We start from the raw sequence: 71,826 nt of genomic DNA on the forward strand, positions 1-71,826 counted from the left end.
CCAGAGGATCCTAATCCGACCAGGGTTGAAAGGCATGGTCTCTTCTGTGTAGTTTATGTTGATACAGTAAGGCCCAAATCAGACAGTAATAAGGGAAAGCAGGATGGATGGGTGGATGGGTATGTTAAATTCTGGGGGGGGGGGGGGGAACACCTGTAACAAGCTAAACTGACCCAGCAAAATTAAAACTAAAAGCACACCATTATACCATTCCCATCACAAAAGAAAAACAGATATCGAATATATACAATTTATTTAATAAATTAATGTCATTCAAAATACAGTGCCAGAACATGATGCAGTTGAACATGCTAGTAAGGTTTGTCATGAAGCACCTGTGCTCACGTTAGACTGGCGGCGCCCCGCTACTGCTAGTGGTTCCTGGGATTAATGCCAGAGCAGCACTAGTTACCTGCTCATCTGCACGGCTAGTGCAGAGAATTCCTGAACAGTTCACCTTTCTACTCCTACCCCCCCACACACGCACACAACGGGTTAAAAAAAACCACACGCACACCCTGACAGCTAATGGGTAACTATACACAGTCACTCTACAGTAATGCTTGTTATTAAATTAGGATGTAATGACCTGGTTAACCCACTCTAAATCTTTAAGATGGAGAAATACAACAGCAGCAGGTAGTTATATGCATGAGCCAATGTTAATGTAATCAAGTGGAGGCATTTACTGATTAAAGCTCCACACAGACCCGCACAACGAGGGACTAGCAATTCTTAGTGCAAGCCCAGCAACTTAAGTCCACACCTGGTAAATGACCAGCTAACTGGAAGACCTGTATTCTAGATAGACAAGTATAAGTTAGTGAAGAGAGAATACATGCACCTAATAGTATAGTTAGACTGATCCTGCAGTCATAGCTTTCCCTGTGCAATACCATAAAATGGAAGATCTTCCTCAACTATAGTACAGGATTTTGACAACATTTCTGTACCAACATGGACACTAGTGTCAAGCGCAGCGGAATTAATTACACTGAAAAAAAAAGTATTCTAGGACTTTAGAACAGAAGCATGGGAATGAAATACATATACTAAAATAACCTCGGCACAATTTGTGATATACCACACTAGGAACAGGAAACTACTTTAATAAGTGAACTTTTTGAACTGTACATAACACAGGGCTAACAATGTTATTAGATAATCCAGATTCTTATGCTCTCATGATACACGTAGAAGTTTCTCAATTATTGGATAATCTATTTCATATTACGGAAGCATATCTTTCTGTAAGACTCACGGATATATATTATACTGATGCAAATATTAAGTAGGGCATAAAAATAAAATTTATCAAAGATAGACTTTTATGTACTCATATTTAGTCCTTTCATAGCCTCTCCTGTTTAGCAAAGAAAATGACAAAGCACAGACATCAGGCGTGCACTCCCTCAACTCGCCGGCTATACAGGTGGTAGTGCAACCATTTCTCCATCCAGTTCAAACTCCTCGGTCCCATCCGGTGAAAAAAGGTAAGTTGGTGGTTTCCATGGAGATTCTTCAAGGCAGGATGGATACAGTTTCCCCACAGTGCACCGAAAATCTCTCCCTAAGTCCCACAGTACACGCTCAGATATATGCTGCCGCAGAGACCACCGGTCAAGTTCCAGATCATACTGGTAGGTGACATACTTAGCTCTCTCGTTTAAGTGGGTTTCTCGCATAAACACACAGAGAGAATTTGAGATCACAACAGCTCTAACACAGGGGTCTGAGTACCTCTTAGCAGGGATGTTGGCTGCCATTTTCCACTCATTTTTGTTCACATCGTAAATCTCCACAGTTACTGAAGACCCATCTACAGTGCCAGAGGGGAGCCTTATGCCAGAATTGGTAGCAATGTGCAACCCTCCAATATAGAAAATTTTATCACCAAAAGCCGCAGCCGAAGCAAAAGACCTGCTAGTCTGTCTCATGGCCATTTCTACCCATGAATCAGACCTGGGAAAGTAACAGTACATGAGGTTCAGCGTCATCACATAAATGCAGTCGTGAACCACAACTGCCGCACTCCACTGCCACGCACAAGGCAGAGGGCTTACCATTGTCCACTCATCCTTCTCAGTATCGTATCTTTCCACGGTCCTCCGATTGAGTTCTCCACCTACACTGTCTCCTCCAATTGCATAGATATAGCCTTCACAGCAAACCAGAGATGGCTTTATACGGACAAAAAGCATCGGGGTCTTTGGAAACCAGGTATTTTGCTGTGCATCAAACCAATAAAAGCAATTCACAGTTCTGAAGGCAGTCTGAAGTTTGCTTGTTTTACTGTGATTTGTTTTTGTGTTTTTCAGAGGAACTTGACCCCCTGCTATATAGATGTCATTATCAGGAGTTACAACAGTCCCAACCTTATGCAAATCGGCTGGTGGGCTACACAGCTTGTAAACTTTTTCTGCTTGGGGGCTGTAACAGACAGAAGAGTAAAGACTACAAGGATTTTCTGAAGATGCTTCAATGAAAATCATCATCTCCTCTTTAGTCATTCCAAGTCTTGGTTTGAAAAACTTGGGCATAGACTTATACAGACCTTGAACCACTACAGACTTGTCATTGGGCGGCAGGCCTTGAAACCAAGCTCTCTGTGTTACTTCGGAAAGTGCATCAATTCTGATTTGGCTAAGAACTGAAGACAAATACTGGGATCGTGATTCTGTGTTGTACTCTAGCCACAGCATAGCAGCTTCGCGAACCGTCTCCTCCTTTTCAACATTTAAATTGTCACTACTGAGGATGTCTATCAGTAGGTCATGTGACAGCTGCATGAACGCTTCCTGGTGATACACAGCAGTGAACTTGTGCTCCACCATTCTTTTAGCACTTTGTTTTAATTCCTCACAACTGAACAGATCAGCAAAACTCAACAATCGCACGCAATTCTCTGCATTTATTTTTTTAATTAAGTATTCTCGACAACGCTGTAATACATCTTCTACCTAAAATGGGGGGGTGATAAAGACAAATTTTACTTTTATGTAAAATGCAAGTTTTCTTTTAAATCCAAGTATTATTAATCAAATTCCTATACTGCAGTTTCTATTTTTAGATATGTATGCTTGGGCAAAGAGATAATGCCTTCCAGTAATAATAAAATAGTTTTGCATTTCTACTACTTGTCCAGTGGCCTACTTAAGTATCCTATTTAGGAGCTAACAGTGTAACATTAAAAATAGGCTCTTAACAATAAATGGTCTTAAAGGAAAAGTATGGAAATGTATGCATAAGTTCTGTACTTTTCTAGGCTTTAAAAATATGTAATTAAAAAAACCAAATGGAAACAATGTAAATCACAGTACATAAATTTATAATGATAAATGATAATCATTTATTATAAATGATTACTGTTGAGTAGAATCTGGTTTCCTCAACATGAACAAGACAGTACCATAGAACAAGAAAACCAGGCACAATGACTAAGTACTTATTTGCCTTTCTTACCTAGAAAAATTATGTCACCAAAGGAATAAATACATTAATATGCCGTTATAAATTATATTTAAATAACCCACCTTAGCCGTTCTGTTTCCTAGATTTGTTTTTTTTTCTTAAGAAGGAAAGTAGATCTCAGCTGAAACAGGAATGCTACCTACTCTACTTAAAATACCACAGCAAGGTAACTAGAAATAGTTTACAGTGAGAAGTCAGGGTGCTTAGACTGTATGGTCAGTACTTAGGCAGTATTAGGCAGGTTTACTCCTCTAAGCCTCAGCTTTCTCCAGTATACAATGGGGAGATCCTTACCAATGATTATAATAAGGATTAGATGATATCTATATATCTGTAGATAAAGCACAACCTCTAACCTAGATAGAACATTAGAATAGTAGCAGGCATATAAAAACATTATCATTCTCTGTGGTTAATATGGAAAGTCATGTTGGTAGTTACCAAAAGCCTCTTGTCAGAGGACAGCCCAGTCCAAGAGAGTCCTGTGTTACATTTGGTAACTATGTGCATATAGAGTTCATTAACGTGGTAGGAAAAAAGTTGTAAGGAACAGTGTCACTATTTACAGTAATAAAGTACCCTGGAACCCAAATTTCCTAAAATTCCTCAACTTTTTTTTTTAGCAATTCTAAAAAATACCTTATTTCAGCGTCTGGTTCTAAAAAAGGTTACTGAAAAACTATGGAAAGACCGTGCAGACTGTACGCATTTGCTCCTTTCAGGTCTGGAAGTGGGTTATGAATGCCTTTAATTCTAAAGCACCAGGAAGCTACTATGGACTTCAATTTCCCGAGTTTTAAGTACAGCAGGACACTATAAAACATGGACTGGGGGCACCTGGGTGGCTCAGTGGGTTGAAGCCTCTGCCTTCGGCTCGGGTCATGATCCCAGGGTCCTGGGATCGAGCCCCGTGTTGGGCTCTCTGCTCAGTGGGGAGCCTGCTTCCTCCTCTCTCTCTGCCTGCCTCTCTGCCTACTTGTGATCTGTCAAATAAATAAATAAAAATCTTTAAAAAAAAAAAAAAACATGGACTGAGTTCTGGTTCCCAGAATTTCATTCAGTGTCATTCATACTCAATGCAGCACACATTATGAAGTACCTATTAGGTATCATGACCTGTTCTCCCCAAAAACAATCTTTAGGGTCAAGGTTCTCCCCTCAGAGAAACTGTTTCTGAAGTACAAACTGTTCTTTCAAAACAAGAGAAAGGAATGAAGAATATATTTTTTAAAATTCCTCTTAAATGTTTTTTAAATGTTGAGAGGAAAATAGAGTAAAATAGTTCATCTGTAAATGGATCAATGATCACTTTTTTAAATAGTTCTCCTTAATAGCACAAATATAGTCACATGGCTATTAAAAATAAAGTCTGATAATTTCCATAAGAATCTTCATATTTGGGGCGCCTGGGTGGCTCAGTGGGTTAAGCCTCTGCCTTCGGCTCAGGTCATGGTCTCAGGGTCCTGGAATCGAGCCCCACATCGGGCTCTCTGCTCAGCAGGGAGCCTGCTTCCCTTCCTCTCTCTCTCTGCCTGCCTCTCTGCCTGCTTGTGATCTCTGTCAAATAAATAAATAAAATCTTAAAAAAAAAAAAAAAATCTTCTGATTTGGGGCACCTGAGTGGCTCAGTCGGTTAAGCCTCTGCCTTAGGCTCAGGTCATATCTGGGGATCCTGGATCAAGCCCCACGTCAGGCTCTCTGCTCAGCAGGGAGCCTGCTTCCTCCTGTCTGTCTGCCTGCCTCTCTGCCTCCTTGTAATCTCTGTCAAATAAATAAATAAAACCTTTTTAAAAAAATTCAGATTTTCTGTGAAAAGTAATACCATCAAAAATTAATACATCTCTGGCTTTAGGAAAAAAAAATTGAAGCCCTTACAGTTTTGTTTTGGGTTTTTTTTAAAAGATTTTATTTATTTATTTGGCAGACAAAGATCACAAGTAGGCAGAGAGGCAAGCAGAGAGAGAGAGGGAAGCAGACTCCCTGCTGAGCAGAGAGCCCAATGAGCCCCTGAAGCGCTTAAATTTAATAAGTACATTTTAGTAAGTACTTTTAAAAATTATTGTTACTTGAGGGGCGCCTGGGTGGCTCAGTGAGTTAAAGCCTCTGCCTTCGGCTCAGGTCATGATCTCAGGATCCTGGGCTCGAGCCCCGCATCGGGCTCTCTGCTCAGCAGGGAGCCTGCTTCCCTTCCTCTCTCTCTGCCTGCCTCTCTGCCTACTTGTGATCTCTGTCAAATAAATAAATCCTAAAAAAAAATTTTTTTTTAATTTTTACTTGAAACCCATATTCTCAGGTATATTAGAGTGTGAAACCAGTATGAAATTTTCACCCATCTTTTAATTAAGTTCCCATCATAAAACTAAAGAAGTTTACTGGCTGATCAAATCCTATTGTTTTTCCCTTATACATTATTTTAAAATTTATTTATTTAAGGAATCTTTACACCAATATGGGGCCCAAACCCAGGACCCTGACATCAAGAGCTGCCCGTGTTTCCAACTGAGCCAGCCAGGCGCCCTCCCTTGTACATTTTAAAAAGAGAAAACCGGAGCGCCTGGGTGGCTCAGGGGGTTAAGCCTCTGCCTTCGGCTCAGGTCATGATCTCAGGGTCCTGGGATCGAGCCCCGCATCGGGCTCTCTGCTCAGCAAGGAGCCTGCTTCCTTCTCTCTCTGCCTGCCTCTCTGCCTACTTGTGATCTTCCTCTGTCGAATAAATAAAATCTTTAAAAATAAATAAATAAATAAAAAATAAAAAGAGAAAACCTACCTTCTAAAATCTGCAGTAAGAAAATTATATCAATGTAACACAACACTTATGAAACAATGTCTCTTGAATACATAAACTACAGTTTATGTATATAACAGGAAGACCTACTTACCTGCAGGAAGCAAGCGGTTTCATAAAGCTGTTCTACAGTGCTGTCATTTATTGCCAAGTTACCCGTGTATGCGTAAGCGATTATTATCTGTAAGGTGGCTGCATCCACATTCCTCAGGTGCACATGTGTCTGTTTGCTTTCACTGAGTCCACTCATGAACATGGCCCTACCAGAGAGAGAGAGAGAAAACAAAGCTTAAGGGTTTAAGGTAAAACCAACATAGACATAAAAAGGAAACGAGACAACACAGATGTTTATTTAGAGTATTTGCTGAAGAACATGTTCTAGGGAAAGTGTTGAGGGAGACAGCAAAAAAAAGCATAATTCAGTGCCAAAGATGTATCAGACTATTCTGTTATGCCATTCTGAGTGAAAACATCAAAATTCATTTACTCTTTATATTCATACAATGGAATACTATTCAGCAATAAAAAGGAACTAAGTGTTGATGCGTATTACAACATAGATGAACCTCCAACACATGCTCAAAGAAAGAAGCCAAACACAAAAGACCACATCTTGTAGGATTCCATTTATATGAAATAGCCCCCCCAAAAACAAATATAGAGACAGGAGAGAGATTAGAAGCTACCCAGGACTGTGGGTAAGAATGGTGGCTGACTGTAAGGGGGCACAAAGGTGAGTGAAATGTTTCAAATTAGATGATAGAGATGGTTCTGCATGTCTGTAAATATATTAAAATTCATTTAAAATGGGTGGGTTTTGTGATATGTAAATTATAACTCAATAAATCTGTTAAAAATGTCATTCGCTCAAATGATTCCCTAAAAATATACATGGTAGTTTCCTAAAAGTATTATACACAGGAAACTACACCAAAAAGGGACCTGGTGGTGTAGAGAAAAGGTAGAACACCCACTGGGGCGCCTGGGTGGCTCCGTGGGTTAAAGCCTCTGCCTTTGGCTCAGGTCATGATCCCAGCGTCCTGGGATCAACCCCCGCATTGGGCTCTCTGCTCAGCAGGGAGCCTGCTTCCTCCTCTCTCTACGTGCCTCTCCGCCTACTTGTGATCTCTGCCTGTCAAATAAATAAATAAAATCTTAAAAAAAAAAAACACCCACTACAGGTGAGAGATGAAAAGAACAATGCGAAGAATATTACTGCATGCATACAAGAGAAAAATCTGTATGTGATCAAAAGTGGGTATCACAATAGCCCTAGCTTAGGCTCCTCAACGACAAGATGAGGAAAGCCATCAACATGGATAAACTAGTGAATCACCGCAGAACATGACCGTTTTTTCCAGGGATGTAAGAGCTCATGCAGAAGACTGGAAAGCAAGCTGGGAAGATGAGTGGCAGTCAGGTCACAGGGCTTTTAAAAAGAGACGGAGGCGTCTGAGCTTTTCCTTACAGTGGAGAACACTGAAGGGTTTCATGCCTGGATTTATCAGCAGGATAAAATGTATTCTAAGGACTACTACTCTACTGACCTCAAGGGCCAAAGGCTGGAGACAGGAAAACAGACTGTGAGTCTACTGCAATAATCTACAACAGGAATAAGAAGAACCTGCCCCAGGGTGGCAGAAATGGATACAAAAGCTATCACAATGAATCAAGATCCAGTGATTTTTCTGAACAGAGGAAATGAACAGAGTAGAGAGGGAAATAAAGCTATGTGTTTATTTTCCAATTAAGTGCCTGAAAAAATACTGCTAGTCATTGAGAGAAAAATTTTAAGGTCAAGGAATTGCAAGGTCAAGTTAATCCTGGGAAAAGGGGGAGTTAAATTTTGGATACCTTTAAGGTAAGGAAATAATCAACAATCAGTTAAGTATTTAAATATTACTGAAACTCTGGAGAAGGTCAAGCATTAATGCAACAGGCTATGAATTATTTATTTACAAAGTGACATGTGTTAAAGGTGAGTAAGTTATCTGAGGGGGACTAAAACACTCAAAAATGCACCCCAAGAATCCCAATGACCAACCTGAGGTAAAGTTCAATGAGGATAAAAAAGAAAGAATGAGAAAAGGTTGTCCTTATTCCTCATTCTAAGCTACACCAGTGACTACCTAACTGCTTTTGTGGTGTGTGTTGCCCTTGATTCCAGTTTTCTGACACCCCAGCTCTCTTGTCCTAAGCAGCATGGTACTGGACTGTTGCTTCTTACTTCTCTGATGAATCTTTCTTAATTTTAGCTCAGATCATGGTCCTGGGATCGAGCCCTGCATTGGGCTCCACACTCAGCAGGGAGTCTGCTGGAGATTCTCTCTGCTCCTCTCACCCCGCCCCAGTGCTTGTTTTCACTCTCTCTCAAAAATCTTCAAAAGGGGAGAGCTAATAAGCCTAGGTATTGACTCAATCTATAACCTCCAATTTCTAGTACCATGTAACTAAGCTATTGGCTTAGTTACATGGTACTAGAAATTGGAGGAAGAAGAAGAAACTATCACAATCATTTAGGAAGCTCTTAAGCATAAAAAATTCTGAAATTTTAACCCAGACCCACTAAATCAGAATTTCTAGGTTTGAAATCCAAGAATCTCTGTAGAAGCACTTGAGGAGTCTGATGATCAACCAAGTTTTAGAACCACTGTTTGCAAATATGCTAAGCTTTCTAAGAAAATCAGTGTCTGAAATTGCATGAAAACTCCACAGTTTAACCTGAAACAACTGCAGGCACAGCAAAGGTAATTAGCATTTGGGCCTCAGCTTCTGCAATCATGAGATACGTTACATTAAGAAATGCAGCATTTCTACACCTTCATGTATGTTAACCTTAAAAAATCAAATCCTGTCTACAGTTGTCACTAAAGAACAGCAGAAATTAACTTTCACTGCTGATCTCCACTTTATGGCCACTAATATCTGTGAAAGGATTATACTGGTCCACATTTAACTCATCTTTATTCACCCTGTCCCTTTCAGATATTAAAAAAAATTCAACCTAAGGGCAGACCACAAAAGAATTTCTATGCCTTTGCTTCTATTCCTCTCATAAAACACATAATAAAGAGAAACCTACCTAAAAAAGATTAAAAGTTTCAGAAGATCATAAAAATGTAAAGTTATGCTTTACTTACTTATTTGCTATTACAAATAATCAGCTTCTAAATTCTAAGGCACAGAGAACAATGTTATTAATTACTAACTATTTAAATCTGGCAAGGAGTCTGGTAAGGCCAATATCATAAATGATAACAATAACCAAGAATGAAAAAAACATTTTTCCTAAGGAAATAAAGTCCTTAACATATCTGAATAGCAACACTGATCCTCTAAAAGTTATTCTCAAGCCTACTTATATCAACAATGACTACTCTTTTCTAAATGTAGTATTTTAAAATCTCAATGGTAAATAAAAATTATTCAATTTTTCTTTCTCTTTCAATCTTTTTGCCTCCCCATAATTAAAACTTCACCTGAGTTAATTTCAACAAATTTCTTACATTTAAACCTTTGTAAAAACTTCTTTCACTTGTCTTTTCCATGCAAGGAAGTGATCTGGCAAGCACTACACCACTGGGATAGAAAAGTTAAGTAAAACATTAAGACATCTTTTCTTTTTAACTTAAACGTTTAAAAGAATTCCTCCTAAAACATTAAAATAAGCTGACATTCTACATTTGAAATTAAAAACCAAGTAAGATTAAAGTACTTACCTAAAATAAGAGCTACATGTTGCAAGAACCATCTTATGACAAGGGAATTCAGTGCCCTCAACAATTAACACTATGTCAGTAAACAACTGCTGTTCATAAAACAGTTTTAACTGTTCCAACAAGGACACAGCATATTCAGTATTGATCTGCCTCTCGTCTTGAGTGGACATGACTGTATTCCATTAATATCTCCTGGAACAGATTGGAAAAGTCAGTCACTGATGGAAGGTCAAGTGAATGCTTCAGAAATAAAAAAAGGAGAAACTCTGCTTGCTGTTATCTGCAGCATTCAGAATCAAGACTGACACATTCACTAGTGAGTATCTTGTTATACACTTAGAATCACTCCTAGGTCATCCTGTGTTAATTAGGTTCTTCAGTTCTTCAACACAGTCTGCAGCCGTCTTGCTCAAATTTGCAATTGTGCAGCTCATGAGTTAAAGAGAGTAACACACGAGGTAGATTTTGCAGTAACATCCTATGTTCTGCGAATCCTCTGGAGTAACTAAAAAAAAAAAAAAAAAAAAAAAAAGGTCAGAGTATCCAGGCCAGTACATTTTTAGGATACAGTGCTTAAAAGGCAGATTTATATAGAAATTGTATTTATTTGAAGTTCAACTACAGACACTAAAATGAACCATGAGAAAAGGGCCATTTTAAAGTCTATTAGATTTAAAATAAAAAAGACTGAAGAAAATTAACATTTACAGTTTTAAATGAACTTTTTGTCTTTTCTTCAAAATATAAACATTCTAGAAAATAAGGAGCACATCAATAAGCACATATTTTTTAATTATTTTAAAATAAAGAATTTAAATTACCAGCAAAGCCAAATCTCGTAGTTGTTTAGTGGCAATACAGGACCATAATTTATGAGGAAAAAAACACACACACCCAAAAAAACAACAACAACCCTTTCTCTTATATGGAGAACCTTATTTTCAGGATATAGTCTAAATGTACTTACAAAGGTTTTATACTTAATTTAAATTACTTAAACTATATGGTAAGTAGATTCCATTAGTTTACTTCCAAAGTATACACTATGTTTTTTATATGTGTAGTTCAGTCCAGTAAGGGAAGTATATGCAATGTATCTTTGCACAGTGGTTCCATCCTAGAAATCTTTTTGAGTATACAATTTTACTGGGGAAAAAAACTTTTTTAAACTAAACATGATAGAGAGACATGTGTTACTATATGAAGACTCCATATTATACAAATATGAACGCTCTCCAAAATGTGTAACTTTAAGACAAATCCAATCTAAATCCTATCTGCAAAAGATTCGTCTAAAAGAATGCACAGAAGTTGCCAAGATATTTGAGGGAAAGGGAGGGCAAGTTTTTCCTCATGATTCTTATCAAATATTAAAATATATTACAAAATATATATATATATTACAAATCTACAATAAGCCCAAGTAAATATAAGAAATTAGACAGACTAAACTCTAGCATTTTAAAATGAAAGATTGCCTTATTTCAACAAATAATGTTGGAACAACTCACTAACCACCTGAGAGGAAAAAATGTTATATTGCAAAGCATTCATTAAAAGAAATTCCAGCTGAAATAAAATTTAAATTATTTGGAAATCAGTAATTACAACATATGGCAAAGGAGTTACAAATCAGGAAAAGAGGTAAAACCCATAAAGAATTAATAAATAGCTAAAAACTATCACTTCTTCTCTAATTAGATAACTCTTAGTTCCCATAATCAAAAAATCAAGTACCACTCACAGGAAACCTATAAATATTACCGTGATTGGAACCACTAACACTTTTTCTCACAAAGTATCTCCCATATGTCAAAAAGATCACATTGTACTTCCTGCCCAACTATACTATTACACAAATTGCTAACTTGATATACACTTGTCAAATTTCCAGCCAACTTAATTCTAAACGTAACTAAAACAGGTGCAAAGGCAGAGTGAGACTTTGGGTCATTTAAGGTAATGACTTTGCTCTTCCAGATCTCGAAGTTACACTATAAATCTCATCTACTACTACAACCTCTAAGGCTAATAATACCTAAAATCATGGGCTATTTTCACTTATCAATGATGCAAAATCCAGTGTTAGTAACGGTGTGGGACAATGAGTATTCTTACACAGGAGTGTAAGCCAATTCATACCTACATGCCCTTATTCAAAACCCTTAGAGCTAGATATGTTCTGGAATTTAGAATTTTTCAGGTTTTACAGAGGTAATATGGTATATATATCATGTATTTCAGGACGTTCTCAAGAAATCTGGTGCAGCACTCCATAACTGAACATATTACGATCTTTTCTGTGAGAAATACGAACAGTGTGAAAACAATACTAGAAATAGCCTCATGTTACTTCAGGTTGAGTTTTGTCAGTTTTCTCTTCAAACTTGATTTTAAGAGCTTTCTGAATTTCAGAACTGCAAGTGAATGACTACAGAAAGCAGAGTATCTGGCAATGTAAATGTTCAGTATCTCAATCTATCAATTCTACCTCTAGAAATTTATCTTACAGAAATGCATGCATTGATAAACTGGGAAGTCCTAACCCTAGCTGCAAGACCCAAAATTGTCCTCATCCATATTTACCCCAGGTGAGAAGAACTGGTAGCCAGGGCCCAGATGGATTTGGATCACACTGCTAGACCCCAGAATTCCTTGCAGATTAGCTGAACAGCCTCTCCCTCTGGTCATTTCTTAAAATCTTTTTTTTTTTTTTTAAGATTTTATTTATTTATTTGTCAAAGAGAGAGAGAGCATGAGCACAGGCAGACAGAGTGGTAGGCAGAGGCAGAGGGAGAAGCAGGCTCCCCGCTGATCAAGGAGCCCGATGCGGGACTCGATCCCAGGACGCCGGGATCATGACCTGAGCCGAAGGCAGCCGCCCAACCAACTGAGCCACCCAGGTGTCCCAAATCTTTTTTTTTTTTTTTTTAAAGATTTTATTTATTTCTTTGACAGAGACAGATCAGAAGTAGGCAGAGAGGAAGGCAGAGAAAGGAGGAAGCAGGTTCCCCGCCGAGCAGAGACCCCCGATGCAGGACTCGATCCCAGGACCCTGAGATCACAACCCGAGCCGAAGGCAGAGGCTTTAACCCACCGAGCCACCCAGGCGCCCTGGTCATTTCTTTAACTTCATAACATGACCTGATTTTTTGTAGGGACTTGATTTCTTGCTGTGACTCTTTCAGGGCTCATTTGTTATGTCTGGGTTTTACTAGATCTGAGTTTTTAAAATCATACTCAGGAAACCATACTGAAACAAGTGAAGTCTGCTTTTATAAAATTACAGTGAGCCAACTTTATGTAATCCTCATTATGACTGCTTTATGCACCCTTATTTCCCAGGCCTTTGTAATCTAAGGTTCACTTTCTTCCTGATAAGGTAATTTTTATTTACAATATCTTAATACTAAAATAGGCAGAGGGGCACCTGAGTGGCTTAGTCATTAAGCGGCTGCCTTCGGCTCAGATCATGATCCCAGAGTCCTGGGAAAGAGCCCCACTCAGGCTCTCTGCTGAGTGGGAAGCCTGCTTCTCCCTCTCAAGTCCCCCTGCTTGTGTTCCCTCTCTCGTGGTCTCTCTGTCAAATAAATAAAATCTTTAAAAAAAATAAAATAAAATAAAATAAAGGAGGCAGAAAAGGTAAGTAATTTAGAAATCAAGTAATTAAGTTTAATAATTTAAACAGATCTGTATCTAGTACAATTCAAAATAAAGCTGTCACTTTTGAGACTACAGACTTCAAAATATATTAACTAAAAACGTGAAAAGGTGCAAAGTTTAAAATCATCAACTAACAACCCTCAAATGTCCATAACATAACCATTTACTCTAACAAGATTCCTCCTCTCCCAAAAACAAAACTTGAAATCAATATCCTAAAAATATTTTATAGTCTGTACTATATTATCAGTGATTTGACATATTTTATGAATTTTCCCTTTTTAATAAATGTATTATGTCACATACCATTCTGTCATACCTAAAATTAGCTTCAAAATAAGTCACACATCCTGTTATCTGCAGAAGTTAGCACCCACAGACTAATTCCCAGGAATCAAGAAATTATTTAATTTTTTATCACAAATTAATGGCTGCTTAAGTTTAACTCAACAAATGTTTACTGAGTATTCATTAAGTGCTGGTCATTGTACTGTTAAGTACTCAGACTGAGAGTTGCCAACCACTAGAGCCCCAAAACACCATATGCATTTATTCTTACTACAGACTATAGCCCAAACCATGATTATCATTTAAAAAGTTTTAAAACTAGCTATTCTAAACAAAAGCTAAAAAGGCAGCAGCAAATAGGTGAAACAAGTCATGTAAAGTTTTTTTTAAGAAAGTAAGGAATTTTAAGAACTAAAAAGTGCAAAATATAGAGGAAAAGATAAAACTAAATAACGTTTTTCTTAAAATCTATCGATCTTGGGACACCTGGGTGGCTCAGTCAGTTAAGCGTCTGCTTTCGGCTCAGGTCACGATCCCAAGGTCCCGGGATGGAGTCCTGCATCAGGCTCCCTGTTCAGCCGGGAGTCTGCTTCTCCCTCTGCCTGCTGCTCCCCCTGCTTGTGCTCTCTCTGACAAATAAAAAAAATCTTAAAAAATAAGCAAACCTAGCTGTCTTGAAATTTCATTTCCAAACTTCTGATAACACAAGAATAAGAAATTTTATTCTCTATCATAAGAAAAAATTGCAATACAAGTAAAATGAGCAAAGGAGGTAGCTAGCACTTGGCTCCAATACGAACAGTGGTTCACACTACAGAAAGCGGAAAAACTTAAAGACCTTTTTTAAGCCTTCTAAATTTACATACGCAATGATTATCTAATTTAGAAAAATAAACTTTTAAAGGGTATACTACTTTCTCCTCTTACACAAAGACAAAATATTCTAAAGAATATGCAAGCTGTAAAGTCTCTGTCCCAAATGCTTAACTCTGTTGGTATAGCCCCAAAGCAGCAAAAGACAGTATATAAACAAACGGGCATACTGTGTTTCAGTAAAACTTATTTCCAAAAACAGGCTACAGACCACATGTACCAATCTCTGCTTCAGACTGCCTCTTGATCAAATATTAAGAGTATGTGATTAAAATGCATAGCTCAAGTTGTTTTTCCTAGAAGAGTATTTACCCTTTAGATCACAAAAACAGGAGAAAAGCACAAGCCTTAAAATGCTTAAAAGCTGAATTAAATGTAATTCTTTTTTTTTTAAGATTTTATTTATTTATTTGACAGAAATCACAAGTAGGCAGAGAGGCAGGGAGAGAGAGAGGGAGAAGCAGGCTCCCCACTGAGCAGAGAGTCCAACATGGTGCTCGATCCCGGGACCCCGAGATCACGACCCAAGCCGAAGGCAGAGGCCCAACCCACTGAGCCACCCAGGTGCCCCAAATTAAATGTAATTCTTTTTTTTTTTTTTTAAAGATTTTATTTATTTGTCAGAGAGAGAGGGAGAGAGAGCGAGCACAGGCAGACAGAATGGCAGGCAGAGGCAGAGGGAGAAGCAGGCTCCCTGCTGAGCAAGGAGCCCGATGCGGGACTCGATCCCAGGACACTGGGATCATGACCTGAGAAGAAGGCAGCTGCTTAACCAACTGAGCCACCCAGCTGTCCCTAAATGTAATTCTTTTTTTTTTTTTTTTTTTAAGATTTTATTTATTTATTTGACAGAGAGAGATCACAAGTAGACAGAGAGGCAGGCAGAGAGAGAGAGAGAGAGGGAAGCAGGCTCCCCGCTGAGCAGAGAGCCCGATGCGGGACTCGATCCCAGGACCCTGAGATCATGACCTGAGCCGAAGGCAGTGGCTTAACCCACTGAGCCACCCAGGCGCCCCCCTAAATGTAATTCTTAATGTAACCTGTATATATTCCACTTTCACCTAAAATATTTTAAGAACTGTTACCTAATCACACAACTAACTGCTTTCTCCACCTACTGCAGGTTCAGTGGATTTCTGAAACACTTTCTCTTTTATGTACTGTGAGTACCCTTTATTGAGGTTAAAAACATAAAGGACATTCCTCTACAAGATAATCTGTTGAAAAAAATAAAGAAAAAACAATGAGAAAAAATATTATAGAATCAGAACCACAACCTATTTTCTATTTTATCAACTACAATAATAACTGCATACATTTGAGAACCACACGATGTGTCCGAGACAATTTTTGTGTCAAGAGATATGCTTTAAAATCCTGTATTTTAAAGCTGGTCATTAGAGTATCAGAACATATTCCACAATGAAAAATGCTGACCAGAGTAAGAATTAAATGGGGGTTGTACAAACATAATATAATGAAATTCAGAATCTAATAAAGTGCAATGAACTTTTATATAAAAATTATGGGTATTATAACTTCTTTTTCTAAGTTATGGGCTCAATTCAATGGCTTTTACTGATCTGGTTGATGGCAGAGAATAACAGCACTGAATAAAGTCAGAATGCCACACACAGGACGAGATCCCTTCTTCTATTCTCCACCCACTGACTTCCTGCAAAACATTAGAGGACAAAGTCCACCTGATTTTTAAATCTGAGGGCTACCTATAGAAGTAGGAAATTTTATAAACTCTGACTGAAAGAAAAACGAAAAAGAAAAAATTGGGGTTCTAATACTTTTTTTCTCTATTGAGTGAATTCTACCACATAAAACAGCTTTGAAACAAACACAGCTATTAGGTGATCAGGATTAAATCAGTCAACAATCCAGATTAACATACACAATTCTATTTAAAAATCTGAAAAACACCTCTTATGGGAACTTATTCCAACAGGTTTTCCTCAAATAATCAATGTGACTGTAAAATAACAGTATTACAAAAAAGATGCTTAAGTCCACAGGCTTCAAAAGTCAAAATATACCCAAAACTGTATTTACAAAGAAAATCTACACAAAGTAAATACTGCTAATCACAATTAAAGAATAGTAACAATAAGCTATGTATTTTACAGATTCTGAACATTGTTATTAAAGGAGCAGAAACCAAGATTAACTGGAGAAAGGCATGAAAAAGTTGAAATTTTAAAAAATAACTCCAAACACAAAGATTTCAGAGGTTGATGGCAGTGGATTTTATTGGGGGTGAGGGGTGTCTAATTTCACTTTGACACCTAGTTTTTTATCCCACAGGTGTGTCATTTGTAGTACCCTCCCACTGAGCAGCCACAGAAACACAAACAGAAGGAAAGCAAGCTTTTCCAATGTTAACCAGGCAAAACCTGGAAGATCAAGGAAAGAATAAAGTATTAAATAACTGCTGAATGTAAAAATGAGATTAATTTGCCATCAACTGAGCTGTGTATGTTAAATGAAATAAAAAGAGGAGAAGGAGGTTGCCAAGGACTGCAAAGAAATTCTACAAAGGATGAAGTAACAACATCGAGGAAGGGCAGCGGACTGTAGGTCATCATCCGGACGAAGTGCTTCCCAACTGCACGTTATTAACTGAGATGCTGCTGCATCTTTCAGTGCCACAATCGCCAACACAGAAGATAGAGAACTTTTCTTGGGAAGGATCCAAGGCATTCTGAATGTCAAGTTATTGCCAAAAAATTAAGAGCGTGAGCTGTGGAGTCGTGAAAGCCCAATTCTTCAACTTACTAGTTGTGTAACCTTTTGTAAATTAGTTCCTTTCTGTGCCACAGTATGGTAATCAGTGAAATGGAAGATAAAAATGGAACTCTTCTCAATGAGTTGATTAAATGAATTTCATAAAGATCTTAGGACCAGTGCCTGACACATTACACTACTACATAAACATCTACAGTTGCACTTACTAATGCACTCACTGGCTAGGCTTTTTGTGGCACTTTCCCAACTCCTGAATCTCCACACCTGTACCGGGTCCAGGCGTCCCAGTTAAAAGGTCTCAGCACTCAAACACAGTTCTCTTTTTACCCTGGATGAAAGGGATCTTAGACATTCAAAGATTTAGGGAGTATTTTGATGGTACAAATCATGAAACTGGCTCAACAAAGGCTAATCTTCAAAGGGCTGATGCCAGTGCAAAAACAAAACAAAACAAAACAAACTAAACAAACTAAAACAAAACAAACAGAAAGCACCAGTGACAAAGTAAAACACTGTTCGTATTAACGAAGTGATAGGTTTCTCCATAAGGTGGACAAAATATTGGTGCCAGCAAGTTTACTTTCAAATTATCAAAACCACCCTGACAGCTGAGAATGTCTGGAAAAGTACTCTGTCTTTAGAATGATGGTGAACCACTACACAGAATTTTCTGGAGCTGTGACAAACATCTATTAAAAAACAAACACCTTGCCTTTTGAAGAATTTATCAAGTTTGGTGGATGTCAGTATAGCTTCCCCTACTCTAACCAAGTATCACACCTCAGGTCTATGTTCTTCATTTCCGACCACAATGAAAACTCTATAGGGCTCCATCAAGTAAATTCAGATCAGAAGTATAAGCTTCTGTACTACATTATGATCAGTAAGTTATTTCACTTCAAAAATATTATACAAGACCATAAAGGAGATGGTATAAAAATATTATACAAGACCCGTGACAGAATAATCCTATGATTATAGTATGTCCTTTTATTTTGGATATTGCTTTTCGTTCTTTCTTCAGCTCTGCAATGACTTAAGAAAACTAGAGAAATGTAGACCAAAGCAAAACTGACCTTAACGTTCTCACTGGGATTTCATTTTCCACCAAGTCAATTATTTTTTTCAATCACAACAGCAGAAGAAAATATTTCCCAGATATTCAAACATACTGGTGTAGTCATTAAGGGTACAGTCAGTTAACAATGATTATGACTACTAAAGTTTCTCAGTTTCTTCCGAAGGGGGGGAAAAAAAAAGTAAACTGAGGAATATTTAGAATCCTTTGCCTACCATGGAAGCTACTACATGTCACCACTTGTCAGAGGTATGGAAGTAGAGCAAAGAAAGCCAAGAATTTTAAAAGCTTCTCTCATTAAATTACATTTTCTCCAAATCCACAACAATCCCTTCTTCTCACACTGAGGAAATCTAGGTACTGCAAATTCCTGGCAAGGGAATCAGGTGTAATCTTCAAATATTTAAAAAATTACTTGTAATCAACCTGTCATTTCATTTTTTTTTTTTTTTTAGATTTTATTTATTTATTTGAGAAAGAGAATGAGAGACAGAGCATGGGGAGGGAAGATCAGAGAGAGAAGCAGACTCCCCACTGAGCAGGGAGCCCCATAGGAGAACTGGATTCCAGGACTCCAGGATCATGACCTGAGGGAAGGCAGTCGCTTAACCAAATGAGCCAGCCAGGTGACCTCAACCTGTCATTTCTAATACTCAAATACTACCTGTTCTATTCAAACTCCACAAAACTGAAAACGTTAAGACTGAGATATAATGAAGTTCGACATTTTCATTCATGTGTTTTATGACTGTAGGACAAATCCTTTTTCCCCAATCTTAGGAAGCTAGGCAATAAGAAAAACAACTCGTCTAAATAAATGTGTAAAATCTTTTGGCTTTTCAGATTACGTTCAAACTTCTAGGAATTCACTGTTCAATGTTTGATTCTTATGGAATAGCTCATTATTTCCATTAACTAGGAGAAAGAAAATCTACAGAATTGTGTGGGCTTAGGAACTATTACACAGCTATTCCCACCCTCCTCCTCATAGGCCCCATGAATAAAGTTAACAGACTTTACACTTCCTATAACAGCAAACAAAAAGGGGAGAAGAGTTACAACACCTTGAACTCTTCCTACAAAACTCCGTGTAGAGGAAACAGCACTACGTGGAAAGTGAGGACTATAAGGGATGCTCAACAGAAATGTCATAGTACTATACAGTCTACCCACAGACTTGAGGATTTCAGTACCCAAACTAAAGGGGTTTCAATTAGCACTTAGACCAACGAAAGGTGAAAGTGAAGAAGTAAGCTTAACATTAGTTAGCTGCCAGATGAAAAGAACAGCAAAATTTCACATTTCAAGACAAGAAAACAAAAGACTGGTTTGACTTCTCAATTTACTTTATGTCAGGGGAAAAGAAAATCCTTCTGGAAAAAAAAAAAAAAGTTACCAAAGGCTAACTAAAATAAGTCACAATCGCAAGAGATTTGAAGTCCATTATTACCCAAATTCAGGCAAAAACTCACAATTCAGAGGGAAGGAGAAAAAAAAATTCCACCCTATTAGCTGCCTCAACAGAAGAAAACACAATTTTGGTCACACCACATTGCTGATAAGGTTTTGTTTCTGAATGCCTGAATGCTCAGTGAGCCAGACGTACAGATTCATGTATAAACAACACGTGACCAGCCTTGTACCCTACATTTTTATAAGGCTGAGTGATATAGAAGATAAGCACTATATACGAACATGCCCTTTTAAAGTTCATTTTACATTTTGGGTTTTCCATTTTTACGTGAAGAGACCAGAGGTAACGGACAATCTAAGGGTCTGTAGCCCATAAAGTGTGTATTCATTCCTCTCCCTTTGAGGTCGCTGTAAAACAAGACCTACGATAGCTAAACTGCGGGGGGGACGGAGGGGGCGAGGGAGGGGAAGACATTAACTCAGAATAACTGCTTCAAGTCAAACCAAGGGATATTCTTATACTTAATGGTTTGTCAATTCATGGGGAGAGGGAGGTGGTCGAGTTCAAATAAGTTAACGATTTCACAGTCTGAAGTAAACACGTACACAATTTTGTTTCAAAGGGCAGCTTCTGCTTTTTAAAAATCGTTAGATCCTAATGGGCTCTCCGTCAATCTACACATCTCTTGCTTACTTCAGATGCACCGGTAAAGAAAAAAAAAAAAAAATGTAAGGAAGGGCTTGCCCTTCCCCGGCCCACCATCTCGCAGGGAAACAGCTTTATTTTGGCAAGGGCGGGCGCCAACCCGGGCCAGGGCGCCGCCCGGGGGCCCGGGACCGGAAACGCCCCCGCGAGCGGCGCACCCCGCCGCCCCAGCCCCACACACCCGCCCGGCGCCGGGCTGCGGAGGGGCCGCCGCAGGGTGCGGAGGGCGGCGCCGGCTGCCCGCGCCCCTCCCCCGCCCGCGGCGGAAACGTCTCGGATTTGAAAGATGCCGCCACCGCCCCCTGCCCCCCCCCCCGCCCACGGAGCCACAAAGGGCCGAGCCCCCTCCCACCGCTGCCCTCCTTCCCCAATTCCTCCACAGGTCTTCGCGGGCTCTCCCCGCTCGCCCCTCCCGCTCGCCCGGCGCTGGCGACGCCTGCTCACCCGTGTCCCCAGGTCCGGAAGATTGGGATCCGGTGCGGCCGGCGACCCCGAAAACACTGGGCCCCTCGGGCGCGGCGGCGGGGGCGTGGCCCTCCCGCCCAGGCCAGGGCCGGGGTCTCGCCTCCGCCTCCCCCGAGGAAGCCTGACGCCGCCGCCTCGTCTTCCTTCCGGCTTCCCCTCGCGCCCTCCCTCTGTCGGCCCGTCCTGAGCGGAAAGCAGCGTCCTCTGCGGGCGCCGCCGCACGCTCCTCAGGGCCCGACCACAGCCAGACTCCTCCCCCGGGAGCCGCCGGGCCGCGAGACGCCCGGCTCGCCGCTCCCGCCCCGCCCCTGCGGCGCGCGCTCGCCCCCTTCGCGGGCCCCTTCCGTGGCCCGGGAACGCGCGGCCAGCGGACCGTGAGCCAGCCTTCGCCAGGTTTCAATTCCCGCCGCTCGCGCCCGCCCAGCGGCACATGCGGCAGTTTTGCAGTTTCCCGGGTTCTTGAGGATCCCCCTCCCTGTTCTCCCGCCCTTACCCTAGCTTCCCCCGCCCTTTTCCTTTGCTGGATCCCACCGGAAAGCCAAAACAATTGGGTCCGCGCAAGCGCGAAAAAGGAAGCGGAAAAGGGAGGAAGGGAGGGGGCGGTGCGAGGTGACGCGGAGGCGCTTTTGGAGGGGTTTCCCGAAGAAGGTCAGCCGATAGTCCGCTGAGGGCGCGTGCGCGGCGTGGTGGTCGCCCCCGAGACCGGCGGCCCTGGGACGCCGGAGGGTTTAGGCTTGGTCTGCCACAGGGAGAGGCCCGAGAAATTCGGTGCTAGGAAACCCAGACACCAAAGCACGAAATTTTATGCCATAGGCTGTTTCCCCCCCTTTGAAATACAGAAATGTTCAGGTTGGGTCAGGAATAGGGGAAGAGGAAGACTAGACGTCAGACCACGGGAAGAAGAGAGACATTGGGAGACTGACTGAATGGGCTTTGTCTCCTCAGTCCCTGCTCTCCAAAATGCGCCTTCCACTTTCAGAGCAGGGTCGGCTTTCCCGATCTCATCTAGAAAGGCTTCTGTCCAGGTCTTTCAAGGCCAAGGAAAACCTCACAGCAGCACCTGAAAGGGCCCGCGGTTCAGTGGAGGAAACCGTTGTCAGGGTGAGGAGGGAAGCAGCTGTATATGAATCCCTCGGATAGGTTTGTGCTGCAATGCGGTGGCTACCTGCTCCCCCCACCCCACCCCACCCCACCCCAGCAAGTTCCAAAGGAGCGCCTTCAGCTTCACAAGCTTAAGCCTTTGTAGCAGCAGATGGCTGTGGCCCACGCTGGTTTGGTTAACTTGGTACAGCTTGCTAGCAAGCAGAAAGTTGTAGATTTGCTCTCTCATTTGATGAAGTTATCATGGATGCAAAATTGTCAGGAATGCCCACACAGACCTCACCTACCTTTGTAATTTACACTCTCGGCACAAACCCAATCTGGAATATGTACATGACTAATTATAAACTAAAAGCCTTTAGTTACCAAAGAGCCTCTTCCTGTAGGGTAGGTTAGATCAACTGAATGTACGCCGAGATGTGTGTATTTGGGAATACTGGTAAAGGATTTTACAGAAGAGTTTAGAAAATAGGTTCATTCAACAATATTGAGTGCCAGGTATGGTATCATTCTGCTTAGTCTGGTTAAATGCTTAAGTGGTTTGATATTAAACAGCAGAGAAGCTATATAAAAGATTCAGTCATTTAACACATTTGAGCACCTACTCTGTGCCAGATTGGACCCTGGAGATGCAAAGTCTGAACAAGAAGGCACAAACCACAAATGATACCTTTGGTAAGAGTTTGTGTTGTGGCGCCTGCATGGTGCAGTGGGTTAACTGACCAACTGTTGGTTGGGCTCAGGTCATGATATCAGGGTCATGAGATGTAGCCCACATTGGGCTCCATGCTGACCCTGGAGTTAGCTTGAGATTCTTTCTCCCTCTCCCTTTATCCCTCCGGCTTGTGCTCTCTCTGACATAAATAAATAAAATATTTTTTTAAAAAATAAATAAATAGGGGCACCTGGGTGGCTCAGTCGTTAAGCGTCTGCCTTCAGCTCAGGTCATGATTGCAGGTGGGTTTGAGCCCTTCATCAGGTTCCCTGTTCAGCAGGGAGCCTACTTCTCCCTCTGTCACTCCCCCTGCTTGTATTCCCTCTCTCGCTCTTTCTCTGTCAAATAAATAAATAAGTAAATGTTAGAAAATAAAATAAATAAAATCTTTAAAAAAGAAGAAAAGAATGTGCTATGGTGAGTGCTGTGAAGTATATAAGCCTGACGATTCACAGACCTGTACCCCTGGGGCTAATAATACATTATATGTTTTGTTTTGTTTTGTTGAAGATTTTCTTTTATTTAACAGACAGAGATCCCAAGTAGGCAGAGGCAGGCAGAGAGAGAGGAAGGGAAGCAGGCTCTCTGCTAAGCAGAGAGCCCAATAAGGCGGGGCTCGATTCCAGAACCCTGAGATCATGACCTCAGCCGAAGGCTGAGGCTTTAACCCATTGAGCCACCCAGGCACCCCCAATACATTATATGTTAATTTAAAAATAAATAAATAATAAAAAAGAAAAGAGTTTGTGTTTCATCCTGTAGACAAAAGAGCAATTTATGATTTTTAAGCAGAATATCTTGATAAAATTTTAGAAAAATCATTCTGAAGCGTGATGGGTAATCAGACTGGAAGTAGGGAAACTAGTTAGGAAGCTGTTAATAGCCCAGACAGAAGATGGAGAGAGTGTCCAAACTCAGTGGCAGTGAGAATAGTGAAGCAGAGATGGATTTGAAACTAGCTAGATGGGGCCCCTGGGTGGCCAGGGTTAAGCATCAGTCAGTTAAGCATCTGCCTTTAGCTCAGGTCACCATACCAGGGTCCTGGGATTGAGCCCCAAGTCCATCCCCCTGCTCAGCAGGGACTCTGCTTCTCTCTCTCCCTCTGCCCCTCCACCCCGCTGTGCACGTTCTCTCTCTCTCTCTCTCTCTCAGATAAATAAAATCTTAAGAAGAAGAAGAAGAAGAAGAAGAAACTAGCTAAATAAAATAAGCAAGACTTGGTTAATAAGAGGATAAGGGAAAATAAGAAGTGAGGTGTGGCTGAGTTTTCTAGTTGGGGTGATTAGACAGTTATATCAGTCACTACAGAAGTGTAGCTAATTGTGAGGATGAAAGAGAAGACTAAAAAGGTGCCATTTTAATAGCTGTACAGTTAGGGATGTATTTGACTGCAAATAAAAAATTTCATCGCATTAACTACTTAAGTAAGAAACTATTTGGTCACATAAGTCTATACATAGTCAGCTACCCTGGTTTCAACAGCTCAAAAACAGCAGAGCCATAATTTCTGTGATTTTTTTTTATATTTCTCATGGTTGCAGGATGGCCACAGCAGTTTTAGCCTTCATACTTTACTTAAGACAGGAAGATAGGGAAAGGAGTGGCCTAACCCATCTATGCTTATTTTTATTTTTTCAAAAAGTAGAAGCCTTCTCAAGACAGCACCTCATATCCCAACTCAGCAGACTTCCATATGCATCTCAATGTCTAGAACCATAATTTGGCCAAATGCAGCTATGAAGACCTAAGTTTTTCCAAGCTCTAATTCAAAGTTGTAAGACAGAAAAGCATTGGGAATGGATGCTGGATCAGACAAATAGCAGTCTGCGAGTTCATTAATACTTGAAGCATCAGTTTTAACATTTTTAAAAAGATTTTATTTATTTATTTGACAGACAGAGATCACAAGTACACAGAGAGGCAGGCAGAGAGAGAGGAGGAAGCAGGCTCCCCACTGAGCAGAGAGCCCGATGCAGGGCTCGATCCCAGGATCCTGGGATCATGACCCAAGCTGAAGGCAGAGGCTTTAACCCCCTGAGCCACCCAGGTGCCCCCAGTTTTAACATTTAAAACACTGAGAGCTGGGGCCCCTGGCTGACTCAATTGGTAGAGCATGTGACTCTTGATCTCAGGGTCATGAATTCAAGCCCCATGTTGGGCATGGAGCCTACTTAATAAATAAATAAAATTATTTAAAACAAACAAACACTGAGAGCTAGCAGGCTGAATTAAGGCTAGAAGTCCAGTCTTTTGGTTGTCTTAACTAGAAAAGGAACAGGTTGAACATTTTATCCTTAAATATTTCTATTTGTTTGCTATTTTTCCTTCAAGGTTGCTACCCCCTTAAAAAGCCTCAGAGGAGGGGCGCCTGGGTGGCTCAGTGGGTTAAGCCACTGCCTTCGGCTCAGGTCATGATCTCAGGTCCGTGGGATCGAGTCCCGCATCGGGCTCTCTGTTCGGCGGGGAGCCTGCTTCCCTCTCTCTCTCTCTCTCTCTCTGCCTGCCTCTCCGTCTACTTGTGATCTCTTTCTGTCAAATAAATAAATAAAATCTTTAAAAAAAAAAAAAAGCCTCAGAGGAGATTTGAGCAAGAAGAAGAGACAGCGGCACCTGGGTGGCTCAGTCAGTTAGGTCTCCAACTCTTGATTTCTGCTCAAGTCATGATCTCAGGGTCATAAGAAGAGTCCCACAGTGGGCTCCACATTCAGCAGGGAGTCTGCTTGAGATTCTCTCTCCCTCTCCCTTCCACCCCCCACTCTCTCGCACACTCTAAAATATATAAATAAATCTTTAAAAAGGGCTGGGGGGGGCTTGCTGCAGTCAGAGAACACGGACTGCTTGTTTAGTTTTCTGTCTATAGCTGTTATTATAGAACAATTATAATGTGCTTGGCATTATTAGCATCAACACCATCTTCATTTTTTTTTTTTTTTTTCACAGATCTTGCCCCTCAGTTTGGAAGCTGAACAATCACAACTAGTTAACAGTGTCTACTTTAGGGAGATCATAAATAGTATTTTCTAGCGATTACATTAACTTTTCTGCAATGTACAGCAGCTCCCCCGTGATCTATATCCAAAACTAGGCATATGACATTGCTTCAAGCTCTCCTTTTTAGTTAACAAGGCATTTTCTTTTAATTAAATGCCAAAAACCATGAAACAGTATCTTCCTAAGACTGGATTTGAAACATTGTCATGATTCTAGAAAAGAAAACAAATACTTCTTGGAAAAAGAAAAGATGCAACTATAAATTTTCTAAATGTGAGTCTTTTCTGTGCTTAACCATTTCTGAATGTTATAAATCATAATAATTTAAGATAATAAAATAATCTAAAACATTATTGTTAATTTTAACATTCTAACCTATTTAAAAATCTTGGATTTGGGGGAGGAAGTTCTCAGGGCCATCTCTGAAGGGGACAGTGCATTCCAGAGCTATTATGCAATATATCCTCTCCCTCTTGCTTCCCTGTAATAATACAGAGAAAAATAGTTAAAATGGACATCATTATTATGGGGTAGAACAAGGGAGTTCTCTATGGTAACAGAACAGTGCAATATCTTGATTGTGCTATAATCACAAATCAATATATACAATAACATTTAATAGAGCTATATATAATACCTACTTAAAACTAATGTATAAAAAAGTGATAAAATCTGAGTAAGGTCTATAGTCTAGTTAATTTCATTGTGCCAGTGTCAATCTCCTACTTATGATAATTTACATAGTTATGTAAAATATTACCTCTGGGGGAACTTAGGTGATCAGTACTCAAGGAACTTTGTATTATTTCTACAACTTCTTCTGAGTCTATAATTACTTCAAAATAAAAAGTTTTTTAAAGTGAATACCATTCATTCAACAAAGATTTATTTTAGTGCCCTGGGGTACAGAGATAAAAGACACATAGAGAAATGATGGACAAAAAGACCCAAGCAAACCAACAGTGGGATAAATTCTGTGAAAGCAATATGCTTTCAATATGTGAAAGCAATGTGTATTATGAGAGTCCATCAGAAGAACAAGAAAGGCGTCTCAGAAAAAGTGGAGCAGGGCAGTTGGAAAAAGAAGGGATCAAGCAGAGGAACAGCATGGGTCAAGTCATAGAGGCTTAAATGAGCTCTGATAGGTTTCACTATTATATGTGTTTATTGCACACAGCACTTTTTATCTCATAACCCTTGTGATGATTGTAACTAAATGTTTGGGTTTTTGAAAATACTTTATTCATTCATTTGACAGAGACAATGTGTGAGCACAAGCAGGCTCCCCGCTGAGCAAGTAGACAGACTCCCCAGGACCCTGGGATCATGATCTGAGCCAAAGGCAGCGGCTTAACTGACTAAGCCACCCAGGCAACCCGTAACTAAATGTTTTGATAATGTAAGCTCCATGAAGGCAGAAAGTACTTTTATATCTTGATTCTCCAGTGCCTTACACAGTTCTTGTCTAGGCACGCATAACTATTTGTTAAATGAATGAGGTCTTTGGCCATGACTGAAACACGGAGTAAATGTGGGGAATGACAGGCGATCTAGAGAGGAAAACAAGAGATAGATACAGATCACGAAGGGTCTTATATGTTATGCTTGGACTCTATCCTAGAGGAAATGGAAAATTATCAGCAGACAGTAATTTCTTTTGTGTTACAGAAAGATAATATGAAAGGTTGTATAGACAACGCAAAAGTAGCCATGTTCCAAAAAGTCAAAATGGTACCTGAGTAGCTTGTGTATTACCAGAGGAAAGCAAGGTAGGCTGTTAATAATTGCGAATCCCACTCCAGGGATTATACGTCTACCAGCCTCTGAGTATCCAAGGACTTTGTTTTGCAACAACAATAATAATAACAACAACAAGTAACACTTGCTGGATGAGTACTTCATACATATTAACTCATTTAGTCCTTACAACAACTCAATGAGTTTGCTATTGTCTCCACTTTACAGTAGAAGTGACTGAAGCACAGAGAGATGAATTAACTAACTCTAAATCATACTACTAATAAGCCAGCAGAGTTAGGATTAAAATCTAGGCTGTCTGAGGGCACCTGGATGGCTTAGTCGGTTAATCATCTGCGTTCAGCTCAGGTCATGATCTCAAGGTCCTAGGATCAAGCCTCTTGTGGAGCCCCAGGTAGGGCTCCCTGCTCAGCAGGGAGTCTGCTTCTCCCTCTCCCCGCCCAGCTGGGTTTCTTTTTCTCTCTCTCTCTCTTTCACTCTCTGTCTCAAATAAATAAATAAAATCTTTTTTAAAAAATAAAAATAAAAAATCTAGATTGTCTGGAACCAGAGTCTTTCTATGATCTTTACTCTGTTTTTTGGCCTTCTTTCCTCCTAGCCAGTTGCATCCTTGTATCACTTCAGTTATTAGGAACTACCACATTTTCTCAGCAGTATGAACAAGAAGGAAGAAGAGGTGATATTTCTTTTCTCTTCTCTTGGGTTATCAGATAAAAATATTTCCCAAAATGCTCAGCAAAGTTCCTCTCACATCTTCTTGGCAGGAAAATGAGATTGCTCTAATTGGTTTCCAGTCATTTGTTGGGTTAGAAGGGGAAAAGTCCCACATTCTCTGACCATATTGCTTTTCTTTATCTGGACAAAATCAGGGTTCATTTAGCAAGGAAAATGTGTTTCAGCCCACTGGTAAGACCACCAATAATGTCTGCCACAAACACAATCAACCCATGAGACCAATGCAGGCAATGAGAGAGTCCTTCAGAAGAGCACGGGGCTGGATTGTATCTTTAAGCAGCCATTCAATAGCTGTGTCATCCTGGCAAGTTATTTAACCTCTCTGAACCTATTTCTTCACAAAAAAACTTGGGGATACTGTACCTTAGGATTGTACAAGGATTCAAGACAACATAATAAAATGCCTAGCACACTATCATTTAATAAGTAACATTTGTTGAAATGTTTAACATTTCCACATGTTAAATATAAAGTTGCCATATGATCCACCAATTCCACTCCCAGGTATATACCCAAAAGAACTGAAAGCAGGGACTCAAGCAAATATTTTACACCCATGTACATAAAGACATTACTCATAACAGTCAAAAGGTAAAAACAAATGTCCATCAATGGATGAATAAACAAAATGTCATAATACATATTAGAATATTTTTCATACATATAACATTGGAATATTATTGCAATGGAATGGAATATTATTCAGCCTTTAAAAAGAAGGAAACTGAATGGCTAAAATAACAAGTCAGGAAATCACAGATGTTGGTGAGGATGCAGAGAAAGGGGAACCCTCCTATACTGTTGGTGGGAATGCAAGCTGTTGTAGCCACTCTTGAAAATGGTATGGAGGTTCCTCAAAAAGTTGAAAATGGAGCTACCCTATTATCCAGCAATTGTACTATTGGGTATTTATCCCATAGATACAAATGTAGTGATCTGAAGGGGCACCCACACCCCAAAGTTTATAGCAGCAATTCCCACAATAGCCAAACTATGTTAAGAGCCTAGATGTCCATTGGCAGATGAATGGATAAAGAAGATGTGGTACACACACACACACACACACACACACACACACACACGCTAGAATATTACACAGCCATTAAAAATGAAATCTTGCTAGTTGCAATGATGTGGATAGAACTGGAGGGTATGATGCTAAGCGAAATAAGTCAGTTAAAAAGACAATTATCATATGATCTCACTGATATGTGGAATTTGAGAAACAAGGCAGAGGATCATGGGGGAAGAGAGAAAAAACTGAAATGGGATGAAACCAGAGAGGGAGACCCCATAAGAGACTCTCAATCCCAGGAAACAAACCAAGGGTTGCTGGAGGTTAGGGGGGTGGGAGGTATGGGGTGGCTGGGTGATAGACATTGGGGAAGGTATGTGCTATTGTAAGTGCTGTGAATTGTGAAATCTGATGATTCACAGACCTGTACCCCTAAAACAAATAACACATTATATGTTCATATATATATATATATATATATATATATATATATATATATATATATGAAACTCTGACACATGCTACAATATGGAAGAACCTAGAAGACATCAGGCTCTGAAATAAGCTAGACATAAAAGGGCAAACATTGTACAATCCCACTGACATGAGGTATATAGAGCAGTCAAATTCTTAGAAACAGAAAACTAGGGAAGCCTGGGTGGCTCAGTCAGTTAAGCGTCTGCCTTCGGCTCAGGTCATGATCCCACATCAGGCTTCTTGCTCAGCAGGGAGCCTGCCTTTCCCTCTGCCTGCTGTTCCCTCTGCTTGTGCTGTCTCTCTCTCTCTCTCTCTCTCTCTCTCGCTGACAAATAAATAAATAAAATATTTAAATTTTAAAAAAGAAACAGAAAAATAGAATGATGGCTGTCAGGGGCTAGTAGGAGGAAAGAGTGAGGTTCTTATTTAATGGATAGAGAGTTTCTGTTTGGGATGATAAAGAAGTTCTGGATATGGATAGAGGTGATGGTTGCACCACACTGTGAATGTACTTACTGCCACAGGATTGTGTGCTTAAAAAGGTTAAAATGACAAACTTCATGTTATGCATTTTTACTCCAAAAAAGTTAAAAAGAAAAGAGTGAAAATAGACTTGGTTTTGTCACTTACCAGATCTGTATCTGAGACAAATTACCTAACCTACCTAAGCCTCAGTTTCTTTATCTGTAGAATGGGAAAAATAATAATTGTGCTTACTTCCTGGGTCTATTGTGCAATTAAAACAAGATAACTTGATACAGTACTACTGCATCTTGTTTGATTCTTCCTAGCTTAAAAGGAAAATATTCTAATCCTAAAGCTCATGGGAGTCCTTAGTACTTTATTTAGCAAAATTGTTACTATCACTGTGGCAGAGACAAAATGTGCATTTTTAATTTGGCTGGATCATATGGTAGGAGTATGTTTAGTTTTAGAAGACACTGCCACCCTGTCCTCCAAAGCAGCTGTACCGTTTTTACATTCCCACCAGGGATGAAGGAGAGTTCCTGTTGTTCCACATTCTCTCCAGCCTTTGGTGTTGTCAGTGGTCAGGCTTTTGACCATTCTAATAGGTGTATAGTAGTATCTCAGTGTTGTTGTAATTTGCAATTCCCTAATGACATAATGACATAAAGCATATTTTCACATTTATTTGCCATCTGCATATCTTCTTTGGTGAGGTACTTGTTAAAGTCTGTAGCCTATTTTTTAACTGGGAGGTTTGTTTTCTTAGTGTTAAGAGTTCTTTATATATTTTGGTAACAGTCCCTTATCAGATATATCTTTTGCAAATATTTTCTCCCAGTCTGGTTGTCTTTTCATTCACTTGGTGGTGTCTTTCACAGAGTTTTTAATTTTAATTAAGTCCAGCTTATTATTTCCTTCTTACATAGGTTACATCACTGGTGTCTTATCTAAAAAGTAATCACCATACCATTTTGCGCTATCTTTTAGGAATTTTATAGCTTTTGCATTTTACATTTAAGTCTATGATCTATTTAAGTTAATGTTTGTGAAGAGTGTAAGGTCTGTGTCTAGATTCATATTTTTTTTTTGCATGTCGATGTTAAGTTGTTCCAGGATCATTTGTTGAAAATACTATCTTTGCTCCATTTTATTGTCTTTGCACCTTTGTCAAAGATTAGTTAACTATATTTATGTGGGTATATTTGTGAGCTCTCTATTCTGTTCCATTGATTTGTTTGCCAATACCAATACCACAGTGTCTTGATTATTGTAGCTTTATAAATAAATCTTGGAGTAAGGTAATGTCAGTTCTCTAACTTTGTTGTCCTCCTTTAATATTGGGCTGACTATTCTGGGTCTTTCCCTTTCCAGATGAACTTAAGGATCAGTTTGTAGGTATCCATGAAATAATTTGCTGGGATTTTGACTGGACCTATAGATCAAGTTTGAGAGAACTGACATCTTGACAATATTGAGTCTTTTTATCTCTTAGAACTTCTCTTCATTAATTTAATTCTTTGATATCTTTCATTAGAGTTTTGTACATATTTTGTCAGATTTATATGTAAGTATTTCATTTTGGGAAATTGCCCATATAAGTGGTAATGTGTTTTTAATTTCAGAGTGAACTTTGTCATTGCTGGTAAATGTGAAAGTGATTGGCTCTTGTATAATAACCTTGTATCCTGCAAGCTTGCTATAATCACTTAGTAGTTCTAGGAGTTTCCATGTCCACTCTTTCATATTTCCTACATGGAAGATCATGTCATCTACAAAGACAGTTGTGTTTCTTCCTTCCAATTTAGTATATTTTAAATTTCCTTTTCTTATTTTATTGCTTAGCTAGGACTTCCAGGATGGCATTGAAAAGTGACAGTAGGGGACACCTGGGTGGCTGAGTCAGTTAAGTGGCTGACTCTTGATTTTGGCTTAGGTCATGATCTCAGGGTCTTGAGAAGGGGGTGAGAGGTGATATCCTTGCTTTATAGCAGGTATTAGTGGGAAAGCTTCAAGTTTCTCACCATTATGTATAATGTTCTACGTGAATTTGAACAGACTGTGGATTCTGCTATTGTTGAACAAAGTAGTCTATAGTTACTCTTTTTATTCAGGTGATTGATGATGTTGCTGAGTTTATCTGTGTCCTTACTGATTTTCTGTCTGCTGGATTTGTCCATTTCTGATAGAGGGGTATTAAAGTCTCCAATTATAAGAGTGGATTCATCGGGGCGCCTGGGTGGCTCAGTGGGTTAGGCTGCTGCCTTCCGCTCAGGTCATGATCTCAGGGTCCTGGGATCGAGTCCCGCGTCGGGCTCTCTGCTCAGCAGGGAGCCTGCTTCCCTCTCTCTCTCTCTCTGCCTGCCTCTCTGTCTACTTGTGATCTCTGTCAAATAAATAAATAAAATCTTTAAAAAAAAAAAGAGTGGATTCATCTATTTCTCCTTACAGTTCTATTAGTTTTTGCCTCACACAGTTTGTATTTTGCTGTTACACACATACATGTTAAGATGGTTTGCCTTTTATCATTATGTAATGCCCCTCTGTATCCCTGACCATTTTTCTTTCTCTGAAGTTTGCTGTATCTGAAATAAATATGGCTATTCCCACTTGCTTTTGATTGGTGTTAGTATGGTACATCTTTTCTCCATCCACTTACTGTTAATCTCTATGTGTCTTTATATTTAAAGTCAGTTTCTTATAGACAACACATAGCTGAGTCTTATTTTTTTGATCCACTATAACTTGCATCTTTTAATCGATGCATTGAGATCACCAACAAAATGATTACTGATATTGTTGAATTAATATCTACCATATACATTACTATTTCCTACTTTTTTCTTAAAGATTTTATTTATTTATTTGTCAAAGAGAGAGAGAGAGACAGAAAAAGAGCACAAGCAGGGCAAGTGGCAGGCAGAGAGAGAGGCAGCTCCTGGTTGAGCAAGGAACCTGATAAGGCACTTGATTCCAGGACACTGGAATCATGACCTGAGCCAAAGGCAGATGATTAACCAACTGAGCCAAGCAGGCGTCCCACTGTTTTCTACTTCTTGCCCTTATTCTTTGTTCTTATGTTAGTCTTTCACTCATTCCTGCTGGTTTTCATCAACCATTTTATATGATTCCATTTTCTCTTTTTCCTTAGCATATCAGTTGTACTTCTGTTTTCACTCTTTTTGATGGTTGCCTTACAAGTTGTTATATACTTTTACAACTAATCCAAGACCACTTTCAAATAATACTGCTTCTTTGGTAGTGCGAGTACTTTATAATAACAAACTATTCCTAATTCCTACTTCCTATCCCTTTTATCATTGCTATCATTCCATTTATACATATGCACATAAATGTGTGTATATACATACACACATAAACACACATACTTGAATACACTGCTGGTATGATTTTTTAAGATTTGTTTATTTTAGAGATGGAGAGAGAGAATCTCAAGCAGACTCTGGGCCCAGTGTGGAGCCCTACAGGGGCTTGATCTTACAACAGTGAGATCACAACCTGAGTGGAAACCAAGAGTCTTATGCTTTACCAACTGTGCCACCCAGATGCCCCTTGTTATTATTATTTTGAATAAACTATTATCTGTTGATCAATCAAGATCAATATTCTTAATTGATTTTCTTATTAAGAATAAGAAAATGAGCATTTTTATTTTACTTTCACATATTCCTTCCCTCCTGATGATCTTCCTTCCTTCTTTCCTTCCTTTTTTTTTTTTTTTTAAGATTTATTTACCTGAGGGGCGCCTGGGTGGCTCAGTGGGTTAAAGCCTCTGTCTTCGGCTCAGGTCATGATCCCAGGGTCCTGGGATAGAGCCCTGAATTGGGCTCTCTACTCAGCGGGGAGCCTGCTTCCCTTCCTCTCTCTCAGCCTGCCTCTCTGCCTACTTGTGATCTCTGTCTGTCAAATAAATAAATAAAATCTTTAAAAAATATATATTTATTTACTTGAAAGAGAGCAAGCACCCAGGGGAGGCAGAAGGAGAGAGGGTGAGAGAATCTTTTTTTTAAAGAGTTTATTTATTTATTTGAGAGACAGAGAGAACAAGCAGGGGGAGAGGTAGAGGGAAAGGGAGAAGTTTGCTCCCTGCTGAGCAGAGCCCAATGCAGGGATGGATCCCAGGATCCCAGGATCATGACCAGACCCAAAGGCAGATTCTCAACCAACTCAGCCACCCTGGTGCCCCGGAAAGAGAGGGTCTTAAGCAGAGTCCCCGCTGAGTTCAGAGCCCAAGTGGGGCTCAGTCTCACAATCCTGATACCATGATGTGAGCCAAAATCAAGTTGGATGCCTAATCAACTGAGCTATCCAGGAGGCCCAAGCTTCCTTTCTTTATATGGATCCAAATTTCTCACCTACATCATTTTCTGTTTCTCTAAAAACTTTTAACATTTCTTTCAAGAAATCTTTCAAATTCCTTCTATTTTTGTCTGTGAATGTCATTATTTCCCTTCACTTTTGAAGGATAATTTTGTGGGGTACAGATTTCCAGGTTGGTGGAATTTTTTCTCTCAACACTTTAATATTTCATTCCACTCTCTTTTTGCTTGCATGGATTCTGAGAAGTTGGGTATAATCCTTAGCTTTGCTTGTCTATCATTAAGATGTTTTTCTCCTCTGTCTTCTTTCAATATTTTTTTTTTTTAAGGGAAAGAGATAGACAGCATGAGCAGGGAGAGAGGCAGAGGGAGAGGGAGAAGCAGACACCCCACTGAGCAGGGAGCCCGATGTGGGGCTTGATCCCAGGACCATCCCAGGACCCCAGGATCATGACCCAAGCTGAAGGCAGATGCTCAACCGACTGAGCTACCCAGGCTCCCTGGCATATTATTTTCTAAGTACAGAAAATGAAAGATAAAAGTCCTGAAGGTAGGGGCGCCTGGGTGGCTCTATCAGTTAAGCGTCTGCTTTCAGCTCAGGTCATGATTCCCAGGGTCTTGGGATTGAGCCCCGAATTGGGCTCCCTGCTCAGTGGGGAGCCTGCTTCTCTCTCTCTCCCTCTGCCTCTCCCCCAGCTTGTGCATGCACAGGCTCTCTCTCTCTCTCTCTCTCTCAAATAAAATAAAATATTAAGAAAAAAAAAAAAAAGAAATGCCTAGGGGCACCTGGGTTGCTCAGTTGGTTGAGCATCTGACTCTTGGTTTTGGCTTAGGTCATGATCTTGAGGGGTCATGAGATTGAGCCCCATGGGCTCCTTGCTCAGTCGGGAGTCTGCTTGAGATTCTCTCCCCCCGCCATGCTATCTCTCTCTCTAAAATAAATAAGTAAATCTTTTTAAAAACCTGTCAGAAAATGATATGCCTAGGTGTAGTATTTTTGTTGGTTGGTTGGTTGGTTGGCTGGTTTTGGTATTTATCATGCTTGATGTTCTCTCAGGTTCCTGTATCTGTGATTTGCTGTCTGACATTAATTTGGGGGAAAATTCTCAGTCATTATTGCTTCAGTTATTGATTTTGTTCTTTTTGGTTTCTTCTTCTGGTATTCCCATTACGTGTAAATTACACCTTTTATAGTGTTCCTGCAGTTTTTGAATATTTTGTTCTTTTTCATTCTTTCTTCTCTTTGCTTCTCACTTTTTGAAATCTCTTGTGTTATATCCACTAATTCCTCAGCCACGTCCAGTCTATTGAGTTCATCGAAGGCATTCTTCATTTTTTAATGTTTTTTTTTATCTCTAGCATTTCTAAAATCTAAAATCCAGTGTGTCAGCTGAGGGGAAAGTATAAATCACTACTTTAATGAGAGACAGAGACTGTCAGACTGTCAAAAAGAGGAGGTCAGGGACCACTCAAGCAACAGAAAAGACACTGGAACTGGGAATCCAAAGGCTTTAGCCCAATCTCCTTTCAATTTAGGATAGCAACTTCCTATATATGGGCAGATTACTTAACCTCCCTGAATCTCAGGTGTCATCATCTTAAAATAGAGATGATGATAATAATACCCATTTGGAATCCTAAGCAGAGAACACAGAGTTCACTAATTGGATCTTAACACAAAAATAGCAACCACCATCTAACCTCAGACATCCCACCCTACACAAAATGCCACAGATGGCACAAAAACATTCTTACATCAGAGGTCAAGTTGGTATCTATGGACCAGATAGTACCACTATGGGCTGAGTAGTACAAAATCAGGTAGTTTCATCCCTGACATCTTCCTGCAGTGCCCCAAATCCAAAGTTTCCAGTTGGCTGGCATTTCTGGGACACTCTCATTCCAGTTCTTCTCCCTAATGACCTACCTACCAACCCTCTCAATTATGTGACTTAGAAGTCCTGTTTGGCTAATCACAACCCAATATATCCTTCAACCTATTTACTAAATAGTTGCTAAACTTTGCTTTCTCCCAAGGACCTCCTATTCTGAGCTGCCCTCAGAAGGGGGTTCTTCTTTCTTCCAGTCTTCATGCACTCCAGGGCTGAGACATGGACACTAGCTTGTGGAAAATAAAGTTTTCTGGGGACTGAATACTACAAAATTGGGGGGCTCTCTTTAAGAAAAATATAAAATTATAAATATAAACATCTTCTGATACTTCTCTCTTTCACTTTGTGGATCACTCTACTACATTCACTGAGGACATAGGAACCTTGAAATGACTACCATATACCATATGAAGGAAGGGGTGAATCATCCAAAACTCCAGATTCCTTGATCTTTTCCTTTTTCAGTGTCAATGATTTTCACTCCACAGCATTACAGCAAACCACTGCCTGGCCACCCTATGGACCTTGTTATACAATTTGCAACTGCTCCAACTCTTAAATCCTACATTTAAATTTTTCATTCTCTGACCACAAGCCCCCTCCCTCTATCTCTTTCACTCTCATGTGAAAGATCCCCATTATTATTATTATTATTTTTTGTTGTTGTTGTTCAGCTCCTTTCCAACATTACTTCCTTTTTCTTCCTGAGTAAGTACTAGCCACTAAGTAGGGTGCACTCTAGGGTGAAAATTTAAGAAAGCAATCATGTTCAGGGTCATGCAAGGGCATAGTATGTATAATGAGTATGATGCATTACTTTAATTTCTCGCCATTACACTGAACTTTCTTGAATCCTTGCCCTTCTTTCCACAAGCCTTCCAAAACCAGTCGTTGATCCAAACAGTCGTTCAATGTCTCTCCTATGCAACTGAGTATGACTGAGCAAGTGACATACCACTGCAGATGAGGGACAATACAAATTACTGATCCTCACTCTAGGTCAGCCTTCAACTCTACCAGCAACCCTTTTGCACATCTGTAGATGACTGCTTTTTCTCTTCCCTGCAGCAGTATGGCAGACATTGTTAGTTGTCAATTTAATTAATACCCATTTTCTTCCTTAGTCACAGCATCTCAATTTATTTCAAGTAGAAATATGCCCAGCTAAAAGACAACGACATTTCACCCATGGGAAGCCAAAATGGTATAATCTGAAGTTGGGTAGGTGTTCTAGTAAAGTTCCTTAAAAGCAAAACTGATGACAGAGAGAAGCTGTAGGTAACCTCTGTGCTCTTTTTTACCCTTTCCCCTCTCAACTCCCTGCTTTCTGCCTGGAACAGGCATCTTGAAACACTTGCCAATTTGAAGATGGAAACCATTGCTAAGCATGGCAGAGCAGAAAGAAAGGAGATCGGGTTCTTTATGACAGCAATGAGCTTCCAGACCAGCGCTGGATGGATGACATATATTCAGACTTTTCCATGTGAAAGAAAAACTTTTCTCCAGTTTCAGGCACTACTATTTCTGCTCATACACAATTTTTATCTAGTAATACAAATAGCCATCCCAAATTTTCAGGGCTCCCTGCAAGTCTTATTCCGGCCCTCCACTGAAAAAAATCAAGGTCATCAGATGCTAAAGCACTGAATCCCTGCCTTCGGGACTTCACTTCCCTCTTATCTCAGTAACTTACCAGGCTTAGCTAACCTTGCCTTTTGCTTCCTAACATCCCTTCTCTCTCCACTATAGGGAACATCTCCCCGTCTGTCCATTCTGGCCATAAAGATACCGAAATCTCTACTTTTAACAAACAAAAAATTCACAATCGTCCTTCCAACCCCACAACTCCCGGTAACTACTCTCCTAGAAGACTTTCCTTTCTCCCACGTGCAAAGAAAGCGGAGTCCGTGAGTTCCAGCTTCTCCCTCAACATGCCCACCTACCAGCTCACAGACGACTTCTCCAGGTCCTCTGTCCCTCACTTTCCTAACCAATAGCGCCTTAATTGTCAGAGTCTCTGCTCCCCTGGTTTTTACTCACCTCAGCGGGAAGCAGGCTGGAGCGCCCCTCCTTTGTGAATCGCCTGCACCGACCAGTCTGGCTTCCTCCTTCCCCTCTCCTTCTCCTCGGTCAGCTCCTCTTCCTGTGTCTGAGGCGTTAGGCCCGAGGGACACCAGGAGCTCAGAGGAGGTGTCCCAAGCTGTCCTAACTGAACACACTCAAATGGAAGGGACAGTCTGGGAGACCGAGGGAGACAGGGACTGATCCGTCCTCTGGAGGCACCGACACTTGGGCGTGCACGCACTGGAGCTCGCATGGTGCAGAAAGCTCCACGCGTTTCTTCAGGTGCCTTCAGTCAGGGCAGCCTGGGGGCGGGCCTCGCCCAGAGCGCATGCGCAGGCCATCTGCGCTAGAGCTGCACCTGCGCAACAGGCAGCACGTGCCAACCAGGGTATGTAAGGGCGGGAGCCAGGGCCCCAGGTGCCAGAGACTCTGCAGGTCACGGAGGTAGGTTTGGAGCAGATGGGTGTGCTGGGCTGCGGGTCCCGAGGGAGCGGAGTAGACTGGATTGTGGGACCGGGGCTGGGCGGAGTGGGGGGTAGGGGTGAGCCGTGGGTAAGGAGACACTGGGCTCAGGGGATGGGCTCCTCCAGACTGGGGAGGAGGTGGTGTGGGGTAGGCACGCTGGCGGTGAGGCTGAAGACCAGTGCTTGCAGGCCGGGTACAAGCCACTGCCCCGGGTGGAGCTCCTGGGGTGCCCATGGCGCTCCAGGCGCTGCACAGTTTCCCAATTGGCCTCCCAGGTCTCAGTCTAATTTTTGTGTTGCTGCTGCTCTGGGAACTGAGGTGTTCTGGCAAGATGCGGCCCCGCCCGTGGGCAGCACTGCTCAGGTCCTCAGTGCAGTGCAGCCCTGTGTCCCCGATCCCAGGCGGGTGGGAAGAGACGGTGAGGACCCTGCCACCCAGGCTTGGGGTTCTGAAAGGGAACTAGGATGATTTCTCCCTACACAGCAGTATACAGTGCTGAGTGCCACTGCCTTTTCCTAAATATGAACACCTGTTTTTCAGCCTAGAAAATGAACTCCTCTTCAGAAAACAATGCACATTTTGAGGGCGGTAACGCCAGACCGTTTTTTTATGTGCACGCCGTGGGCCAGCAGACTTACCCGAGTCCTTGGTACCAGAATCCCAGCTATAATCCGTTCTGTGTTCCTGGAGCAGGTAAGAAATTCAAGAAGTTCAGTGGGGTTAGGGACCCTCCCCCTCAAGCAATGCCTGAGGGTTTCTAATACCTTAAAATCCATGACTTCCCTTCCCTCACCCTGTCCTGTCACAGATATTATGGTAGCACACAGGGGCAGTGTTTGAAGTTCACATTAATAGATAAAATTTGAATTCTACCTATATGCCAGTTATTCTGCCAAATACTGGAAGTAGGTTCTCTCATTTGACCTCAACAGCTCCATAAGCTATGTTTTACAAATCCGGGAACAGAGGCTCAGAGGCCCGGACTTGCCCAGAGTTACACAGGAGTCAAACCAAAAATCTATTATTATGAGACCAGTCTTACAGAGGCACCTTAGAGCTCCTAGTCCCTATAATTTTTTCAACAAGGCCTAAAGATTCTTAAAGCTGTCCTGGTGAGGTCAAAAAAGTACTTTGGGAGAAGAACAATGAGGTTTGAAATGTTTGGGAGGTAGAAATCTAGGATTTCATGCATTATGGGGTGGGAGGGGGGTTTAAGCAGGGCAGAAGGATCCATGGAGTGATTCTCCCTTCTCATGCCTCCAGTGGCAAAGATAATGTTAAATCTATTCTTCAGTGTACCCTGCTGTAGATAAAGCATGTTGTGTATTGTATGCAACTGTTTTCCAAGGAGAAAACTAGGTGTGATAAGGACAGATTTTTAGTCCATCAATCACTGATCCCACCTAAGTAGTAGAATCTTCAGTCCAAGGAGCTCCTAGTGGAAACCATTTTAAAATTGTAGTCTGAGGAATAAGGAATTTTGCCAGCATATGACCTATGGACTTCAGCTCCTCATTGTGTCTCCAACAAGACTGCCTACCTGACATATTTTGAACTTGTACCTCCACATGGTCTAGTTCTTAAATAAATTTTTATATATAAACATTCCATTAGCTTTCTCTGGTGATCCCTAATTAATACGGATGTTGAAATGTGATTTTGGAATAGTTCAGATGAAGGAATTGTCTGAGGAAGATTCTTGAGGTCAGAGGGTGGAAAATTCCTGAGAGAAAGAAATGCGTATTGTATCTTGAACTTTAATTAAAAGGCTGAGATTCTGTACTTGTGCACTTTTTTTCATGCAATTCACCTTAACGTTTACAATATTTGTCCTGAGAGTTGTGGTTTAGGAGAATTAGAGTGATAAGTACTGGGAGTAGGAACCCATCTGTATTGTTTGTTTGCTTGTTTGTTTTAATTGCAACCTAACTCAAATATTTTAGTGGGGATAAAAAAGTTCATATGACTTACTGTTTTGTGCAACCATGAATTCCAAGAAAGAAGCCACTCAGGCTAGCTAAATAGGGACTCCAAGGACGTAATCCGTATTAGAATCTATATTCCTTTATTTCTAATTTTGTTTTTTTTCCTAGGTTTTGACTTTCTCTGTATTGTTCTCATTCTCAGCCATTTCAAAGTGACAAAGATAGTTACAGAATTTGTGGGCCTGTAATGATTTTCTGGCTAAGGATCCCAGAGAAGAGCCTTCCCTTCCAGTAGTTTCAAAAAGAGTTCCAAAGCTGACTCCTGGGTGGTTTGGCTTTGCCACATGTTATCCTTGTTCTACTTACCACCCAGAAGATGAACTAGTCTCCTTGATTAGTCTAGGTTATATGCCCCATGTTGAAGGTGGTATGAGCCTGTCAGATTCCATTTGGACAGAGAAGGTCTCTCCTTTTTCAAAGGAGCTTGAAGGACCTATTGCCAAGAGAAGAATGGATGCCAGTACAGAAAGATGTTGATTGAAGATAATTTACATCATTTTTGGATAGAGTTAAGTAGGAAATGAGAGGAATATATTAGAATTTGTTAAATAGCTTGATGAAATTGTATATTAAACAGCATGTCTATCATAGCCAAGGTTGTAAAGATATTCTTTGAGGGAATATAACATGAGTTCAGTTGAACAAGTGGACTCAAAAGCATTCTGGATGTACTAACCTAAAGGGCAGGGATTATTGTGGTTTATTTTGTACCTAGTCATTCTGACTAGGAATTATTCAGAATGAGAGGTGTAACTATTCTATGAGTAACAGAACATCTCTTCACTTGAAACTGGCTTAAATCATTTTTTTATTGAAAAACTAACCAAATGCATGGGCTAAGAATTAAAATAGTATATAAACAAGGAATGAAGTCTTTACCCCCTAATCCCTTTTCCCAGTCTCCCAGTATCCTCCCTGAGTCAGAAAATATTGCCAGTGATTTGGGTATCTTTCTGGATATATTCTATGCATATTCAAGGATCTGTACCTGTATTTAGTAGGCTTTATTTTTTTTTAATTTTTTTATTGACATATTATATTGACATATAATGTATGATGTTTCAGGGGTACAGGTCTGTGAATCATCAGTCTTACACAATTCACAGCACTCACCATAGCACATACCCTCCCCAATGCCCCTCACCCAGCCACCCTATCCTTCCCATCCTCCTCTCCTCCAGCAACCCTCCATTTGTTTCCCGAGATTAAGAGTCTCTTATGGTCTGTCTCCCTCCCTGTCCCATCTTGTTTCATTTTTTTCCCTGCCTTTCCCCTACGACCCGCCCTGCCTTTCAAATTCCTATCAGAGAAATCATATGATAATTGTCTTTCTGTGATTGACTTATTTCGGTTAGCATAATACCCTCTAGTTCCATCCACATTGTTGCTAATGGCGAAATTTCAGGTCTTTGATGACTGCAAAGTATTCCATTGTTTGTGTGTGTGTGACACACACACACACACCAGACCTTCTTTATCCATTCATCTGTTGATGGACATCTAGGCTCTTTCCATAGTTTGGCTATTGTGGACATTGCTGCTATAAATATTGAGGTGAACGTGCCTCTTCGGATCATTACATTTGTATCTTTAGGGTAAATACCCAGTAGTGCAATTGCTGGGTCGTAGGGTACCACTATTTTCAATTTTTGAGGAACCTCTATATTCTTTTTTTTTAAAGATTTTACTTATTTATTTGACAGACAGAGATCACAAGTAGGCAGAGAGGCAGGCAGAGAGAGAGGGAGGAAGCAGGCTCCCCGCTGAGCAGAGAGGCCGATGCAGGGCTCTACCCCAAAACCCTGGGATCATGACCAGAGCCCAAGACAGAGGCTTTAACCCACTGAGCCACGTGGGTGCCCTGACTATTTCCTTTGCTGAGCAAAAGATTTCGATCTTGATGAAGTCCCAATAGTTCATTTTTGCCCTTGCTTCCCTTGCCTCTGGCGATATTTTTAGGAAGAAGTTGCTATAACTGAGGTCAAAGAGCTTGCTGCCTGTGGTCTCCTCAAGGATTCTGATGGATTCCTGTCTCACTTTGAGCTCTTTCATCCATTTCGAGTCTATTTTTGTGTGTGGTGCGAGGAAATGGTCCAGTTTCATTCTTCTGCATGTGTCTGTCCAATTTTCCCAACACCATTTGTTGAAGAGGCTGTATTTTTTTCCATCGGATATTCTTTCCTGCTTTGTCGAAGATTAGTTGACCATAGAGTTGAGGGTCCATTTCTGGGCTCTCTATTCTGTTCCACTGATCTATGTGTCTGTTTTTGTGTCAGTACCATACTGTCTTGATGATGACAGCTTTGTAATAGAGCTTGAAGTTTGGAATTGTGATGCTGCCAACTTTGGTTTTCTCTTTCAATAGCTTCATTTTTTTTTTTTTTAAGGTTTCATTTATTTACTTGACAGAGAGAGAGTGAGCGAGCGAGCACGAGCAGGGGGAGCGGGAGAAGGAGAAGCAGGCTCCCCACCAAGCAGGGAGCCCAGTGCGGGGGTCAATTCTAGGACCCCGGGATCACGACCTGAGCTGAAGGCAGATACTTAACCACCTGAGCCACCCAGTCCCCCTAGTAGGCTTCATTTTTTAGAGCAACTTTTGGTGCACAGCAAAGTGGAGCAGAAGGCAGAAAGATTTCCCATATGCCCTCCATTGTGCATAACCTCTCCCATTATCAACATCCCTCACCAGCGTGATATTTGTGATAATCAGTGAACCTAAAATGGCACATTTCACCCTCAGTTTATGTTAGGGTGTGCTCTTAGAGCTGCATGTTCTGTGGTTTTGGATAAATGCATCATGAAAGATAGCCACCACTATGATACTGTATTGAATAGTTTCACTGTCTAAAAATTCTTTGCCTATTCATGCCTCCATTCTTCCTAACCCCTGGCAACCACTTATCTTTTTACTGGCTCCATAGCATTGCCTATTCCAGAAAGTTGTATCATTGGAATCATATAGTATGTAGTTTTTTCATATTAGCTTTTTCTACACAGTAATATGCATTTTAAGTTTCCTTATATCTTTTTGTTACTTGATAACTCATTTGTTTTTACTGCTGAATCATATTGCATTGTCTGAATTATGACATTTATACATCCATTTATCTACTGAAGGATATCTTGGTTTTCCCCAAGTTTTGGAATATGTTTAGTTTTGCAAGAAATTGCCAAACTTTCTTCCTTTCACACTATTTTATAGCATTTGCATCTGTACCATCTTGCATTTCCACTAGCAATCAGAGTTCCTGTTGCTGCACATACTCATCAGTACTGGGTATTATCGGTATTTAAGACTTCAGCCATTCTAGTACTTGTACAGTATCTCATTGCTCTAATTTGCATTTCCCTGATGACATATGATGTGGAGCATGTTTTCATGTTTATTTGGCAACGTTTATTTTCTTCTTTTTTTTTTTTTAAGATTTTTATTTATTTATTTGACCGACAGAGATCACAAGTAGGTGGAGAGGCAGGCAGAGAGAGAGAGAGAGAGGAGGAAGGAGGCTCCCCGCTGAGCAGAGAGGCCGATGTGGGGTTTGATCCTAGGACCCTGGGATTAAAGGCAGAGGCTTTAACCCACTGAGCCACCCAGGCACCCCTGTCTGTGTATTTTCTTTGATGAGATATCTGTTAAGTTCTATAGCCTCTTTTAAAATCAGGTTATTTTCTTAATGTTTTAAGGGTTCTTCGTATATTTTGGGTAATAGTCCTTTATCAGGCATGTATTTATAAATATTTTCTCCTAGTCTGTGACTTTTCATTCAGTTGACAGTACCAGTATCTTTTGAAGAGTTTTTAATTTTAATGAAGGTCAGCTTATCAAGTTCTTTCTTGCATGGATCATGTATGCCACTGGTATTTTGTCTAAGTCATCACCATACCCAAGGACATCTAGGTTTTCTCTTGTGTAATTTTCTTGTTCTTACAGTTTCTATGTTTTACATGGAGGTCTGTGGTCCATTCTGAGTTAATTTTTGTGAAGGATGTTTGTTGTAAGGTATGTGTCTAGGGTTGCATTTGCACGTATATGTCCAGTTCCAGGATGATTTGTTGTAAAAACTGTCTTTGGTCCATTGTATTGTCTTTGCTCCTTTGTCAAATATTGGTTGATTATATTTATATGGGTCTGTGTGTAGGGTCTCTATTCTATCCTACATTGATCTATTTGTAATTTAAGTGTTTGGTAGACTTCATCAGTGAGCCCTTCTGGGCCTGGTGCTTTCTGTTCTGGATGGTTATCAGTTAAGTGGTTCATTTCTTTAATATATAAAAATCTGTGCAGATATCCATTTCTACTGGTCTGAGTCTGTCCAACTTTATCTTTCAAGGAATTGGCCCATTTTTTATAGGTTTGGAAAGTTGTGACAATAGAGTTCATAGTATTCTTTCCATCTTTTTTACTGTCTGTGGGATCTGTAGTGATGTACCCTCTTTCATTTCTGATTAGTCATTTGTGTCTTCATTGATTCAGTGTTATTTAGTAATGCATTTAATCTCAAAGTATTTTGGGGATTTTACAGCTATCTTTGTTTTCTATACTCAGTTGTAGGCTAAGAGCAGATACTATATGATTAATGTACTTTTTAATTTGTGTACTTTTTAATTTTCTGGCCCATGGTATGGACTGTCTTGGTGCATGTTCCATATGGGTATGAGATGTGTATTTCGCTTGATGAAGTAGTCTGTGGATGTCCATTATTTCCAGTTGGTTAAAGGTGCTGTTTAGATCAATTGTCCTTAGTGATTTTTTTTACCCACTGCATCTGCCATTTTTTGTTTACTATTAGCACAGAACATCTTTCTCCATGCATTTACTTTTCATCCTTGTCTTTATGTTGAAAGTGAATTTTTTCGCAGACTACACAGGTTTTAGCTTTTAGTATATCTTGTAATGTTTTCTTGATTGCCAGGCATTCTGTGCTGGATAAAAAGTACTGCTTTAAATAGGCCTTTAGTAACATGTTAAGTTGGGGAGGTGGGACAGGAATCATAGTCCTATGGTTACTGAAGAACTGTAGTTTTAGGTCTCAGTCTTTTAGTGAGATGGTGCCTTTGAACTTTGAACTATATATGTTCTTCACCTTCCTCCTCCCATTGGATAGGGAAGGGTTGTTAGGGTGGGTTTGAGATAAGTATTTGCCTACCCCCTTATCAATTAGGCTCTGATTAACTAGCTTATCCAGAGGTCCAGTGTTGGTAGGAATAGAGTTTTCCTTGTATATGTCACCATTGTTTCTCTTCCCCACTCTTCCTGTGGGATTTCTTTTCTAGATTTACTGTAAGAAACTGGTTGAGCTACTGCAGATAAAACTCAAAACAAGGGAGGGGGCAAGGGTTCATTATGAATGGGTCCCCTTGAAGTTTTTTAACTCTCTGATTTGTTTATTCTGAGCCTTTAATTTGTCGGTAACAGTTCAGGTTTCCCTATCCTACTACTAGTTCCTATGGAATTTTTACCTCTTGGGTTTGTGTGCCTGTAAGTTGTGCTTGTCTACATTCACATATCTCTCCAACATTGGGGATAGCACTTTGCTCTGTAACCTACTGCTGTGTAGAATTTGGGAAGAATTCTTGATTTTTCAGTTGAGCTTTTTACTTTGTTCAGAGTAAGTGACTTCCAAACTTCTTACATATTCTTATGTACAACCAGAAATTATACCAGCTTTTTTTTTTTTTTTAAAGACTTTATTATTTATTTGACAGAGAGAGACACGGCAAGAGAGGGAACACAAGCAGGAGGAGTGGGAGAGGGAGAAGCAGGCTTCCCACTGAGCAGGGAGCCTGATGTGGGGTTCGATCCCAGGACCCTGGGATCAAGACTTGAGCCAAAGGCAGAGCCACCCAGGTGCCCCATCTACCAGCTTTTAACATTAATTAGGCATGCAGTACACATAGTTGTATAATTGAAATAGAGGGCCAAATTCATGCTTTTATAAATAGGCTGATTTTGAATCAATATTAAATTCTCTTTGCTGCCTCAGTACCCTCCTTTGTATAACAAGATGAATTAGTTTTCTTTTGCCATTGGCCAGCATTTCCCCATTAACCCAACCACCCAGCCCCTGGTAACCACTATTCTGTTTCTGAGTTCATCTTCTCTGGATTGTACACAGAAGTGAGATGATGTGGCATTGTCTTTCTCTGTCCAATTTCTCTTAGGAAAATGCCCTCAAGGTCCATCTATTGTCACTAATGGCAAGATTTCCATTTAAAAAAACAAAAGGTTTTAGTAGCAGTGGAAGAAGTAGGAAAGGAGGAGTTCTCTGAAAAGTGAAGAGAAGTTAGCCTGTGGGGGAACCCACATATGGCTAGAGCATATAGGCTTAGTGGAAGAATGAGATGATAGATTCACAAATCAGATAATGAGGGCTTTTATGGCATCCTAAGGAATGAGGTCATTGTTCCTCATTTCCCAACTAGCAGTGACAATACTTCAAATTACTTCAAATATTGTCTCTCAAATGAGGGGTCATACCCGAGTCAGAAAGATAATTCTGGGAGTACCTGGCTGGCTCAGTTGGGAGAGGATCTGACTTTTGATCTCGGGGTTATGAGTTTGAGCCCCACACTGGGTATAGATATTACTTCAAAAAAAAAAAAATAGAGGAAGGAAAGAAAAGACAGAAATATAGATAATTTTGGAGCTAGTTTGGATTACAGATCTGTGAATGTCAGGGAGATGGGTAAAGGAAGTTCCTAGTAGTAGTTACTGAAGTAAAAACATGGAGATGACTTAAAGTCCTGGTCATGGTAGCAGAAGAGGGAAGGTATTACAAAGAGTAGCCATAGATTTTGCTGATTAGTGAGGGACAAAGTAACAACTCTAACACCTATGTTTATGCAGTGGGTAGCTGAATAGGATCCTGGGAGAGATGCTAGTGGCAGGGACCTGCATTAAGGTATTTTGGTCCATTGTATGATATAGTACAACATGTATAGTAGGAAGTTCTCTGACTCATGAACTTCATTCTGTTGGCTTCTAACCTCTGTAGGCCATGTCGAAGTCAAGCTGAGACTCATCTACTTCCTTTCAATAAAGAAAGAAATCCATATACTTTTATGTATAAGTAGATTAGGCCAGGACCAAGAAGCATTTTGATGCAGCCTTAAACCATAAAATTGAGTTCATTAGATCAATCTTAATATTTTTTTAAAGATTTTATTTATTTATTTGACAGATAGAGATCACAAGTAGGCAGACAGGCAAGCAGAGAGAGAGGAGGAAGCAGGCTCCCTGCTAAGCAGAGAGCCTGATGCGGGGCTCGATCCCAGAACCCTGAGATCATGATCCGAGCCAAAGGCAGAGGCCCAACCCACTGAGCCATCCAGGCGCCCCAGATCAACCTTTATATTGAGTAAATTACCTGATGAACACTGATCTGAATATAATTATTGCTTTTATATACTAAGTACAAGTTTTATCTTAACTTCATTTGTCACTTATATATATCTGTCTCGCAAAATCAAATGCCATTCCTGACATGAATTTGTATGACGGAAATGTGTCTGGCATTATTGGCACCATTTCCCTGTTTACTTCTGAAGACTGGAAAACAGGGGAAGATGGGTCTGTGAATGAGTAGTGCTGAATAAAAAGGTTTAGAAAGGCCTGTACATACAAAGAACTTTTGTTCTTCTTTGTTCTATACGGGCTGACATAATTATTCTTTCCCCAGCCACAACAATCCTAAATTACCCTTACTGGGTGCTAGGTCTCTCTGAAAAAGAGTCACTACTAAGTAGGGGTGATTCATAATACCCTGACTATTTGATGGCGTGGTGACCAACCCATCAGAACAGATGCCTGCTTTCATGGTGAAGGAAGGTTCTGGAGGCCCCATGCTTCTGGTCACTGTCCTTTCCCTTGTCGAATCCTGAGGATATTCAGGGAGAAGTGGGGGCCAGTAGCTACCAACTGGCGTTGAAAACACTGTGTATTTGACCAACTGGTGTGGTCAGCTGGCTGTGTCCTGGCGGAATGTTGTGACTGGCTGCAGGAGACCGAGTGGCTAACTACTGTGTTCTCTTCCTAGGTTTCAGAAATGGAAGTCTGTATTTCCCATATTCAGTGATACTCAGTGAGTCTCCTGGCTTCCTCATCCCTCAGTCCCCGTTGCCCACTGCCCTTAACCGAAGACCCATGTTTTGTAACACAGCACAGTTCTGGCAGTGTAGTGGCTATGGAAAGAAAAAGAAGACAAAAGAGACTCAGACTGAACCTCATCAGGCTGAAAACAAGACTCAGAAACAAGACACCCACTCAGAAGGTGATGTGACCAGTATCCCAACTTCTAATAGTGACACAGAAACTGAAAACATTCCTCAAGCAACAGATGGGGTTTTGTCTTCTGTTGCCCAGAAGCAGCAGCTACATGGTGAGAGCCCTTCTCCTAACACTGTATACAAAGCATCACCTCAAGTAAACTATGTGTCTGAGAAAGGGAAAATGGGGCTAGAACAATGCAAAGGATCCCCTGTAACACAGTTCTGGAAGACTTTGAAGGAAACTATCCATTTGTATGACCTGGCTTATGCTAAAACCATGCCAGACATCATGGTGCAGCACGGTAGGATTTCACAGAGTTCTCGGGAGAGTAGAAGTGTGCTTCATAACCGTCACGAGGGTGCAGATGGCATTATGTGTAAAGACGAAGAAAGCACTCTGTGGTCGGAACAGTGTCATGTAAGACATGATGAGGTGGTAACGTTGGGATCCATCATGGACATGAACTTGGGTAAAGAAAAAGGCTATGCAGCTGTTCTCCAATGCCTGTCCTCTCTAGATGAAGCAAAAGACAGAGATGAAATCCAGGATACTCTGAATTCCAATCTGTGCCAGTCTTCTGGAGATGGCGATATGCTCCAGCAGGAAAGTCCAGTCTGCTCCAGCAATAAAGCCATTGAGGACCTGAGCCTAGAGTCCAAAATCCGGAGTCCCATTCACTTTGGGGAAAGTATGCTAGACAACAGTAGTGGGGGCCGTGGCTTCCCTGTGAAAGTGGGCAAAGGTGAAGTTGTAAAGAGCAACAGCTACCCTGAGAATTATGTCCTCCCCCCTACCTCCCTCACCCAGTTCAGCCATGTCGATGAAGGCATTCAGTATGATGTGAGCCAGTGGCAGGATGCAGAGCACGAGAAATCTCCTGAGTCCTCACCAGAGAGCAGAAAGACAACAGAAGAATGCAGAAATGGAGAACTGGAAGAGGTGGTAGAGTGGAACAGCTGCTCAAAGTATGTGTCTAGCTCTGCCTGGTTGGCCCAGATGAATAGCAGGCGGGTAGATGAAGGGATTCAGTGTGATAGGAGCTGGTGGCAGGATGCACAGCTGGAGAGATCCTTTGAGCAAATGCCTTCCAACGATGAAGAGTCATCTCCAGATTGCAAAACTAAGGGATCACGGAGAAGGACCATCAGGAATGCGAGACTGAACACAGATGAAGAAGAAATGACCATGAATGATGAGATTGAGGAGGAGGATCATGAGAACTTCAAAAAGTGTGCAAAGATTGAAAAAACTGTGAAAGGCAGGAAGCAGAAATCCCTAAGCAACATCTCAAGTGGGAACACAGTCTATTTATTGAAGAAAAATGGTGCCTTGAACACTGTACTTCCCAACGATTCAGAAGACTATGATTTGGAAGAGGAAGGTGAAGATGAAATGTATGAGATAGAATGTCTCTTGGAAGAAGTTAGTCCACTGGGCTGTGTGATGTCTTCCAAAGGGAGGATTTATCGCGAGGTTGGCAGGATCATCAGGATGCCAGCTGAGTGCTCTTTCCCTCCCCAACTTATTGTGTGGTGCACCAGAAAAAAGTACAGGTTAAAGCTTGGGGAATACGAGAGCATCCCTGCGGTGTGCAAAGTAACAGGACAGGATGGCAGGTTCCGAGGAGAACGTACCATGGCTGTGCAGGAGGGATTGGAGTCCAAGAGAGCCTCACCCAAGCCCTGGGAATGTAAGTGACTAATGGACTCATTCCATTTGGTTGTCTGTGGTGGTTCCACACTGTGTCCTGGATGCAAAGGCAGCCATAGATCAACAGTATTTCTTCATTTTGGAAGTATGTTCTTAAATAACTGTAGGTGCCCATGTTTGTAGGATTGGGAGAAATTCTAGGTTTGAGGTCCTGCATTCTAGGAAACTGTGATGTAATTTGAACAAAGAGCTGTAGGAGTTGATGGAAAGCTGGGTGGTGGTAAAGGACAGGAGGGTTGAGAGAGAAAAGAGTCATGGACATGGAGCTGGGTGGAGTTGCCGAGAAAGGGCAGTCCATGTGGAGGCGGTGAATTTTGATACAAATTTGGGGGCTGTGGTTTGGAGTAAGAATGGAGACAGTAGCATGAGCTTGATTGGGTAGCCAGGAGAGGTCAAGTGTGTTCCAGGGATTGAGGCTGAGAAGAGCCAGCCAGAAGGGAGACCTGTGACGAGTTAGGCCAAGTGGGTCTAAACAGACTGGGCTAAAATAGTAGAAATTTTCCTTTTGAGATTTTTGTCCTGTAGGCAGTAAGGAGGTGCCCAAAGCAAATTGAATAGAGAAGGGACAAGAAGAAATGTGCTCTAGGCCTCTTCATATGGCAGTATAGCGGAGGAAGAATTTGAAGCATGTCCATTTGGCTGAAACCCCTTTATAAAGTCAGTTTAACTGAACATTGGAAGGCAGCTATGCTTACCACTATACCACCAACACTTAACTGAACATTGGATATAAAGGGTCCTAACTCACATGGAAGTAAAAGATAACATTTCAGAGAATCCATTAACAAAACTGATTCTTTTAAGAAAAGAGAAAAAAGGCTGGAGGGGCAGCTGGGTGGCTCAGTCAGTTAAGTGTCTGCCTTTGGTTCAGGACATGATCTCAGGGTCCTGGGATCAAGCCCCTCATCAGGCTCCCTGCTCAGCAGGAAGCCTGCTTCTCCCTCTCCCTCTGCCTGTTGCACTGCCTGCTTGTGCTCTCTCTCTCTATCTCTTGTCAATAGAAAAAAAAAAAAAAAAAAGGCTGGGGTTTGAACTTGTATCTAGAAAAAATGATAACATCCATAGACAAGGAAGCTTGGGAAAGGAAGTTGTCTTGCTTTACTGTGTGGTTGTCAGTGGGAGGACTGGACTAGCAGATCATACATACCTGGTTGAAGCTTGAATTTGGATCACCCTATGTTTAGGGAGAGGGCTCAAAGGAGTGGGAAGGGCCCAAAGTAGAGTCTGGGGGATGGTTATACCTGGGGAGCAAAAATGAAATGAAGCAGGTAAGTGACAAATGGGATGCATAAGGGCCCCCGGGGAAATTTAATTAAGTTCCAGTCTTAGTTTCTAAACCAAAACACTGTCCATCTTACCTTTAGTCTTCTCAAAGTCTCATTTGCCTCTGCTGTCATTTCCCCTCAGTGTGTAGGAATCCGTTTTTTCCATCCTATCACAGCCCTGTGAAGAAGATAACTTTAATTTACTCTTGGTTATACAGTTAAGATGGTAATTTTCAGGCCAAGTTGTCTAGATTGTGTCCATTATTTTGATTTTTTTTTTTCTGTCAAGGACTATAGAATGATACAGAATAGTATCTTGAACAATAGATTTTTTTTTCAAGAAGGGTGTGGTTTTTTTCCCCTCTTTGGTTTTTTTTTTTTTTTTTAAGATTTTATTTATTTATTTGAGAGAGAGAGATCACAAGTAGGCAGAGAGGCAGGCAGAGAGAGAAGAAGGGAAGCAGGCTCCCTGCTGAGCAGAGAGCCCTTTGCGGGACTCGATCCCAGGACCCTGAGATCATGACCTGAGCTGAAGGCAGCAGCCCAACCCACTGAGCCACCCGGGCGCCCCCCCTCTTTGGTTTTTTAAGTAACTTGGATTATTTAATGTATGAATCACTTCTTACCTCAGGTAACTGTGAGAGATGGAAAACCGAGGTACCTTACAAAGTTTCAAACAGATTTGAGGCAGATGCTGTAATGTTTAGGAAATAGCAGGTACAGAGGTTGGTATCTATTCTGTATCTAATTTGTGTGTCTCATGATTGGCTTTTAGGGCTTTGTTTGGGGTTTCCTACTCAGTGCATGTTCTGCCCTGCAAAACTAACACTGCTTGTGGACAGTGAAAAATGGCAGCATTCTGACTGGGTAACAGACCTGTAGACCTATAGATCCTTCCTTATAAGTAGATTGGAGCCAAAGCCTTTCAGTTCCATGGAATGTCATTGTTATGCTGATTTTCCACGTTTAATTCCCAGGGGTGTTAATGGTAGTCTGTTGTGGGTTATATGGGATTTTGTAAGTTATCCCAGTGGTTTATCAAAGTGCCCCAGTTTAGAGCTTGAAGAGCTGGGTACTTGAAGTTCAGGGTCTCCCTTAAGGGGCTAGTGGCATGACGGGCTTCTCTTCACACTGAGTCTTGGTATCCCTGCCACACTTTCAACCCCTAGGCCTAGGGTGTCAGGGAGCACATGGTTATTGGCCCTTTCAAGGCCATTCCTATGCTACAGTGGTCATAAGAAAAGACAAATACTCAAGCTCAGGCAAAATGTTAAGACCTTTAACTTTATTGTAAAGATGAAAACTAAAGATAGTAGTAATGACTTTCTGTATATCTTGAGTCTGTTATACAGCTAATTTAAAGAACTCTTTTATTCTTTTATTTCATAGGAAACAAATTGCTGTGTTCCAGCTACATAGAAGAGCTAAATAGTACATCATCGTGATGGCCTAGAACACAGGATTATCCCTTGATTTGAGCTGAGAAAGCAATTATACCAACATAAAGAAAATGGGACATTATAAAGCCTTTGGAATTAAAAGAACTAAAACAACAAATAAATTGAATTGCATGTGTGTTTGATTCTCAAGCATTTTCTTCCCCTCTCCAAATGGCCACATCACTGGTAACACTACCAGTAGAGTTGGGTTATTCATGAATATTTCTGCCAGGTGTATTACTGTCTTGTTATCTCCAGGGACCTTTAAAATGGGGAAGAGGATGGTGAGTTGAGGGCAGAATAAAGAGATGAAGGATGCCCAAAACAGGAACTACCCTGATGATAGAGACAGCAGCTTATTTATTTTTTACAAATGGAAACCAGGCTTATAGTAGCTTCACTGACTGGTATGTCCGTTGGTGAGTTGTAGTATATGTTATTTACTCCCAGTGTACACTCACAGAAACAAGGCAAATAAGAGCTCCTTATACTCAGAAACTACAACCTATATGGTCAATTTGTGGAACCAGTCTTTTCCCAATAAATGGTACAGATTAAGCCTGTGACTAAGTGCCAAAATGTTTATATGTGGGTGAAGACTGTCCTTAAGGGTATTTGTAAGAACAGGGCACATGTGGAAAAGCTAGAGTTGCTTCCTGGAAGGGCTTTCTGGGTGACGGTATGAATAATATTTTGATACCTATGGATGGGTTCACTCAGTGTTGCCTCTGAGTTGCCCAGTGATGAGTTAACTATATTTGTTTACTCTATTTTTATATTTTTAACTGCATTTTAACTACCTGTGGTAACAAAGTTAATTCTCAAGATGCATTAAGGAGATGGTACAAAGTGATAGCATTTGCATGTTTTCACTGAGATGCAAAAAGTCAAGCAAAATATAGTATGGTTTCTAAAGCTGGTCTTATGATAAGCTTTTGTGACTTATCTTTCTCCTAACCCCTACCTAAAAGATTGGGTAGATATTCTAGGAAAATATCTGTGAATCCTATCCCCACCCATGGCTGGAGTATGGGACTCTCCTGTGTGTGTTTTAGTAACACCTGCATTTTCACTTTCATAGCCCATGACATGACATGACAGGAGAGTTACAACATTTTCACCCTTGAGACCATGTATTCTTTAGGGCTGGTAGCTCCAAGGAATAGTTCGTATAGAGCCTAGCACATCATATGCACTCAAATATTTGTGAATGAATGGCTTAGTGTCAATTTGGATGAACAGTTTTGGCCTTGTCACTGTTCCATCATTCCAAGCCCAGAACATAATCAAAATGGGAAAGCTGCGGTAGGAATGCATTAGCTGGAGTAACTGAACAATTAGGAAGACTTGAGTCCATATAATCCAACTTCCTTGCTTATCTGGGAACCAGGAAGGCATCCACTACTCTAACTCCCCACCAACAATCCTGATTCATTCAAATTCCAACAATCTAATTCATTTGCTTATAAATGCTCATAAGAAGATTAAAGAGTGTGGTTTTCATTAATGTGTTAATATGAGTTGAATCTGATTGCTTTTTTGACATCTGTAAAATGAGTTACAAGTGCTTTGGGTGAACTAACTGAAGGCACTTAAATGGGACCATAACTGGGGCTCTCTGGCTACTGGGAAGATGTTGGACCCTAGAAGGTGGGGAAGATGGTAATGCTGGTATATGGAAGAGCAAGCACAAAAAGAGGACGGGTCCAATGAACATTGTGCCTGCTTTATAATCCTTCCCAAATTCTTACCTTTATTCTAGAGGCTAAAAGAGAAGTGAAGCATAAGTCCAAATGAAGGGTACATCGTGACAACACATTCCCTTTCATTTTCCCAAGCAGTTACTGTACCTCCTGGCACAATGAGTTCCTTAGGGTCAGACTCTCACATGAAGATTTGTGTGCAGAAAATTTAGTGGGGAGTGTTATGGGGAATAAAATCTCTGAAGGGGCAAAGAAAGCCTGATTAAGCATAGGGAAGAAGTATGGATGTGATGCAGTAACAACAAAGTCTTTAGCCAAAGTTCCACTGGGAGCTCCTGAGCTGCAGAGTTGTCTCAACTGGGGTAAGAGGCCACACCATACAGCCCTGCACCCTTTGAAAAGGTCAACTGTGTATTCTAATCTAATCATGGGGGTAAAATCCATTATAGTAACATTTCTACAGATTTGGGCAAAAAATTTTGGAGGCTATTTTATAATTCTGCCTACCACAACCGCAATGACAGGTTGATAGATACCTTGGTAGAAGGAGGTCTGGTGACTTCTCTTCCTTTCCTAAATAGGACTGGAGAGTACTGAGTCTGAAAGGAGAGATTTTAGGATGAAGAACTTTGATCAGCTTGATAGGCTCAGCAGTCTGGGAGTTGGAGCAGAGGAAAAAGAGGTTAGGTTGAGGTTCTTCTGGGTAAATTGGGCAAAAAGACTACAGGTCAAGGGATATGACAGACTGAAATAAAGGACCATGGAACCTAGGCCAGAGACAGTAGACAGACAAACCTGGAGTGAGAGAGAAGAGACAGGAATTAACTTGCAAGGGTTGCACTAGATGGCAAGGTATCTTTCTTTCTTTCTCTTTCTCTCTCTTTCTTTCTTTCAAGGATTTTATTTATTTATTTGAGACAGTGAAAGACAGCATGAGTGGAGAGGGAGAAGCAGGCTTCCTGCTGAGCAGGGGACTAATACGGGAGTCAATCGCAGGACCCTGAGATCATGACCTGAGCTGGAGGCAGACACTTAATGGACTGAGCCACCCAGGGGCACCACAAGATTTCAATTAAAGCAGGAAGTGGAGGAAGGCTTCAGGAAGAAGTTTACACTGAAAAAAATTAAAAACAACAAAAACAACAATAACAATAACAACAAACCAGGAAGAGGTTTAACATTTAGAGCAGTGGTTCTCTAAGTCTGGCCCCCAGACCAACAGTGTCAGCATCATTTGGGCATTTGACACAACTGCAAATTGTCCAGTCCACTCCAGACCTAGTAATCAGAAATTCTAAAATTCTAGGAGTTAAGACACAGGAATCTATTTTAACAACCACCCCAGGTGATTTTGCTGCACCATAAGTTTGACAATCATCTATATTATTCTCCCGTATTGTCATTGCGTATGTTTATGATGAATGGGTTTCTTGCAGGAGGAAGAAAATTCCTGCAAGCAGAATTTCCTGCTGCATGTTGAGCTAGGATGCCAAGGGTAGGTGTAAGACATGGCTCAATTTACTGGCCTTATAATTTTCAGTATTGACAAATCCTGGCAATTCCAATCTGGGCCAATCTTGTGTTACTGAGATAAATTTTCTAAGGCCAAGACTAGAAGCATTAACTGAAGAGAGCTGGAGAAAGAGTCTACCTGGCCTGCATCATTTATACTTTAAAGAGAGGGGCGGGGCGCCTAGGTGGCTCAGTCCGTTAAGCGTCTGCCTGTTATGATCCCAGGGTCCTAAGATGGGCCCCAACGTGGGGCTCCCTGCTCAGCCTGCTTCTTCCTCGCCCTCTGCCCCTCACCCACTCATGTGCACACACGCCCACTATCAAATAAATAAAATATTTAAACAATTTAAAAAAATTTTAAAAAGAGGGGGAATCCCCAGGGAAAGTGGCATAAAGTAGGAATAATGTGTTCCTGGGACCCAGAATGATGAAAGCAGCAACAGACGATGGTGAGGGAAGGACACTTGCTCGTGAGCAAGATCTGGCTCTGCTTTGGCTTGGCAAAGAACAGACACCCTCCCCAAGTTACAGGCCTACCCAACCTACTGAGCTGCCTCAGCTGCAGCGCAGTCAAAGGGACAAGTTCCCAGGTGGGCTGTGCTTAGCCAACGGGATGAAGATGTATATGGGGATGTGGGTAGCTGACCTAGTATAATAATCTCTATACCATTATAATTTTTCTGAATCTATTATTATGGAAATAATAATAGTCATGGGAAAATAGCAATAAGACGTAAGCAAGTTAAATACATGATTTTTCAATGTTATTACAGTGTATCTCACTATAAAAAAAAATCTCAAGCAATCATGTCAGGGGTTTATGGACGGGGATCTTTTGAGTGCAGGAAGGCCCAATATGCTTTGTATTGTTCAGTTAAAAAATGAAAAAGAAATGGTGCAGACAAATGTTTATAGTATGTTAAAAAGAGAGAAAACATTTTTTCCATGATATAAAAATATTTCTGGATGACTTCACAAGAAATTGGTAACATTAGCCATGGTGGAAGGGAACTGAGTGGCTGGAAGAGAGAAGAGGATTTTTCCTCATTAAACAAACCTTATGAACCTTTTAAATTTGAACTGTGTAAGTATATTATGATTCAAAAATAATGAATATTTTCTAAATAAATAAAATAATGAGCTTTTATTATCCTCGCATACAGAGAAAAATCAAACCTGAAGTCTCTGGGAACTAAGTAGCGCCCTGGGGAGGAAGGCTGCAGCAGCACCTGGAGCGTCCTGAGACTCATTCCTTGGTCCGGCCACCCTGGCAGAGGCAGCTTGAAGGAATCACAAACTGCAGGGATCAGCGGGAGGACGACACTGGACAAAGCTCTCCTGCCTGACATCAGCCGCTGTCCAGAGCTAGCGCCCGGGAAAGTACAACTCACCCTCCTGTGGTCACATCTCTGCTGGAAGGCAGGTGAGAATTCACATGTGGGACACCAAATACCCCGCTCTCCTAGTCCTCCCGGATTGCGCGCCTCTGTTCTTTGGCCGCAGTGTCTGATTTGGGAGAAGAGAATGTTGAACATTCGAGTTGTTGTTCAGTCGAGTCTGAACTCTCATTTGACTTGGAAGACTTATGCTTTCGTTTCTTCTTCTTCTTTTCCTTCTTCCTTTTCTTATGCTTTTCTTTCTTCTTCTTTTTCTTGTGTTTCTCTTTACTTGCTGAGGAACTGGAGCTGCTCCCATCCTCATCAGAGGTAGAATCCTCTAGTAACTGTTTCAACTGCTGTATCCTACACATAGAAGATTAACCAAAGAACATATTTAACTCAAAAAAAAAAAGGCAGATAAAAATTATATAAGGGCAGCAGTGAAGGTAAAAAACATCATGAATAACCACCTTACTGAAGATAGTATTTTTATTTTTCCCCATTCTTATCCATGTTTTCCCCATTCTTGTCCACACTGGTGCCTCTCTGACAGGATTGTACCCAGTGTATAAGACATTCTGTATTTTTTTCACTGTCCTAAATATTTCTGCATGTTTTTCCAGTCCTTGCTACATAACTTTAAACAGATGCTTCCTGGGGCACCTGGGTGGCTCAGTTGGGTTAAAGCCTCTGCCTTCAGCTCAGGTCATGATCTTGGGGTCCTGGGATCAAGTCCGGCATCGGGCTCTCTGCTCGGCAGGGTTCCTGCTTCCTCCTCTCTCTCTGCCTGCCTCTCTGCCTACTTGTGATCTCTGTCTGTCAAATAAGTAAATAAAATCTTAAAAAAAAAAAAGAAATATTAAAACAAACAAACAAACAAATGCTTCCCTTACTTTTCATCAGCACCCCCCAACCACCCACAACCACTCAAGTTGGCCACTTGATAATCTAGATTATCTTTTTAACAATCAGAACTCCATGTAACCAGTTGGAGAAAATCAAACCCTCCACTTTCTTCATCCTATCTTTATTCAGGTCTAAGGATAATTTTTAAGAATAGCTCAGCTCCGTAAAGACACTGGAGAAGATAAACTAAGTTACAACTGTCAACATCAACTATCAGGTGTGAGCAGGCAGGACCAAGCCCACTGCTTTAAGCTAACCCAAGTGGAATGAGGCTGGCCTGCAGGTTCCCTACCCACTGGCCTTTTCTGTGATGACTCCTGCCTTCCAAATAGTTGACAACTGAAGGGGCACCTGGGTGGCTAAGTGGGTTAAAGCCTCTGCCTTCGGCTCAGGTCATGATCCCAGGGTCCTGGGATTGAGCCCCGCATCGGGCTCTCTGCTCGGCAGGGAGCCTGTTTCCTCCTCTCTCTCTCTACCTGCCTCTCTGCCTACTTGTGATCTCTGTCTGTCAAATAAATAAATAAAATCTTAAAAAAAACAAAACAAAAAAACAAAAACCAAATAGTTGACAACTGAAGTACCATAGTCACCAAAACACTCATCTAATACTGGAACTGGTGTTTCCAACTTTATATAATTTCAGACTTTAAGGGGGTATTGTTAGCACCAGGGCCATCTCACCTTATATCCTTTTCATGTCTTTTATTCTCTTGTATGATATCATACATGGGATCTTCATGTGCCTTGAGGATGAGAAAAGGTTAAGGTTGCGTTAGGCTCCATGGATTATTAGTTAAATAAAAATTAAATCCATATTTGACTGAAACCAGTTTTTTTTCCTATTTGGTGTAATTTTATATTTAACATGTTCTAATCCTTCCTAAGGGTTATTATCACTGCCCTGCTGAGGGCTGTGACAAAGGACTTTCTAATTAGAAAATATAGATTATAATTGAAATATCCTTTATAAGAACATAAAGAACATAAGAACATACTTCTCCCTCTCCCACTCCCCCTGCTTGTATTCTCTCTCTTGCTGTCTCTCTCTGTCAAATAAATAAATGAAATCTTAAAAAAAAAAAACAAACAAGTGGGGCACCTGGGTGGCTCAGTTGGTTAAATGTCCAACTCTAAATCTTAAAAAAAAAAAAAATCTCAGCTTGGGTATTGATCTCGAGGTTGTGAGTTCAAGTCCTGCAAGACAAACTAAAACCTACTGGGGCATTTGGGTAGCTCAGTCAGTTGGTTTCTGCTCAGGTCACGATCTCATGGGTTATGAGACTGAACCCCACATTGGGCTCCACACTCAGCAGGGAGTATGCATGAAAATTCTCCCCTCTGTCCCTCCCCCAACTTGTGTGCACATGTACACACACTCTCTTTCTCTCTCTCAAAGTAAATAATCTTTTAAAAAGACCCTATTACCTCCTTTCCTGGGGAGGTACTATTAACATTTGATCTCTTTCTTTCAATCATTATTAGTAATTTATGAAAAACTATATATATAAAATATATATATTATAATATAATATATATAATATATATTATATATAATATATTATATATTTTTATATATAAAAACTATAATCCTCTTATATACACAACTCTATTGTTTTTCACTTATGTCTTTGTGAATATTTTCCCATGACATTACGTCTTTTTTTAAGATTTTATTTATTTATTTGAGAGTGAGAGAGAGAGCACAAGCAGGGTGGATGGAGAAGCAGACTCCCCAGTGAGCAGGGAGCTAGATGTGGGGCTAGATTCCAGGACTCTGGGATCATACCTAAGCTGAAGGCAGATGCTTAACCAACTGAGCCACCCAGGTGCCTGACATTATGTCCTCTAAAACATAATTCCTGGGGTACCTGGCTGGCTCAGTCGGTAAAGTACGCAACTCTTGATTTCAGGGTTGTGAGTTCTGGCCCCTGGCTGGGTATAGAGATTACTTAAAAATAAAATCTCAAAATATGTAAATAATAATTTCTAATGACTAAATAATCTGCATTTACAGAAATTTATGTTGATATGTTGGGCTATTAAGTTTACCATTTTTCTTTTGTTTCCATTGTTTTAATCATAAATTATAAGAATTATCCTTATATATACATATCCTTATTCATAAACAGTTGTGTACATATTGATTTTCTCTTATATCCTTAAATACCTTAAATGGGATTTCTGAGCCAAAAAAAATACGATTATCTTCAAAGTTTTTGAGATTTATCACCAAACTGTATTTTACATAGTATCTGTAAAAACTGACATTCCACCTAGGTTATTAAATAATTTCAGATTATTAAATAATTATTAAATAATTAATATTAAATAATTTCAGATAATTAAAGCCATAATGTTTTAAATGTCTTTTTTAAAAAAGAGTTTATTTATTTGAGAAAGAGAGAGAGAGCCGGGGGAGGGGCAGAAGGAAAGGGAGAAGCAGACTCTCCGCTGAGCAGGGAGACTGATGTGAGGCTCAATCCCAGGACCCTGGGATCACGATCTGAGCTGAAGGCAGATGCTTAACCAACTGAGCCACCCAGTTGCCCCACAGTGTTTTTTTTTAAAGATTTTATTTATGTATTTGACAGACAGAGATCACAAGGAGGCAGAGAGGCAGGCGGAGAGGGGGAGGACACCGAGCAGAGAGCCTGATGCAGGGCTCGATCCCAGGACCCCAGGACCACGACCCGAGCAGAAGGCAAAGGCTTTAAGCCACTGAGCCACCCAGGCACCCCTGCCCCACAATGTTTTAAATGTCTTAAAAACTTTAGTGAATGTTGGCCCCAGTTTAATATATGCTGATAATCTCAGTACACTTAGACATTATTAAATAAAGGGAATGATATACTATTTTACTGTCAACTGAAGAGTATATACAATTTATATAACACTTCTAGCTTATAATTTATTTATTTAAGTTTAATTTAATTTATTTATTTGACAGAGATCACAAGCAGGCAGAGAGAGAGAGGGAAGCAGGCTCGCTGCTGAGCAGAGAGCCCGATGCAGGGCTCGATCCCAGGACCCTGAGATTATGACCGGAGCTGAAGGCAGAGGCTCAACCCACTGAGCCATCCAGGTGCCCTTCTAGCTTATAATTTAAAGACATCTAGTCTTTAAAGACTGGGAAACTAACACCCTCATGAAAACTCATGAAACATGAGTTTTTATATAAGTTAAAACAAGTGATTGAATAATTAACAAAGTCTGCTTTAGAAAAAGAATCATTCCCAAGGTATAAAAAAGTAACACTTTAATAAAAAGTTAGTTTTTGGGACGCCTGGGTGGCTCAGTTGGTTGAGCAGCTGCCTTCGGCTCGGGTCATGATCCCAGCATCCTGGGATCGAGTCCCACATCGGGCTCCTTGCTCATCAGGGAGCCTGCTTCTCCCTCTGCCTCTGCCTGCCATTCTGTCTCCCTGTGCTTGCTCTCTCTCCCTCTCTCTCTCTGACAAATAAATAAATAAAATCTTTAAAAAAAAAAAGTTAGTTTTTTATTAACTGTCACACAAATGTAATTTAATAAGAGATGTAGTCAACACCAGATACTCTGGTGAAAAAGCTTCTGCGAATGTATTTTACATGAACTTCCAGTTCACTGATTACTGCCTATTTCATTAATATCCACTATTTCTGAAAAATGTAAATTGACAAGGTGGGGTTCTACTTACTACTCTGAACTGTTCTAACTTCTGGTTGCCTTTGATAAAAAAAGGGCATTCTTTGTTGCCTGTTCGGTGACCATACCGTTTACACCGCCAACCTAAAAACAAAGGAAAGGGGCACCTGGGTGACTCAGTGGGTTAAACCTCTGCCTTCGGCTCAGGTCATGATTTCAGGGTCCTGGGATCGAGCCCCACATTGGGCTCTCTGCTCTGCAGGGAGCCTGCTTCCTCCTCTCTCTCCCTGACTCTCTGCCTACTTGTGACCTCTGTCTGTCAAATAAATTAAAAAAAAAAAAATCTTAAAAAATAAAAACAAAAAAGGGAAATATGTCTGTAAGATAACAATTTCATTTAATGAAGATGAAGAATCAGTAGATCATCTTAAAGTTTTTCTTCATTAAACTCCAATTCTAAAAGCAAATGCAATGAGTGGATAAACCATGTAAGATCCTAGGAAATAAAGGGAAACTAACTGCTTCCCCAAACAATCTTTATTCATGTAGCTTTAGGAATAAATATCACCTCACCAGATAGGTATTAAGTAATCCAATGTAAAAGTACTATAGAGTGAAATTGTTTTTAGGCTGTAGCTTATAGTATTTTTCAAAGGGGAGGTCTCTTCTATTCATCAAGAGACTCTGATTCTCATTTACAATTTTAGACACTAGAGCAAATAGCTTCTTTCTCTGATTGAGTAAATAACTACAAAAAAAATCCCTCACCTTTAATTAAAACAAATCAGAAATTATCTTTCAATGTTAATTCCATTAGCACTCTAATATAGCCTCACCTGCTGAATAGGTGAACCTGTCCTTTGTAAAAAGGTTTGTTATTGGGACACCTGGGTGGCTCAGTTGGTTGAGCAGCTGCCTTCGGCTCAGGTCATGATCCCAGCATCCTGAGATCGAGTCCCACATTGGGCTCCTTGCTCGGTGGGGAGCCTGCTTCTCCCTCTGCCTCTGCCTGCCACTCTGCCTGTGCTCGTGCTCTCTCTCTCCCTCTCTCTCTCTAACAAATTAAATAAAATCTTTAAAAAAAATCTATTTCTTAAAAAAAAAAAAAAGGTTTATTATTAGAAGAAGATGGCCCTGATGAGGAACTGGGAGGAGGCATAATAAGAAAATGCACACACACATTCCTGGGCAAAAGAGGGAAACGCACACCTTCATGGAATTTCAGTGACTACAGACTTAGCATCAGGCATTAATGTGGGAAAAATGAAGGGGTGAACAAATCAGGATTGGGTGAGATCCTTGTTACTTCCCTCACCTGTTTTCATCCTCTCAAAACCATCTGGATTTGAGGCAATCAGGAAGTCATATGAGTGGTGAGCTAAGTGAGACCCTGTTTTTGGACATTAAGGAACTCCAACCAAGGAAGTCAGGAAGCAGGAAGCAGGAGTAAGATCAGCCAGGTTTGCTCTGTGCTGACAAGTACTCAAAGTATGAAGTGAAAGAGAAGGGATGTTCCCTTTTAATTTTGAGGGTTGGATGCAGGAAACCATTAAAAAAGAATGAAATCTGGAGATTCTTTGTTGATTGCCTCTGAGCTGTCCCTGTCTTTAACTCCCCAGACATTTAAAGTTCAGGAAAGAAGGATTATACTCCTTCAAACCAAAATTCTTGGTGTTCAAAATTCTGTTACTGTTAAAGGAAAGGTGATTCTTGTTATTCAAAATGCAGTCATGGGCAAGCAAAATCAGCAACACACGGGAAACTGTTAGAAATGCATAGTGTTAGACCCAAATGCGGAAACACACAAGAATTTTAAGATTAGTTGGTGATTCATAGTCATATTAAAGTTTGAGAACCACTGTTCTAGATAACACCACAATCAGTAAAATCAGTGAAAGGATGTACATGTACATGTGTCTTTTATCCTATTTGGGATGAGTCAAAATTTTGTGGGGCCTGAGTTTAAATTATGGCGGGGGTTCTTTAGGAAAAAAAAATATCTTGCCTTGGCAAATTTCACAAAATTATATGACCATATCAACACATCATTATGTCCCCTTCAGGCCCTTGAAAATCAGAAGTGAGTAAAATTGGCTCTGGTCCCAATCCAGACACTTATTTTCCAAGTCAATGCAAATAACGATAAAATGGTAATTGAAATGGAGGCACATGAGTGGTATAGTCTGTTAAGCATCCGACTCTTGGTTTTGGCTCAGGTCATGAGCTCATGTATTGTAAGATCAAGCCTTGGGTAAGGCTCCAGGCTAGCAGGTAGTCTGCTTCAAGATTTTCTCCTTCTGCCCCTCTTTTCCCCCACTTAACCATGCTCATTCCCATTCTCTAAAATAAATAATGTAAGTAACCACCTCATAAAACAGAGCAGTGGTTTTCAAACTTAAAAAAAAAAAAAACCCACAAACCTGTAGATTTCCAAGTAAAGATGACAAACTAAACACATTTTTACTTGCTTTCATTCTCATCCTGACATCCCATAAAAATGACAATGAAGAGGATTCTTTTCAAAAGGAACAAGCCAGGAAGCACTTCAAGAATGCCCAAGTGACAACCTCCATAAGAGCACTGGAAATAGTTGTAAACTTGCCCAAATCAACTTATTTGAAACTCTAGAAATTAACCAATGGTTTGCCACAATCTGAGGAGCATTCATTCAAGAAAAGCTAGTGAAGTTTGGTAAGAACAGCAGGATTTCTGGCATTTTAACCAGACCTACTCCCAGCCCTCTCTCCTGATCTCCACAATAATCTTAAAAACCAACAGCCTTGCAACCATGACAGCTATGAAAAGCAAGAGTCCTGAACCCTCAAGGGGGTAAGACCAGATTACGAGCCCCACAAAAAACCCTAATCCCAGAGCATAGAGCCACACTGACAGCATGTTGTTGCTATGTAACCAGTCATACAGCTTTTCCTAAAACCCAATCCCTCAGGATATTTGTTGAAAACAACCACCTGCAACTGTTTAACATCACAGTTGCCAATGGCTGTGATATCATTTGATAAACAGGAACCCAGCTAAAAATGTAAAAGATCTGGGGAGTGGGATGTCCATAGAGGGCTTTCAAAAATTCTGACACAATCCTGGGAAGCTAGAAGGCTGTGCCCATGTGCCAACATCTGTTACATCCTGTTTTTTTTATTAGTACCCATCCTAATGGGTGCGAGGTGATATTTCGCTGTAGATTTGATTTGTATTTCCTTAATGATTACTGATACTGAGAATCGTTTCATGAGCTTACTGGATATCTGTATACCTTCTTTAGAGAAATGTCTATTCAAGTCCTTTACCAAATTTTAATCAGATTGTCTCTTCATTATTTTTAGGAGTTCTCTATATATTATAGATATAATCCTTTATCAGATATGATTTGCAAATATTTTCTCCAATTCTGAAAGCTGCTTTTTTACTCTATTGATAATGTTTTTATTCACAAAATTTTGAAGTCAAATTTGTCCCTTTTTTTGGTTGTTGCTTGTACCTTTGGTGTTTGATCCAAGAAATCACTGCCAAATCCAATTTTGTACAGCTTTGCCCTATGTTTTCTTCTAAGAGACTTTATAGTTTTAGGTCTTACACTTGTCTTTGATCCACTTAAGGTTAAATTTTGTATATGGTATTAGATAAAGGTCCAACTCATTCTTTTGCATGGGAATAACTGTTCTTTTTTTTTTTTTTTTTTAAGAAAGACTGTTCTTTCCCCATTTAGTGGTCTTGGCTCCAACATAACAAGAGATAATAACAAAAAAGATGACTCAACATACAGGAAAAAGAAGATTCAACAGAGGAAATAAGCTAAGGGAAACTGCAGAATGATGGTCTTAGTTCGGGGTCCCCCTAACAAAATATAGACTGGGTCACTTACACAATAGGAATTTATTTTCTCACAGTGCTGGACACTGGAAATCTACAATTTGGATGCCAACAAGGTTGTTTTCTGATGATTACTCTACTGACTTGTAGACAGCTGTGTCCTCTCATAGCGTGTCCACACACTGGAGACAGCAAGCTCTCTGTTCTCTTCTTAAGAGGAACTAATCACATCATCAGAGCCATCCTCATCACTTCATCTAATCCTAATACTACCCAAAGACCCCATCTCCAAATACCATCCCACTGGGGATTAGGGCTTCAACATATGAATTTGTAGAGGGACGCAAACATTCTATTCAAAACCCAAAGTGAAGGGAGATCTCTGGATGACAAGCATGGAAGCAACCATTGTCAGAGGATGAAATTAATAGAATGCCTTAAGCATGTGAAGGTCTTAAGATTGAACCTTTAGAACAATTTGAGTAAAAATCAGTACATGGAAGCCAAAAACAATAACAGAATAAAACAAAACGCACACATGCACACACAAATAACAAAAAACAAGACAACCATTAATCCAGGGGAAAGGAGGGAAGTCTTCAGGATGCATGACATGAAAAGTAATCAGTTTACTATATGATTCAGCTCTGGATATTATCATAATGAAATAAACATCAAAGACTTATCTAACCAAAATTATGTAAAAACCATTTTGGGGAAGATGTGATATAATAAGGGTAGATGTGTGTGGTAGGACCAGGAGAGAGCTAAATTCTCATCTTCCATTGTACAATGTCAACAAACAGCTAAACCTGAAAAATCAATACATATGTGAACTTAGACATATGAAGATAAATATCAAAATAACCAAGTAAAAAAAATCTATAAATGGAAATGGAGAAAAAGAGACTGGAAACTATTTTAATTATGTGTATGAAGAATCTTTGGACAAACAAATGTCTTTAAAAGGCAGCAGTACCCTTTCTTCAAATACCATCTTATGCTAGATGAAAAGTGTCGTGGCCCTGGTAGGGTGGGGGTATGCATGAACAACACACTGTTGTGGACCCACCCTCTGGGGCCCACAGCTCCTCTCAAGTTACATGGATGAAACCTTAACACTGACTTTGATGCGGGAGTGTGGTGGTGAATGATGATGCAAGACCCAAAGGGACCTGCCTTCCAATACATCCCTTGTCGTTCCTGGCATTTCTACTACGGAATATCCTTTTTGTTACTGGAGTACTGCTGAAGAGTGAACTCCAAAGGCAGCTATGGTCCTGTGGGCGACCACTGCCCTTGGAGTCAGAAGCTCTGGAGTTAAAGCTCTCCTCTACCTCTTACCTAAGACTACTAACACATATGCAGATCGGCTTCCTTAACTATAAAACAGAGATTAATGCCTTGACTTAACAGGGCTACGGTGACAACAAATTAAATAACAACAACAAAAAAGTAAACACGCTTTGTAAATCATGGTGTATAACTTGCGTGTATGGAGGAGTGTTACTTGCAACTCTCCCGTGCTCACACTGCATAACTTTGACTTCTTTCCCCAGTGGCATCCAAAGTCCTTTGGTTGGTGCGTGAGTCAGAAATTCCCTGGCATGTTCGTTGCCTGGTACATCTGTTATACAGTCTTCCGGCTTAGTCCCATCTTCCTAAAAAAGGAAACAGCGTGTACACAACATGGCAAAAAAGCCCAGGAATTCTCTCCTACCTGCTTCAGAACACAGCACTGCCTGGCTTTCTCATGGGCTGGACATGCCCATGACATCCTAAGTCACCCTCTCAAGTACTAGAAAGAAAGACGAATTATACCTGACAGAAAAAACCAGAAGAACTATATCATGAAAATGATTAAAAATTATATTACTAGTATCGTTCACTTAAGAATGATTTGTGAGCTCCAAATCCTGATTCTAGATCACAAAAATTAGATTCAGATCACAAACTTTTCTGCTACCTTAAAGACCTTGTGGAATGAAGCAAAGTATAGAATTAAACAAGATTTTCTGAAATAATAAAAATAACATGTTAAACTAAAAACAATTATTATCCCTTGGAAACCACTGTTACATTTTACAATCTCACACCTGCTGTATATGAAGTGTGTTTTACCACCAAGTAACTTCGTTACACAATTAAGATGCTTTTTTTTTTTTAACCATCTGATTGTTTTCAGTTCCCATGAATATTAAATTTATAATGGAAGAAGGTTTTGTAACAATCTTTTCTTTTCACTGAACATGAGCAAGCAGAAAGCTGTTCTGGCCTCCACCGAGCCCTCTAGGTCTCCCTCCCGCAGAGAGACTGGACTCTAGGGCCAGGTGCTGCCAGGGGTGGAGGTGGGTAGGGGGGTGTCCTGCACCAGGGGCCGGACCAGAAGACCTTCCAGTTTCCCCAGAGACTACTGTTCTCTGAGCTAATGATACTCAGGAAACCAGCAGCAAGTCAGAGAAGGAGCACAGCAGATGCAGCCACAGCGAGAGAGAGGGAGGGAGAAGGGGACTGATCACTGAGGAACATGTGGGCCTGCCACTGTTTCTTAGGGAACAGGCACACGGCTGATTACATTTCTACAAAGGCACAGGCTGGACACAGAAAGCACAAAGTGTATGAACCGACTGGCATCTGCAGGAAGAAGCAGGGTTCCATAAAAGGACGTTCAAAATCACATGCAACAGGTTTTCATAACAAGTTACTGAGCCTGAGCACTGAGTCAAATATGTCTAAGAGGATGACCAAAGGCACAAACTTCACACTGACCTTGATAAGCCCAGGAGGAGGTTTTTCATAACTAGAAATGAAAAGAAAAAACATCATCAATCATGTTAACAGGAATGTAACACATTTTAGTGAGCAAAAAGCAACTGCAGGCCAAAATAAAAAGGATATTTTTAGTAAAACCTTAAAAGTACATTAAATCGAAAGCAGTTAATAAAATATGCCCAGCAGTCAGAGATCCCATATAAATAAACTGATGCTATGCCACGTCCTGCAGAGATCCAGAGCTGAAATTCACTGAGGGAATAACTAGGTGTCGGAGCACAGTGACTTTATTGTTCAAGAGAAAGCAAGAGATTGCAGGGGGAATGTCAAAGAAGAAGACCTGTGAGCTAATCATGATTCCAAACTGTCACAGCTGTCAGGTTATTTACCAGCAAAACATCCACTTACTCAACACTGAAGAGGCGCATGGGGGAGGAGGTTGAGAAGTCTTTTCTAACTTGGTTGGGGGCAGCATGAGCGGGGGAGGCAGGAGGGCCCGTTGGAAGGGAAGGAAATGGAGTTGATCTGTCCTAGAGGCTTCCTCTCCCATTTCCTTGCAGATCCTGGTTCAAATCCTGCCCACCACCCTGCCTGCAGAGCGAGCCATCTGCTCCTCAGCTCTCTGACAGCCTCGCTGGACCCAGGGTCCAGGAACCTTGCCCGGTGCCTGATGACGGGCAGCATTCAGCAAGAATGCTGCTAGATTAAGCCAGGGAATGGACTTTTCCTTTGAGCTCTCAGACCACCCCCACCAAGGGAACATATACAACATGCCTATGCAACCAATTCATTTTCACTTCCCATTACTCCGCCGGAATTGCCCCAAAAGGCTTCTGGACTCCAAATCTGGATAATTAGTACCAAATGCTTGTGTTCACTTTTCAGTGCTGACCCACTTCTAGCTAGAACATACACCACGTGGGTGTTTATTTGGCTTTTAACTGTGAATGCCTATGGGACCATGAAGGAAAATAAGAATGAAAAAAAGAAACGTGATAACCAAACATCCTGGGTCCATTTAGGACCCCCACAAAGAACATTTTACTGAGGACATCTGGGCATAGCAGCTGGCTTAAAATTGTGAAAAGATTCTAGAAACTTGGAAATGTGAGAGATTCAACACTGCTGCACTCAGATGGTGAAGCAAGGGTGAGTAATTAGGTGTTCTATAATGAACAGATTTACATTTATGAACAGATACACATCAATAAATCTTTAAAAAGTGAATTATATATTGACTTGGGGCAAGCTCCATAACAGTTTAAATAAAAAAAAAAAAAGTGGGGGGAGGAGACATGGAACAAAACAATGTATTTGGTAAGCGTCTATTTGTGTGCATGGGAAGAAAGAGACTATATATGGCCACACAGATACATACCTTTTAGGTACCTCTAAAGGATAGCAAAGAAACTAATTACATGCTTGCCCCTAGAGACAGGAACTAAGGATAATACATGGAAGAGATCTTTGTTTTTCATTCTATTCAAATCTACATGCATTAACCTGCAAAATGCTTTTTAATTGCAAAAGAAAATGAAATCAGTGGTAATTACATTACAGCTCTGTCAGTATAAACACAGGTTAATATATTTCTGAAAGAAAAACCAAGGTAACTTGAGACTAAGAAAGAAAAATGGAGCCAAAAATATGCTATTAGGAGTTCATATCTGCTATAGAGTTATATATGCTAGATTTCTGTTTTAATAATCAATGCTACTTCTGTAATAGTTTGAGGAATATAACCTCCATTCTAGCCCTAACTAACTTGATATTTTCCTACTAGAAAAAAGAAGCAGGTACAATAGGCAAAACTAAATTTGATATTCAGGTAGTATTAAAGATTCCATATAAAAACTTACTCCTTGTAGAAGTAATCAAATATTGTGCTAGGCATGTTGTTAGGTACTAGAAGGGAGAACTAAGGGCATAAGGATATAACTAGTTAAATCCAAAAAACATATAAAATGAAAACTGCTCTCAGGATACCTGGGTGGCTCAGTTGGTTAGGCATCTGCCTTCAACTCAGATCATGATCCCAGGGTCCTTGCTCAGCGGGGGCCCTGCTTCTTTTTCTGCCTGCTGCCCCCCCTGCTTGTGCACGTACACACACACTCTCTCTCTGACAAATAAAATAAAATAAAATAAAATAAAACTGCTCTCAGAAATGACAATACATCTTTATAATTGTCCTGATACAAGGAAAT

The 71,826-nt window shown here is 40.6% G+C and overlaps 4 protein-coding genes across 5 annotated transcripts in view; 2 read left to right on the top strand and 2 right to left on the bottom strand.

Annotated features, from left to right (window-relative positions):
• Positions 1-234: 234 nt before the first annotated feature.
• Positions 235-21,482, bottom strand: LOC111147267 (kelch repeat and BTB domain containing 2). 2 transcript variants are annotated; one of them, XM_022503205.1, is made up of 5 exons: positions 21,195-21,482; positions 10,310-10,480; positions 9,976-10,167; positions 6,351-6,516; positions 235-2,960 (listed from the first exon to the last, which is right to left on the bottom strand). In XM_022503205.1, the coding sequence occupies exons 3-5, from the start codon at positions 10,143-10,145 to the stop codon at positions 1,425-1,427; spliced, it is 1,872 nt and encodes a 623-aa protein (XP_022358913.1). In that variant the 5' UTR covers positions 10,146-10,167; positions 10,310-10,480; positions 21,195-21,482; the 3' UTR covers positions 235-1,424. The 2 variants fall into 2 exon arrangements, with proteins under 2 accessions (XP_022358913.1, XP_022358912.1); XM_022503204.1 differs by having other exon boundaries at positions 10,282-10,480.
• On the top strand, positions 18,862-21,593 carry LOC111147293 (basic proline-rich protein-like). The gene is made up of 2 exons (XM_022503250.1): positions 18,862-18,880; positions 20,815-21,593. Exons 1-2 carry the CDS (start codon positions 18,862-18,864, stop codon positions 21,591-21,593), a joined length of 798 nt encoding a protein of 265 aa, XP_022358958.1.
• A 27,402-nt stretch (positions 21,594-48,995) lies between these two features.
• On the top strand, positions 48,996-51,997 carry LOC111147445. The gene has a single exon (XM_022503454.1). The coding sequence runs from the start codon at positions 49,362-49,364 to the stop codon at positions 51,183-51,185; it is 1,824 nt and encodes a 607-aa protein (XP_022359162.1). The 5' UTR covers positions 48,996-49,361; the 3' UTR covers positions 51,186-51,997.
• Positions 51,998-58,267: 6,270 nt separating this feature from the next.
• Positions 58,268-71,826, bottom strand: part of LOC111147448 (retinitis pigmentosa 9 protein-like) — a 15,545-nt gene continuing 1,986 nt past the window's right edge. The window contains exons 2-6 of the mRNA XM_022503461.1: positions 69,620-69,650; positions 68,382-68,511; positions 63,075-63,166; positions 60,083-60,144; positions 58,268-58,858 (exon numbers count right to left, since the gene is read on the bottom strand). Coding sequence (XP_022359169.1) covers positions 58,579-58,858; positions 60,083-60,144; positions 63,075-63,166; positions 68,382-68,511; positions 69,620-69,650 — 595 coding nt within the window. The 3' untranslated portion in view covers positions 58,268-58,578. The remainder of the gene's footprint in view (positions 58,859-60,082; positions 60,145-63,074; positions 63,167-68,381; positions 68,512-69,619; positions 69,651-71,826) is intronic.

Source organism: Enhydra lutris, unplaced genomic scaffold, assembly GCF_002288905.1.
Source record: "Enhydra lutris kenyoni isolate GAN:26980312 unplaced genomic scaffold, ASM228890v2 scaffoldscaffold16, whole genome shotgun sequence".
Taxonomy (NCBI): domain Eukaryota; kingdom Metazoa; phylum Chordata; class Mammalia; order Carnivora; family Mustelidae; genus Enhydra; species Enhydra lutris.

What these genes read in the sequence shown, in the direction of transcription:
- LOC111147267 (XM_022503205.1), bottom strand. Translation starts at nt 10,145, where the DNA reads ATGTCCACTCAAGACGAGAGGCAGATCAATACTGAATATGCTGTGTCC. An exon ending in ACATGTAGCTCTTATTTTAG is followed by an intron (nt 6,517 to 9,975) that starts GTAAGTACTTTA and finishes TCTCTCTGGTAG; the next exon opens with GGCCATGTTCATGAGTGGAC. An exon ending in AAACCGCTTGCTTCCTGCAG is followed by an intron (nt 2,961 to 6,350) that starts GTAAGTAGGTCT and finishes CCCCCATTTTAG; the next exon opens with GTAGAAGATGTATTACAGCG.
- LOC111147445 (XM_022503454.1), top strand. Translation starts at nt 49,362, where the DNA reads ATGTTTTGTAACACAGCACAGTTCTGGCAGTGTAGTGGCTATGGAAAG.